This window comes from Callorhinus ursinus, unplaced genomic scaffold, assembly GCF_003265705.2.
Source record: "Callorhinus ursinus isolate GAN/ISIS: 27379988/994484 unplaced genomic scaffold, GSC_fseal_2.0 scaffold5, whole genome shotgun sequence".
NCBI lineage: Eukaryota > Metazoa > Chordata > Mammalia > Carnivora > Otariidae > Callorhinus > Callorhinus ursinus.
Genome location: NW_027397067.1, coordinates 65,783,644 through 65,855,158, shown reverse-complemented (window position 1 = coordinate 65,855,158; position 71,515 = coordinate 65,783,644). Strand labels below are relative to the sequence as shown.

Sequence of the window (71,515 nt, the reverse complement as noted above, 5' to 3'; positions counted from 1 at the left end):
TCTGTTGGGTAAATTCTTAGAAGTGGAATGGCCGGGCCATATATGGTAAGTAGAGACTTAACTTTTTAAGGAAGTGTCAAATGTTCTCAGAGTAGTTGTGTCATTTTGCACCCCCACCAGCAGTGTAGGATAGTTCCAGGCACTCCGTGTCTATGATGAGTCTTTGTGATTACAGCCATACTAGGAGCACTGTGGTACTTCACGGTGATTTTAATTGCCCTTTCCGGAATGACAAATGATATGTTCAGCATCTTTTCATGTGATTATTTGCTTTCTGCATATATCTTGGGTGAAGTATCTGTTCAAATATTTTATCCAGTGTTTAATTGGGCTGTTTTTTTCTTATTGAGTTTTGAGAGTTCTTTACATACTCTGGATCTAAGCCCTTTATCATATCATATATGCACTTTGCATATATTTTCTCCCCGTTTGTGGCTTGTTTTTTAGTTCCCTTAACAATATCTTTCAATGAGTAGATGCTATTAATGTTGATGAAGATCAACCCAACAGTGTTTTCTTTTATGAATTGTGTGTTTGGTGTCATGTCTAAGAAATCTTTACTTAATCCAAGGTCACAAAGATTTCATCCTGTTTTCTTCTTTATATATATTTCAAATACATCTTCAGAGTGAACAGAAAGTTATGTGTGTCCAAGGGATTTTAGGGAGTTGCTTTGCTAAGTCCTTTCTCCTTGCCCCCTTGCGTATCCCACTTCCACCACTGCAGGATGCCTTCTTTTTTGCTGTGATAATCTATAATCTGGAGGGAGAAGAAGCACTTCCACTTTGCCTACTTTGTTAGAGGGTATTTAGTGGACATTTGTTCACTCTCAACATCTGAAAACCTTTTCTGTTTGGGAAAAATCCCAACATATTTAGAAGGTAAGGGGCAGCTCTTCCCTGGCACCCAGTTCTCTAACACCCCCAAACCTAGGCCAATCAAGGAGTGAGCAAGCAAATCAAACCAGTATGGTAACCAAAGACAACTGAAAATACAATTCAAATATTTACTGCAATCTCTCAAAGAACATCAAGTAGAAAGCAATTAATAACCTTGAGCAAATTTCTTCAAATACCCTTTTTCACCTCATGGAGTTAGGTTAGACTAAATTATGCCACAATAACTAAGAACTCCAAAACTCAGGGGCTTAAAACAACTCAGCGGCTTGTGTTGCTCATCTTAGTCTCTAGGGGAACCGGGTTGAGGGAGTAGCCAACATTTCAAAAGTTTTTGGTTGCTGTCCAGGGGGAGGAGAGTTCTAAAGGGTCTCATACCAGCAATTATCATGCTCTAGCCCAGAAATATCACTATAACTTTTACTCCCAGTTCACTATCAGCACTGAGGCTCTATGCAAACGCAAGGGGCCGGGAAGTGCAATAGTACTAAATTAGTTATCTGTAGCTGCAATATCGCTGTGAAAAAGCACCCACCATAACTCTGTGCTATTCAACCATGAGCATTTATTGCTCACACATCTGGGATCAGCCAGACTGTTACTGCAGCATAAAATAGCCCATCCTGACTAGTAGAGTAATTTTGTCCCCATTTTACAAATGAGGAAACAAGGTTTGGCATGCTTATTTACTTGTCTAAGGTCATGTAGCTATTGAGGCAAGAGTCAAATGTTGGGGTGCTTGGCTGGCTCAGTCGGAACAGCATGCAATTCTTGATCTTGGGGTTGCGAGTTTGAGCCTCACATTGGGCATAGAGATTAATAAAAGCAAACAAATAAAAAAAACATAAAATAAACTTAAACAAATGTAGACCTATCTGGCTCCATTATCTCACTCTGCCTTTCCTGCACCAGATTAGTGTGGTTCTGAATTCTTCCAAAAGACCTATCGCCTAGACCAGAAAATAATTTCTTGCTAGTCTGGGTTAAAAAAAAAATCTCTGGGAACTTTTGTAACAAGATTCTGTTTTATCTCCTTGGAAAAAGGGTTTATTTGCACATTAAAAGGGGTGTTGGTAAACAAAGATGTTGAGAGCACTTAAAAAAAATAAAGCACGGAGGTAGTGGGGCTGGGGGAGGGTATATGGTTAGATGGTAGATATGGATAATTTTGCCTATCCAGCACTGTCCCTCCCCCTCCCCCAAAATACGCCGTTACACATTCTGGTAGATGCTTCTAGCCCACCTCTCACTGGTCAAATGATTGGCTCGGGGGCGGGGGCGGGGGAGGCGCTGACTCAGCTGAGCCAATCAGAGCCCTTTTTGGGGATTTTTAAAGTTGAGACCAAGTGCCCCCCAAGTCTCAGTCCGTCTCTGGTAGCAAAGACTGGAAGCTGCCAGAGGCCGTAGCTCCAACTTTGTGGTGTTGGCCAGTCTGAAAGAGGGTAGCTGGAACTCGGAAAAAAAAAAAAAGGAGAGATAGTAAAAGAACATTCTGTTCTGGCAGGATTTATGTCTCTTGTTCTAATTATCCCAGAAGCTTGCCTGGACTCTTGTCCTTCCTATACTCTGGTCATTTGAGCTAAAACGTTGCTTTCTATTTCTAAAATAGGTGTAATTGGAAGAAAAAAGAATCAGGGAAGCCTTCAGGAGGGTGATGCATGAGCTGAGTCTGGAAGGATGAATAGGGGTTACAAGGCAGAGACATTAGGGAGGGAAACAGTATCTGCAGAAAGGGGCATTTGTGAAACAACATGGACCCTTCTAGAAACTAGAAATGTTTAGTGTAATTAAAGCACAGGATGCACAAGGAGATATTACGCATGTAAAGTGTTCACACCTAGAAAACCCTCAATAATAATACTAACAATTATTATTATTATTATGTGGGTGAATGGAGTAAGAGTGAGACACATGTCAAAGTCAGAATATAAAAGACCCAGACTGCCATTCTAAGGCGTTTGCATCTTATTCTAAAAGGTTCTAGGATAACTTGTAGTTTCTAGACACATCCCTCTGACCGTAAAAGAAAGATCACTTTTTTTTTTAAAGATTTTATTTATTTATTTGATAGAGAGAGAGGGAACACAAGCAGGGGGAGGGGAAGAGGGAGAAGCAGGCTCCCTGCCGAGCCACCCAGGTGCCCCTAGGAGAAAGATCACTTTAAAGAGTTTGAGGCTTGAGGCAGAAAGAGGGTGGGAGCTGTTGTTCCACTTAGGACAGAAGTGATGAAAGGTCGACCAAGGCACTCACCATCAAAGGAATCCAAGCAGGCAACAGTTAAGATGACAAGGGTACATTGATATATTGGGTAGGAAAGCTGACATTGCAAAGGAAAGAGTTGTGTTTCATCAGTGAAACAGAAATGTGTGTCATGCTGCTAACTGATGGCAAACCCATGTTTGCAATGATGCAAACCCATCAGGCCATGTTTTCCATTCCCTAGATGACTCAGCTGTTTGGCATGGTGGGGAAGGCGGGGAATAAGGCAAGAGCCATTGCAGGTGAACTATGACACAGCGCCCCTCTCCCCCCTTTTAACGTGACTCAGAAGAGACAAGAAAATCAAAGAGACATGCTCCAAGTTGCTTAAATAAATATTCATGTCTAGGTGTGCTCATAAAACATACATGAAAGCAACCAGGGGCGGTGTTTCCTGTGTAATCAAAAGGATTTGGCAACTACAGCTGGAATGAGACAGTATCAAAGCAGAGGGGGAAATGTGATGTTGCTTTTGACAGGCGGCAAGATCATCCCCACGTACAATGAGAAACTGCTGACATAGACTGTGGTTTCTCAAAGGCTTCCTGCAGGCTGAAGGAAGGAGGAGACCAGAGAGGGAAGCTCCCTCTCCCATGACAGAATGGGCCGTGGCTGCAAGTTTCCGGTCTTTATAGCCCTTCCACGTGGGCAGGAGGGGCGGAGGGTGTGGAGTTCTTGGCCCCCATCATGTTCACAACTGTCTTAAGAAAGAGCCTGTAGCCACCTCTGTCATAGCCACAACTGCATCATATTCCATCTTATGGATGGGGCATAATTTTATCATCCCTCTGTTGTTGGCAGATGGGTTTTAAAAAATTACATGTAAACTTTAGCCATAGACATTAATATCTAAGTGTTTATTGTAGACACGAGTCAAAGGCAGCATGGAAAGTTTCTACTGGGAGCTTAAACCTTTAAATTATGCTCTGCCGGTGGTGGCCTACGTCAAAGGTCTCCCCAGGCAGAGGATCGTGGAGTCAGAGAGTGCTGGGAATATGTCCCACGGGACTGAAGGGGAATGAACATTTGTGGGCTCAGAGGACAAGCTATCAGTCACATGTGACAGGATGCCAGTAAACCGTGAGTAAAATACCTCTAATTGCTGTAAGGGAAGAAGGCAAACTGCAAAGTGTTTATTGTGCATTAAAGGATTCTAGGGCAGTGTGGCCTCCTTCCTCCAGTGCCCAGTCTGGACAGTGTGTGCAAAGAGGTCACAGAGCCCAGTGAGGATGATCAGCAAGAAGTCTGCACCTAACAGACTAGGCTCTTCAGTCTCTTCTGATTTTTTATGTGGCCTTACTTAACAGTAAAAGCCATCTTTCCCAAAGAATTTTTTAAAGATTTTATTTATTTATTTGAGAGAGAGAGAGAGAGAGAGAGAGAGCATGAGTGGGGGTGGGGTGGGCAGAAGGGCCAGAGGGAGAGGGAGAAACAGACTCCCCACCGAACAGGGAGCCTGACTTGGGGCTCCATTCCAGGACCCTGGGATCATGACCTGAGCCAAAGGCAGATGCCCAACCGACTGAGCCACCCAGGTGCCCCTCCTGAGTAATTTTTTAATTTTTATTTTTTAAGATTTTATTTATCTATTTGACAGAGAGAGGTGGGGAAGAGAACAAGCAGGGGGAGTGGCAGAGGGAGAATTAGGCTCCCTGCTGAGCAAGGAGCCCGATGTGGGGCTCAATCCCAGGACCCTGGGATCATGACCTGAGCCGAAGGCAGACGCTTAACGACTGAGCCACCCAGGTGGCCCCCAAGTAATTTTTTAAAAATACTTTTTTAGGGCACCTGAGTGGCTCAGATGGTTAAGTGACTGCCTTTGGCTCAGGTCATGATGCCAGAGTCCCGGGATCAAGTCCCGCATCAGGCTCCCTGCTCCTTGGGAGCCTGCTTCTCCCTCTGCTTCTCTCTCTCTCTGTCTCTCTGTCTCTCATGAATAAATAAATAAAATCTTTAAAAAAAATACTTTTTTTAGAGCAATTTTAAGTTCACAAGAAAATGAAGAGAAAGGTAAACAGATTTTCCCATATACCTCCTGCCCCCACACATGCACATTCTCCCCCATTATCGTCTCCACCAGAGGGACACCTCTGTTACAGCTGATGAATCTACATGGACACAGCATAATTTCCCAGAGTCCACGGTTTATATTATGGTTCTCTCCTGGTGTTGTACATTCTATGGGTTTGGACATTATACTATCACAGAGAGTATTTTCATTGCCCTAAAAATCCTCTGTGCTCCACCTATTCATCCGTCCCTTCTCCCTTTTACCCAAGTATTTTTGTTTTCATTATATTGATGGCTTTGAAAAATACTGCAAGGCAACTTTCTGCATGAGGAAAGGGAAAGATAGGATGAGACATGCACAACAGGATTGCCTCTTTCACCTAGAGACCTTAGAAAAGTGTTGCCCTGCCCATAGGGGCCTAGCCAAAGGCCTCCCTGGGCAGAAGGCTGTGGAGTCAGAGAATGCAGCGACTATTTCCCATAGGACTGAATAATCTGAATTTTGCATAAAATTAAAACCTGTAACTCATGAGTACTGTGAACGCTGAGTCCGAATTTCGCGTCGTCCACCCCATTCTCCCCGTAAGTATGTTGCCTGAGTCCATTGGCTCCAATGCTTACTAGTACTCTAACCTTGGGCATGGTATTTAACTTCTCTGTGCCTTGATTTCTTCATCTGTAAAATCGGGATTATAATAGGAGCAAGCCCATAGAATTGTGAAGAGTTTAGAACAGCACTGGCACACAGAAGTCCTCAGGGAATGCTAGCTGTTATTATTTTTTGTATCTTTCTTTATTAAACCATCCAGAATGCTACAGACAACTTTGCTGATAATTATCCACAGACAAGAAATGGGCAACCACATTATGCTTTTCTCACTGGTAGTATAGCACACAGCAATGCCTTGGAGGGCCCCATGACCGTTACTTAGCACTATGGATGTACAAGAAACAATAATCCGATAAAAACTTGCACACCCAGGAAGTCTCTGGTGCTGTCGTCTTCATCTGTATTCTCAAGGCTTATTCTGCCAAGCATGAAGGGAATTCATCATTTGCATGATGATCCCGTTTATGCCCCCTTAACACACTACAAACACACACACACACATGCACACGCACACTCCTATATATTGTATTATTGCTATTATTTAAGCCCTTCTAAGGAGAGTACCAGTGATGTGCTGATGATAAGTTTAACTTACTCTCTGGACATATAGAAAAAAAGCCCTGGTTTGTAGCATGTAAATACTCCTACAATTCAAGACCAGTTTCAAGCTAGCAATGTGATGTCATTGGAAAGAGGTGAGCAATAGTACACTGTTACATAGTACGTTCCCCATACAGATCCAATGGACACAAGTAATCTCAACAGCAGTGATAATTATAAAACGTGGTACAATAATTAAGAAATGATTTTTTTTCAATCATCAAATGTTTCAGTTCTCTGTTGCTGTGGAACAATTCACCTCAGAATTTATTGCCTTAAAACAAAAATGATTTCCTAAATTCCACAGTTCTGTGAGTTGACCATGCTCAGCTGAACAGTTCTGCTGCTCCACGGGTTCTAGCCATGGTCACTCAGGGCTTCATTCAGCTGAAGCTTACCTGGGACTGAAACATCCAGGATGGCTTCTCATCTACCAGTGCCTCTGCCCACGGGGCCTCTCGTCATCTGGCAGTCTAGCTGGAGTTTCTTTATGTGGCACTGCGTTCTAAGACGGGAATGCTCCAATAGGACAAGCCTGCATGTATACGTGTTTAACAAGCCTCTGCTTGCATCATCATGCCTGCTAATGTTCCATTGGCTAAAGCAAGTCACATGGTCAGGTCTAGACTCAGTGTAGAAGGAGCAACTGGACATCTATAGGCTAAAAACAAAAAACAAAACCCAAAAACCCTTGACCTCAATCTTATACAAAAGTTAACTCAAAATGGATCACATAGGTTGACAAAGGTGTAAAAGAAATTCAGTAGAGGAAAGCATTTTCAACAAATGGTGCTGGAGCAACTGGACATCTATAGGCTAAAACCAAAAACCAAAAACCAAAAACCCTTGACCTAAATCTTATACAAAAGTTAACTCAAAATGGATCAATGTAGAAGGAAACTACACACCTGCATGATCCCAAGAGATGTGTTTTGTTAGAGATTCCTAATGTGATGGTTGACCACAGATGACATCAGGAAATCCCAGAGGCACATTCAGTGGGACTACATATAGGAATAAATCATCCTTTGAAGGGGGTTGAGAGGGTTGTCCTACTGTGTGTGTGTGTGTGTGTGTGTGTGTGTGTGTGTGTGTGTGTATCTTGGGGCAGTAAGGGGAGTTGCAAAAGGAGGAGTGGACAAGCATTGTATGTAACTCAGTGATTCTTAACCAAGAGTGACTGCCCTAGACCCCAGAGGACATTTGGCCATGTCTGCAGACATTTTTGACTGTCATACCAAGAAGGCGGGTGCTACTGTCACATGGTGCCATGGCTGTGGCTAATCATCCTACCATGCACAGGGAAGCCCTGCACCAACAAAGAACTGTTTGACCCAAAGTGTCAACAGTGCTGGGGCTGTGAAACCCTGTGTGTAACCTAACACACGCACAAATTTGTCTGGTTAGTGTGTACTCTCTCTTGCCAACACATTTTTTCCTACTGCCTTTGACAACACATTACAAGATATAAAACACTTTCGGAGCTCTCTAAATGCATGTTCAACCTGCTTGGATTGGCTTCAAACAAACATGACAGATGTAGCTTTTTGGCTCCAGTGCCTTGCCAGTCAAGCATATGCATGTTTGCACATTACATCTGTGGCATCAGCAATAATGTCCTGTGACTAAAGGAGCTTGCACATCCAACTTTCACTGAGACATCTTGAATTATTTTTCCTCCGAGACTTCCGGCTCTCAGGTGCTCTTGATATCTGTCTTTGCTTTCTCCAGGTAAGCTATTCTGTTCCATTCCTCATTGTCCAAAGACTACATTTGCCCTCTCTCTGCAAAGGAGATCCTCATTCGCTAGTTCAATAAATATCAGTGGAACTCCTATGTGGGCAAGGGCTGTTCTGGGCGCAAGAGAATGGCAGTGAACAAGACAAAATTGCCCTTGCCTGGAACTTACATTCTGGTTGGGAAGACAGACAACAACTGAGAAAATAAATAAATTATATCATGTCAGGTAATGAGAAGTGAAGAATTCTTTTAAAGATTTTATTTATTTAATAGAGAGAGAGAGAGCGCGCGCGCGCGAGAGAGAGAAGGGGGGAGGGGCAGAGGGAGAAGCACACTCCCCGCTGAGCAGGGAACCCGACACATCCCAGGCTCCATCTCAGGCTCCATCCCAGGACCCCAGGATCATGCCCTGCACCAAAGGCAGATGCTCAACCGACTGAGCCACCCAGGCGCCCCAAAAGTGAAGACACATTTAAGCAGGGTAAAGGGATGAGCAGGAGGGGCAGGCTGATACCTAGGTGACGGTGTCCAAGGAAGGCACTGCTGGCAGGTATTGTCTGAGCAGGGAACTGGGCGCCGCGCAGGAAGGAAACACAAAGACAGGTTTTCAACAGTGTACTCACTGCGCTGTGTAAGACATTTATATTGGCTTCCCAGGGTTGCTGTAACAAGGTATCGCGAATTGGGTGGCTTAAAATAGGGAAATTTATTCTCTCACAGTTTCAGGGGCTGGAAGTCTGAAAGCCAAGTACTGGCAAGGTTTGTTCCTTCTGGAAGCTCTGAGGGAGAGTCTGGTCCACGCTGCTCTCTGAGCTCCTGGTCCTGGTGGGCAATCCTGGGCTTTTAGATGTGCCACTCCAATCTCTGCCCTTGTCTTCCCATGGCCTTCTCCCCCTCCATTTTCTCTTTGTATATCAAGTCATTGCTAATCCAATGGACTGGCTCACCCTCATCAAGTATGATCTCATTTAAACGTGGTTACGTCTGCAAATACTATTTTCAGATAACATCATATTCACAGGTGCCGGGGTTTAGGATTTTAATATATCTGTTTGGGGAACACATTTCAGTTTCTAACATGATTGTTTGGGGTTATCACAATGACTAAGGGCACAACAGGAATTTAGGAAAGGGGTCAGGGATGCTAGGTAGACATCCTACAATGTATAAAATGGTCCTGCATCCTTTTGAACGTTTCCAACATATTCCTGTAAGTGAAAACCCTGTTTGTAACATATGAACTAGAACCTAATTCTGTTTTACATGGAAACATAAAGAATATTTACAGGGATTTAATATACTCTAAGTTGTCCTGGAATGCAGCTACTGGACTCACTGAGACAAGATTGTACTTTTTCTTTTTTGTTTGGTTTCGTTTTTTTTATTTGAATATATTTGACATATACCATTGTGTAAATTTACGGTGTATATACTCACTGTTTCTAATGTATAGTGTTTATTATTTCCTCTGTCTTACATAAAAATGGCATATTATATAAAAAATATTTGCAGTTTCTGTTTTTTTCACTTACTAAGGTATCCTGGAAATCACTCCATATGTATTCATAGAGATCGTCCTTATTCTTTCAAATTATTCTAACGTGTGAATGTACCATAGTCTGCAACCTATCTCCTATGTATGGGCGCTTAGGTCCTTCCAATATGTTGCAATTACAATAACACAATAAATAACCTTGTATCTGACTTTTGTACAATGTTTTTTTTTTTTTCTGTACTCTTCCACGTTTATATTCAGGGTAAGTTACTAAAATTGCCATTGTTAGGTTAAAGGGTAAATATATATGTTGTTTCTATTCTCGAGGGATTATACTACTTTTTTTGCCAATCTGGTAGGTGAAAAATAACATCTCAGTATGGTTTTAAGTTGCATATTTCTCTTATTATGGGAAAAGTTGAATATCTTTTTTATTTTTTTATTTTTTAAAGATTTTTACTTATTTATTTGAGAGAGAGAGAGAATGAGAGAGAGAGAGCATGAGAGGGGGGCGGGTCAGAGGGAGAAGCAGACTCCCCACTGAGCAGGGAGCCCGACATGGGACTCGATTCCGGCACTTCAGGATCATGACCCAAGCCAAATATCTTTTAAAATGCTTTAGGGTAGGGTGCCTGGGTGGCTCAGATGGTTAAGCATCTGCCTGCGGCTTGGGTCATGATCCCAGGGTCCTGGGATCGAGTCTCGCATCAGGCTCCCTGCTCCTTGGGAGCCTGCTTCTCCCTCTGCCTCTCTCTCTCTCTCTCTCTCTCTCTCTCTCTCTTCTCTCATGAATAAATAAATAAAATCTTTAAAAAAATGAATAAAAAAATAAAATGCTTCAGGGTAATCTATTTTTTGGTGAATTATCTGTGCATTTTGTCCATTTTCCTATTGGGTTTTGGTCTTTTTTCCTCATTTTTAAAAAAGATTTTATTTTTAAGTAATCTCTACACCCAACATGGGGCTCAACCTCAAGACCCCGAGATCAAGTCTCATGCCTTACCAACTGAGCCAGCCAGGCACTCCTCCCTTTATTTTTTTTAACAAGTTCTTCATATATTTAGGGATATTAGTCTTTCAGCTATGATAAATCTTGAAACTATTTTCTCCCACTTTGTCATTTACCTTTTGACGTGGTTACTTTTTTTGTCATGCAAATATATTTTATTTTTACATAGTTCAATCTGTTCAGTCTGTTATTTTATTACATATGAATTTTTATGTCTTTTCTTTATTCAGAAATTTCCCAATAGTTGTCCGCTATTATGTATAATCATGTAACCAATGTCGGGCTCTGGTGGTGTTTGAGTTACAAATACAACACGTGGGTATCTGTCTGCATTTGTAGCTCTTTGCTCACATTACTAAGTCTAACTGCAAGCACCAGACTATTGCATTACCTCTGTTAATGTAGTTGTGCCTGAGCATTTATATATTAAAATGCATATTATAGTATAAATTAATTTCCTTTTTAATTATCATTTATGATAATTAGGCATTACAAGTATTTTATTGGAACTATAATTCATGACCTATGGTTTTCATTTTGGGAGCAAATATTTGTTTTAAAAGAGGGCATTTGGTCTGACAGAGCTGAGAAGCACTCTTCTGGGGGAAGCATGTTACCAGTAAAGCGTCCAGCAAACATGTGTGTGGCCTTGGCTTTTCCAGTGCAGGGAACTCAATCAGGCTGAAACGCTGTGACAAGGGGGAAAGTGGGAGGAATGAGTCACAGAAAAAGCCAGGGTTCCGATCATCTAGGACCTTGAAGGTCATGGTAAGGACTCTTCATCACACTCAGGATAAAATTCAATGGAGCTTTGAGCAAGGGAGTGGCAGGAGCTGATTTAGGCTCCTGTGTGCGAATCCAGAGTGCACATTGGGAGCCGGGAGACCAATCAGGAGTCGACTGAGGAAGCCTAGGCACTAAGTGATAGTAGGTTGAGAGGTAGGGTAGTCCAGTGGAGATGTTGCAAAGTGGTTGGATTCTGGATCTACTTTGAAATTGGAGAGGCTTGGGTTCACTCATGAAGTTTATTCAGTCTTGCATGAAGAGTTATACAACCCAGTTTCCACCTCAAGGAGCTTATCCTCTAGAGGAAGAGACTGCCACCACACACACAAACACACACACACACACACACAGAAGTAATTATTAAACAAGGTGCTGAGGGCAATGATGGTGATATGTGTGGAGTTCTAGGGCTATAGAGGAAGTGGGGAAGCATTAAGCTAGGCAGGGGGATGCTGATGGGAAGTGGAGGGGGGGTCAGGGACAATTTCTAAAATGAATAATTCATCCTTTCAACAAGTATTTCTTGAGCATCTACTATGTACTAGGCACAGTTGTAGGCACTGGGGATAGGGAAGTGAACAAAACAAAGTTCTTATTTATTTATTTCAAAGATTTTATTCATTTATTTGACAGAGAGAGACACAGCGAGAGAGGGAACACAAGCAGGGGGAGCGGGAGAGGGCGAAGCAGGCTTCCTGCTGAGCAGGGAGCCCGATGTGGGGTTCGATCCCAGGACCCTGGGATCATGACCTGAGCCGAAGGCAGACGCTTAACGATTGAGCCACCCAGGAACCCCAAAACAAAGTTCTTATCCTTGTGGAACTCACAGCTCAAAGTCACAAACTGAGAGCTTCTTTTTTGGTGAAAGGAATCAATACTTGTTAGTGCATGTGAAACATAATTCACTGATGTTGTAAAACAATATATAGTCATAAGATTCTGGAAGGCCATTCCCTTGAGGCATCTGAAATGTTTTCAGACAGAAAGAGAAGGGAAGAGGAGGGAGGGCTTTGGCTGGAGTGGGGGGAAGGGCAGGTAGGGCTGGACTGACTTTTCAAAGCAGATCCTGAATCAAAAAAAAATGAAGGCACCTGTCCTTATTTGTAATTCAAAATCAGAAACAACGCACAAAGTTAAACACATAGAAAAGAAAGTTTATTCTAGGTTGTCTCACTGGGAAATTCCAGATAAGTTCACAATCCTCTGCTTTGCTGGTGTGCTAAACCTGTTCATGGTTTACCAGTGGATGGTGACGAGACGTGGTCATCTGCTCTGTGGATGGACTGAGAGTCGGATGCGATCCCTACATGGAAATAGGAACTTGACTGGGTGCTCAGCTCAGCAGGAAGTGCCGGGGACTTGTCCATCCACTCAATGCAGATTGCCCTGAACTGGAATGAGAGTCAAGGGCCTTTAAATGTGAGCAAAGGGCTCTATGCAGAAGGGCTCTAGGTGAGGATGAAACCCCCAGGACACTGGACCAACATATCCCAACAATCCTTAACAGTTGCTAATGACTGGACTCCAATCCAATTTCAGGCGTCGGTGAAAAGCAATGTGTCTATCTATATGAAGTGAGTGGGCAGACCTAGGTTTTGTTGGGCCTGAAGCTTACACAGTTCTGGGGGGGGCGGCGGTAGCTCTTAAAAAAAAAAGATATAAAATTATGACTAGAAAGTTAGGCAAGAGCCTTGGAAGAGCCCGTATAAGTGAAGCCCTCTGTGGCCTAAATTTTATAAGCTTCACAATCAGGTGGTCTCTGGGAGTAACAGTCTTAAAGATGCTCACATCCTGGGCACCTGGGTGGCTCAGATGGTTGGGCATCTACCTTCGGCTCGGGTCATGATCCCGGGGTCCTGGGATCGAGTCCCGCATCGGGCTCCCTCCTCCTTGGGAGCCTGCTTCTCTCTCTGCCTCTCTCTCTCTCTGTCTCTCATGAATAAATAGATGAAATCTTTAAAAAAAAAAAAAGATGCTCACATCCTTTCATCTCAGAATCCCACTCCTGGAAATCTGTTCAATAGAATTATTGAGAGGCAGTGTAGTAGAGTGGTCAAGAGCAGAAAAAGGGGTGCCCAGGGGCGCCTGGGTGGCTCAGTTGGTTGGGCGACTGCCTTCGGCTCAGGTCATGATCCTGGAGTCCCGGGATGGAGTCCCGCATTGGGCTTCCTGCTTGGCAGGGAGTCTGCTTCTCCCTCTGACCCTCTTCCCTCTCGTGCTTTCTCTCTCTCATTCTCTCTCTCTCTCTCTGAAATAAATAAATAAAATCTTAAAAAAAAAAAAAGAAGCGCCTGGCCGACTCAGTTGGTAGAGCATGTGTCTTGATCTCAGGGTTGTAAGTTTGAGCCCCACGTTGGGTGTAGAGATTACTCAAAAATTAAATCTTAAAAAAAAATCAAAATAAAATGCAAGGTCCTTTCAATAGCCTACAGCGTCCTACCTGATTCTAAGTACCTCCCCTTCTCTGCTCTATCTCTCCCTTCTCCCTGACTTTCTCCACTCAGCCACGTTGGTCTTCGTGCTGTGAGGCCTCCATGCCACCCAGGCTCACTTCCCCTCAGGGCCTTTGCCAATCCGGCTACCTGCATGGCTCTTACCCAGGTATCTGCATTTCTTGCTCCTTATCTCCTTGAGATCTTTACTCAAGTATCCCTTGAGATCACAGTGGGGACTTCCCAGACCAACCCGAATCTCCTTTGCTCTATTTTTTTTTTCCTGGTACTTATTAAGAGTTCATCCAGTATAGGGGTGCCTGGGTGGCTCAGTTGGTTAAGCGTCTGCCTTCAGCTCGGGTCATGATCTCAGGGTCCTGGGATCGAGTCCTGCATCGGGCTCCCTGCTCGGCAGGAAGCCTGCTTCTCCCTCTCCCACTCCCCCTGCTTGTGTTCCCTCTCTCGCTGTCTCTCGCTGTCAAATAAATAAATGAAATCTTTAAAAAAAACAAGAGTTCATCCAGTATACATCTTACTTTTACCCTTTTCAATTGTCTTCCTTCCTCCTCTAGAATGTAAGCTCTAAGAGGGCAGAGATAGTCATCAGTTTGGTTCACTGCTGTACCCACAATGCCTGGAAGAGTATCTGGTGATGTGGAAACAGGGTTGGGAGCAAACAGTTAAGAAAGAATTTTTGAGGCACCTTTGGTGCAAAAAGGATGGTTTTATTAAAGCACAGGGAGAGAACCTGTGGGCACAAAACGCTGCACTGGGGTTGCGAGGAGTGACTGATTATACGCTTTCAAGTTGGGAGGGTGTTAGGGATAGCATAAGTTTCTAAGGAATTTGGAAGCAAGGTTTCCAGGACCTGGAGGCGCTAGCTGTTGTTAGGAAAAGTTCATTTACTACTGTCTAGTAAAACCTTAGTCATGAGACCCTTGGGCCATATGCTTGGAGGATGATTGTTTAACATATATCTTTGGGGGTAGAGATAAAGGAAATTCCCAAAGGAATTTTTATATGTTAAAGGAGACTTAAAGGATCCTGGAGGTTGAGCTAATATTAAGCTAAGGCTGCCTTCTGCCCTTAGCAAACTATTAACATCAAGGCAGCTGAGTTCCTAGAGGAAGGTCACTCTGCTCGTATCAAGGACCTGTCAGTGGGCTGTAAATTTTTAGGAAATTTAATTTCTTTCTTTTGCCTTTGTTCTCCACATCACCTGGTACCTAACACACTGCTGTGGCCTGGTGTGTCTCCCCAAATTCTCCCCACAATGTTGAAATCCTAATGCCCAATGTAATGGTATTCAGGATGAGGGGATTTGGGGAGGCTCCACCACAATGAGTGAAGTTAATGCTCTTATAAGAGAGAACTGAAAGCATTCTCTTGTCCTTTCTACCATGTGAGGATATGATGAGAAGTCTGCAAGATGGAAGAGGACCCTCACCAGAACCTGACTATGCTGGCACCTTGATCTTGAACTTCTAGCCTCCAGAACTGTGAGGAATAAATCTCTGTTTGTAAACCACCCAGACTAGAGCACTTTGTTGGATGGCTGAATTAAAGAGTATTACCTCGGGTTCTAGGTAGACCTGGTTTTAAGTCTTTTGTTTGCACTTGCTAGATAGTGGCAAGTTACTTCACTGAGGCTGTTTCTTCAATTATAAATAATAATAAAAGTACCTCAAAGGGTTGAAGTGTTTTTTTTTTAAGATTTTATTTATTTATTTTAGAGAGGGAGCACAAAAGGAGCCGGAGGCGCAGAAGGAGAGAAAGAGAATCTCAAGCCGACTCCATGCTGAGCGCAGAGCCTGACGGCAGGGCTTGATCCCAGGACCCTGAAATCATGACCTGAGCTGAAACCAAGAGTCAGATGCTTAACCAACTGCACCACCCAGGTACCCCAGGTTGAAGTGTTCTTGTGAAGACTTATTAAGACCATATCCATAAAGTGTCAAATTATTAATACTCAATGCATATTATTAGTAAAAAGAAAAAGAAGCTAGTTATTAGTATACAAAAACATACACATGAAGATGTTCAAGCTCTATTTAGTATTGCAAAACAGGCATCAGAAATAGGACAACGGTCAAAGGATTATGCTATACCACGAGTAGAATATTATTTAGTCATTAGAATGATAATTATGAATATGAAAGGAATTATTTTTTCCCAAATACTTCCTGCATAAACTCTGGTGCAGCCAGCCTGGCTTACTTGTCCATAAAACATTGAGTGCCTCCCACGTGCTGGTCCTTTGTGTTAGTTACAAGAGTAAAACTGGTACCTATGAGATGTTTTGGAGTTTACAAAGAGCTTTTACATTTGTCACTGAAGTATATAGCAGAGTGGTTCCAAGATGGACTCAAGTCAGACAGACCTGGATTGGAATCACCACTTACAGTTATGAGACATTGGATGAGTTAGATGATGTCTGTTTCTCAGTTTCTGTAACAATAATAATGATTCTGTACCTACCTGTGGGGGTTAGTGTGCCCATTAAGGAGACAATGCATGGAAACCTCAAGCCTGGAGCTTGGTAAACGGCAGGCTCTCAATTCAAACAGACAAACAACAAACAACTTTGAGGTAGCGGCAGATGATTCTACTATTATTGGAGACTTGCCCATGGTCACACAATCAGTGACGGTCACACAATCAGCAAAGGACAGCAGCAGAACTGGAATCCAGATTCATTCCTTTATGGTATGTAGAAGGCTGACTTTATTTAGTACATAAGCACACACACACACGAGTGCTCACACGCATGCACATCAAGCTAACAATGCGAAATGCTCTACATGGTGTTTAGTAACTGCCTTGTCCCCCAGCCCAGTTGCCAAATCTTTAAAACTTCCTAGACTTATGACTAAAAATAAAGGACTGGTTCTGCCAAGCATGACAGAGATAAATTATTATTCTTGCCATTGCTTCACCTGCAAGATGGGGCTAATGAAATTGCCTACTAGTTAACGTAAGGATTAATTACATCTTTGCAATGTGCTTTGAATTTCTTGAAGATGCCACTTATGTGGTAGGCATCCATTAGGATGGTGTTCTTGAGTGACTGTTGTGACAGAAGATATTTGAGTCATCAGCCGCCTGTCAGCATCACTCAGCAGTGCCAAGCTTCGAAGGTAGGCAATATTGTGCTCTTAATTGTTGGTCTCCTTCCAGTTTTTTTAAAGTCCTTATTTTAGAGAAACAATTGGAAATATACTTTAATACAGCAGGAAAGACATAGTTAAGGTCATCTTTTCTACCTTTCAATCTTTCTAAAGTTTTTGACATTGAACCTGTTCTTTTCTGAACAAGCCTCCTCTCTACATATTTTGAAAATTAATTTAAAAATACATAGTACATATAATTGGGACAAAATTTAAAAGGTATAAAAGAACATGCAATAAAATATCTCCTTCCTACTTCTGTCTCCCAGCCTTTGAGTTTCCCTTCCCAGAGGTAACCGCTCTTCCAAGCAAATACTGTGTGTATATTTGTGTGTGTTTCTGTACAATACAACTGTGTAATGGCATAGCGTGCACATTGTACTATAAAACTCTTGTGTCCTTATTGCTATGTTATTAGAGACCATTCCATTTTGGGGTGTAGGAAGTTATTGTTTTTAAATAAAGTTTGATAGTATTTGACCATATGGATAAACCATAGTTTAATCAGTTTCTTATTGATGGATACTCAGCTATTTCCAATTCTTGCTATTTCAAAAAGTGTGGCAATGATTCTCCTTGTGCACTTAAAAAAAAAAGTTGGGAGTCTATCTAAAGCTTAAATTCCTAGAAATACATTTCAGTATTGCCAAATTGTTTGCCAGAGAGGCTGTACCAATGTATATTTTCATCAATAATTCATGAGAGTGCCTATTTCACCCACACTTCCACAATTTTTCCTAGAACTTAGCCTAATCATTACCTGCGTGTTTTTAAATGACGACTTGTGTTAATGACAGTAACACAGGGATTTCCTTACAAGCTAAGCAATTAAATTCTAGAGCAAGCTGTTTGGGAGCATTGGGGAAGTCCTCTATTTAAGATAGCTAAGAATAAACCACCTTTTTATAGCCCAGAATAGTTTATCACAATATATAGTGATTTGTAGAGAGAAACAAAAATCCTGAATGTCCCTCTAGTCTGATGGCTCTCAAAGAATGGTCTGCAGATAACTTGGATCAGAATCATATGGTGGGAGGGGATAGGGTTTTGAAAATGCAGATTTCTATTTCTAAAAGTGATATGCTTTCATTGTAAAACATTTTGAAAAGAGAAGCACAAAGAGTAATAATGTTGATGATCCTTTAAGGCCTAGACATGAATTTATCTCATTTGAATCTTCACAACAATCCTATGAATGCAGTACTATTATTCTCCCCTCTCCCATTTTACAGATGAAGAAACTGAGGCACAGAGAGATTATAATTTTTACAACATGATATTGCTAGTAAGTGGTATAGCCACAACTTCAACTTTAGTGTTTCTGAAGCCTGAAGTCGAATTCCAGAGCACGCACTCTCTGAATTCTAGAGCACAACCTAGAAATAAATACTGCACATTGGAGTGTGTGTTGTTTTGTTCTTGGTGGATTTCTTTTTTTTTGCATCTGTAATTACGATTTCATCAGAGAAAACTTCTTTAGCTTTCCACCTAAGCTAGATAACCCATTTTCTCTTACTGTACCTTGGATGCAATGGTAGTGGATACAAGAAGATAGGGAGATGCACAGAATGAATCTCAGGCAGTATCTTCAAATATTATGTTGTTTATACAATGCTCTAGCTTTTATTGTATATCAAAATTATCTTATAAGGTTGTACCAATTTATATTCCCACCAGCTTTGTATGATGAGGAGTTTCTTCATATATTCACTATGCTTGATATCCATTAGGTCCCTAAATGTTGTATGTGTTTATCAGACTGTGCAATATTTAGTGACTTTTTATTATGTAAAAACTGTTTTTTGTTAATAAACATCAGGGATGTTGTGCTGAGAAATGTTCTCTAAAGTAATACATTGTTGACACACTTTGTTGTTTGAAATTTTATTGGTGTAGATGGAAAATCCCATGCTCCCCCGATGGATCTGAGCTATATGGGTCATTTTGACACATGATTTTCAATCTAGGTGCAAAGCTCTAGATGAGGAGTTTTCAGACCCAACAGTCCACATTTATCCTAAATTTGAGATTTCAAAAGGAAAGAGGACCCTGGGTCTGTTTCTCAGCTCAAGCCCAGGTTTGATGTTAACACTTTTACACACAGCACTGCTTTGCTTTGAGCCCATCAAAACACTGCTTCATTTAAATTTTACCAAAATTTTACTTCACCCACTCTTTTGATTGATGAAATGGTCCAGGTTCCTTTGGAGTGCAGTGTGCCTTGCTGCAGCAAGTAAATAAAACTAACTCTGGGCTACAGGTGTGTTCCTAGTGGTCTTTATTGGATGGCTTAATAAAAAAAAATTTTTTTTTTAGCGTAATCAAACTTAAACTGCAGGACCCACATCTGAAAATAACAGGAAAAGTTCTATCTCCCTATCTTTTTACAGATTCTTTTAAGAACAAGGTGGATTCTGAGCGCCTGGGTGGCTCAGTTGGTTACGCGACTGCCTTCGGCTCAGGTCATGATCCTCGAGTCCTGGGATCGAGTCCCACATCGGGCTCCCTGCTTAGCGGGGAGTCTGCTTCTCCCTCTGACCCTCACCCCTCTCATTCTCTCTCTCTGTCATTCTCTCTCTCTCAAAAATAAATAAAATTAAAAAAAAATTTAAAAGAACAAGATGGATTCTTATCACTTATAATTTAAATCCTACTTGATAGTTAAGATCATTTGTACTTTAAGTCCCTCCAACATTCCAAGCTGGTTGGAGTGGCTGTTTTCTCGGCGTGGAAAACTCCCCCGTTCTTTGCTGGGGGGGGGGGGCTTCAGCTCAAAGGTCACCTCATCCAAGAAGTTCTCCCTGACCATTCACATCTAAAGTAGCCATCTTTCTCACACTCCCCTGCTCCCACCCCATCACTCTACCGAATCATCCTATTTTATATTCCTTATTTTTTTTCACTCTCTGAAATTATCTCATTCACTTATTTAGCGGTTGTCTAGCCCCATTAGAACGTAAACTCCAGGAGGGAAGGTACCACGACAGCTCTGATAGTCGCAGGATCCCCGGTGCCTAGAACCTTACCACGCACTTAGTAAGTCCTCAACAAACATTTGTCGAACGAGAGAACAAATGAGGAACTACGTACTTTATTTCCCTCCTTCCTTTTTAAACACCGCTCGAGAAAACGCACCTGGATTACAAATCCGGCTTGAACTACGTAGCAGGCGTTCAGCCTCGCCATTGGCTGGAGTATTTGCCGTTGCCCCTGGCAACAACTGTTTCCCACCAGTCGTGTCTTCTCCCGGCCTGGCCCCGCCCCTTACCGCCCCGCCCCCGGACCGCCGAGCTTCGGCCCACTGGCAAAATCTGTGCTTGCCCTTTAAGCGGCGGGACTTCTGGTCAACGTCTTCCGCTGGCCGCCGGAAGGGGAAGTTTCGCCTTCGAACGCTCCCTCGCTCGTCCGAATTCGGTGGCGCCACGTCCGCCCATCTCCGCCTTCTTATCCGTGGCTTGGGCGGCTTCTGCCTCGACACCTTCCACTCGCGGGGCGGGCCGTGTCGTGAGGGGCCAGGGACGGGGAGTCGGGCGGCTGTGCGCATTCTGGCCACTTAAAAGGCGAAGATGTCGGACATCGGGGACTGGTTCAGGAGCATCCCGGCCATCACGCGCTATTGGTTCGCCGCCACTGTCGCGGTGCCCTTGGTCGGCAAACTCGGTCTCATCAGCCCGGCCTACTTCTTTCTCTGGCCCGAAGCCTTCCTCTATCGCTTCCAGGTACTGACGAGGGACGAGGGGAGTGCAGACTGCCGGTCCCAGGAGGCCTGGCGGCGGCGGAGCGTAAACCAGCATGTTGCGGGCGCGCGGTGCCTGGTGGGATTTGTAGTGCGACCGCTTCGGCGGTTTGGGGCGGGTCCTGTGGTCTGGGGGCGGGGTGGAGGCGAAGGGGTCTGGAGCTAGGGCCAGGATGGCTGGAGAAGTGGGTTTGGCCTGGTAGGAAGGGACTGATTTCGCCCTTCTAAGATTATGCTCCCCGCCCTCTGCATTCAGAGAAGGAGGCAGAGGGAAGGTAATTCTGTGATAGTTGTTAATCTTTTGGACGCCCGTGATTAGCAGCTTGGGTCCACCCGGAGCAGGTGCCCTCTGACCTTGCTCTGCCACCCACGTGGGTGCCATGTGGTTGTCAACTTACTCAACATCCCGTTCTTCTTGTGTTAATGGAGTTGTTTTTTTTTCTTTGTGGGCGTGGTTTGAGGTCAGATGCAGAGTTTGTCTGCGTTTCACCCATTCCCGACCTGGTATCTGGTAGTAGTTAAATATATGAAGGACTGAGTAAAGAGTAAATTGGGCCGGAAGTAGAAGGCCTAGTTATTTGTTTAAGCATGAATACTGTCCAGAGTATTTCTGGCAAGAGAGTATTAGTTTCCCAGAGATGATCTTTATTCACTGGATTCTATGATTTAGATTTTTAATCAGTGGCAGGTCAGATACTAAGATCTGACATTAATTTGAGCACATTAGTTGACATGTGGATAACACTGTCTTGTCTTCCCCCTCTTTACTGGCTGTTTCTTAGTCTCTTTTGCTGGTTCCTCATCTTCCTGACCTTTAACTGTGATGTGCCCCAGGGATCAGTTATAGGACCTTTTCTCTATACTCTCCCCAGCTGAAGGTGATCTCATTTAGCTCCATGGCGTTAAATACTTTCTATACGCTGAAGACTCTCACATGCAAATATACATATTTTCAGTCCAGATTTGTCTCCTGATTTCCAGCTGTCTGTTTGGAATTATCACTCGGATGACTAATAGGCATCTCAAATTTAAAATGACCCAAACCGGATACCCTTTTTCCTTTGCCCTAGAAGTATATGGCAATTCCATTATTGGAGGAGCTCAAACTAGTAGTCATAGAATCATCTTCGACTTCTCTTTCTCCCACATCCCACGATTTGCGAGCTAATTGCTCTATTTTAGACATATATCCAGAGTACAGGTCCCTTTTCATTCTCCATTGCAAGCCATTATCATTCCAGCCCAGTTCTTTTCTGTCTTTTCTCTAGACAGCTGGAATGATCGTTTTAAAACAGAAACCAAGTCCATCAGTCCTCTGCCCCGAACCTTCCAATGTCTTCTCAACTCAGATAGGTAAAATCCAAGTCTTTTCGGTGGCCTGCAGGGCCCCCTACTGCTGCTCTGACTTTATCTCCTACCACTTTCCACCTTCCTTGCACATTCGGCTCCACAATGGAATTTTTGTTATTCCTTCAGCAGCCAACTCTCTCCTCAGGTCATTAGCGCATGTTGTTTCTCTGAGGAAGATAACCAGAATTACTTCCTTACCTTCTTCAGGTCTCTTCCCCAGTGCCGCCTTAGTGGTAAGGCTTTGCAGATTGCCCTACATAAAATAGTACTCCTCCTTCACTCCGTCTCCTTTATCCTTAATTTTACTTGCTATGTATCACCTGTTGGCATCTGTTAGTTGGCTTCCCTTCAGAAAATCAGGCTCCATGAGAGCCAGATCCCTGACTTGCTTACTACTGTCTTTGTTACCTAGAATATGCCTGGCACATCGCAGGTGCTTTCATGTTGGTTGAATGCATGGAAATAATTGGCACTTACTAGTGTTGGACACTGGAGTCACAATAGTGAATAGGACAGAAAGTCCCAGCTCCTGTGAAGAAAGGGAGAGAGAGGCGTGTGATAGATAGTGACTTAACATTTGATAGAGTGTTCCAGAAAGGCTTCAGAGAAGATATCTGAACTGAAACCTGAATGTCGAGGAGCCGGCTTTGGGACGATCTGGTGCTGGGGACAACTTTCCAAGAAGAAGAACTAGTTAAGTGGAAGGCTGAGAGGCAGGGCCTAGAAACAGAAGGGAGAGTGGATAGTGTGGTCCAGAAGTCAGTTACAGGGATGAGGATCGGTAGACGACGACAGAAGTAACGAGGGGTGAGTATGGTAACCAGAGATGCAAGGGTAACCTGGGCCTGGATTGTACAGGGCTTCGTGGTTTGAACTTTATCTTGAAGACACCAGGAAGGCTCTGGAGCATTTTGAACAGAGGACTGACAGCATTGCTTTGACCACTCTGTGGGATGGACTTGATACATGCTATGGGGGAGAGGGAGGAGAGGAATCAAGTTAGAAGGCAAGAGAGATGGTGTTTTGGGCCAGGGTGGCCGCAAAGGTAGAAGTGGATGGATTTGGGAATTGAGTGGCCAAGGTTGCTGCTGAATGGATGTGAAGGGGGGGTGGCAGAAGGCAGCAGAAGTCAGAGATGTCACTCTTTGCACAGTGGATGGTGGAGCCCTTTACCAGGATGGGAAATGTTTAGGAAGGCCTAGGGTTGGGGGGGGCAGGGCGTGGATAAAGAGTTCTGTTTTGGCCATGTTAAGTCTAGAGGTGCCTCTTAGGCATCCAAGTGCAGAAGTTAAGTAGGCAGTTGGATGTCAGAATAGGATTTGGGCCCGCAGCCAGAATTACACACTGTTTTCTATTTATTTGCTTTGGTAATTACTTGTGACCTAGTGAATGTTGTGCATTTTGTGCCTGGTGAGTGGCATGCTGGGTAATGCATGCACATGAGGAGCAGTGGTTGTAAATCCTTTTGTGAGAAGGATCAGGTCAAAACTGGCTCTTTGACCCTCCTTGCAACATCTTGCTCACTTGTGTAGTCAGACGAGTAAAATAAGAAAGCCTTTCTAAGAGACTCCAGGTAAATATTGACAGTGGTAACGTGATTATTAGGATCATCGTTCATGTCCCAGCTCCCATGCTTTTCCCGTCTCCCTCACGTTGTTTCGTCCGGGCTTATCCCGAGACCGGGGAGATTGTCCACGTGTGAAAAGGGCAACGTCTGTATCTTCTTTCTGCTCCTCTGGCTCCTACCCATTCTGGACAAATTTAGCTTTCAAGACCCACCTGGAGGAACTCATTTGCAAATGAAGCAGTTGAAGGAAAAACTGTATCTGAGAGGCAGATGTGTGACAAACAGCGTGTGATGTGCTTTCTGCTAGAGGCTCATCTTTTCCTTAGAAGCTGAGTCTTGAACAGCTTAAAAAAAAAATGGGGGATGAGTGATTTAGAATTGTGGATTCACGTTGGAGGCGGTGAGAGTCACTTCTCCTTATCTTTCGGTTTCGTCTGAGTACTTGTTGGTTTGGAACTGCAAAATTTAAAATGTTATTTTCTTAGTTTGGGTAGGAGTGTTAAGACTCACTATGCTGTTGTCCAAAATTCCTAGTCCCTCACATTTCACACTCATCCATCAAGTAGTTCATAATGATGAAATGTCTTCGTGTGGGTCCTTGATCAGTTAGGAGACAGGTGGTAATTTCTTGCAGCCCTGGTGGTTTCTGAGATTATGTCTCCTGGGGCCGCTGGTGTCTTTGGACGGAATAAGCTTGGCCCCTTACATGTGTATTGTACTTCTGTGTTAGCTCATTCAGCTCCCACAGGCATCCCGAGACAAGTATCACTGCAGTGGGTAGACAGCTGCAGATACGGTTTCTACTTCCGTGAGTCAAAGATAGTTCTGAGCTGTCTCGTTCAACTCCTTCGCATAGTATCTACCAAAATACACAGTTCAGTGTTTAGCAAACATTCTCGAGGGTGATTTCTTCCAAGTCAGTTATCTACTTTCCCTTAAAATAGAAAGACCATGGGATTTCAAGTCGTTGAGTCATGGTTCTCCAGGCCTGGCTCAGACCCTTACTAGTTCTCTGCCCAAGTTACTTTTCCTTTCTGAGGCTAAATTTTGTTAGCTAAAAGTGGGGATAGTTTAATACCATATGAACTCTGATCTAACTCCATTGATTATAGGATGCTTCATCAACTAAATACAACTTTTCGGAGGGATGGGAGAGTAGAAATTCCATTAAATGAACATGTTGATTGTAAGCCACCTCCTAGTTTTAGAAACACAAAAACGAGTGTCCTCAAATTGAGGAGGTATGTTCTCTACTTCATGCCGCTGTTATGTAAAATTCATAGAAAAATGAGAAGCGCCCAGTAAATTGTCTGGTAAATAATCTATTCAAAAATAGTGCCCATTTTTATTTACTAGCCAATAATTCCTGCCATCATTGCCTTTTCTCTGTGGGCAGGAAGATTCTAATTTCATTTTGTAACTGAAATTGAAATGTAACTGCTGGATTATTATCCCGTATTTTGCCCCCTTAAAAGCATCCTGACCTTAGGTGAGATGAGATGAACTCTCAATTTCGAAGATTTGTTTTCAGGAATCATGAGATGGCACCAGCCACATCTGTGATTCGGGCCTTGTGCTTATATTTTCCCAGCTTTTGCTTATGTTATCACCTTTAACCCTGATGACAGCAGCCCTAGCAGATTGATTTAAGAGTGTATTGGGGATGGCTGAGTAATGTTCCATTATATATACATACACTGCATCTTCTTTGTCCATGTGTTGATGGGCTTCTGGGCTCTTTGCATAGTTTGGCTATTGTGAACATTGCTGCTGTAAACATTGGGGTGCAGGTACCCCTTCAGTTCACCACATTTGTGTCTTTGGGATAAATACCTTAAGGAGGGCATGAGATGTAATAAGCACTGGGTGTTATATAAGACTGATGAATCACTGACCTCTACCTCTGAAACTAATAATACACTATATGTTAATTAATTGAATTAAATAATAAAGTATTAAAAAAAAGCGTATTGGGGAAGAGAGACCTATTACACACATAACCCAGAAGGGACATGAACTTGGTCTATAGGCTGAGCATAGAAGTAGCCTCAAGGTTTGGATTAGAGCTTTAGAGGCTAGGGTTTTGGTATATACAGCTCTAAAAAGCTTTCCTTAACAGTCCTATGCCCTTCAGATAGCTGTGCTGTGCCCTGTAGATAAGGTTGCCATTAGATCATAGCTTTAACTTTTTATGGAATTATAGCATACAGGCAGTAAAGTGTATGTATTATATATTTATAGGTTGTTGAATTTTTAAAAACTGAGTACCTGTATATGACCAGCACCCAGATCAAGAAGGAGAACGTTACCAATATCCCACAAACCTTCCTACGGCTCCCTTCTGATAACTACACCCTCCAAGGATAACTACTTTCTTGCCTTTTAGTATCATAGATTATTTTTGCCTTTTTTTTTTTTTCTACTTGATGTAAATGAAATCTTACCGTATGTACTCTTATGTGTCTGGTCTCTTTTTTACAGTGTGTATGAGTCACCCGTATTGTTGCACATGGTTATAGATTACCATAGACCACCATCTGTTTACCCATTCTACTGGTAATGGGCCTTTTGGATAGTTTCCAGTTTTGGCCATAATGAATGGTGGTGTGAACATTCCAGTACATGTCTTGGTGAACACAGATAGGCGTTTCTGTTGAGTACATATCTAGGAGTAGAATGAATGGCTGCTGCTGCTGCTTTTTTTTTAATGCAATAATCACTGACATTTACTGAATACTCAAATTGTGTCATGGACTATTCGATTTCCTACCATCTTATCAGGCTTGTTTTGATGATTAGACAACGTATTTTAAAGAGGGAGCAAGGAAGGCACCAAATGGTTACGAACTGAGCCCAGCTCATACAGATAGTAACTGGTGGAATCAGGATTCTGACCCCACTAAGAATTACTCCACGCTATGTGGCCTTCCACAGATTTGAAATACTACTTTGGTAATACACCAACTTGCCATAAATATATCAGTTTATGGACTTTCTGTTCTATTTCAATGATCTCTTTGTCTATGCTTATACTACCTTGTGATCATTTAAAATATCTGATCCTGTTATGCATCTTAATTAAAATTTAAGTAAGCTCCTCTTGACCTCACAATCAAGTCCAAACCCTTTAGCATGTCATATAAGGCCCCCTCCCAGCCGCCTCGTACTCCGGAGCCTCACATGTGGGTACAGATCTCTTTCCCCTATGTTCTAGTTAGAAAAACCTTCTGGTAGATGTCTGACAGGCCAAGCAGTCATTCCATGTAACATCCATGTCTCCGTGCTTTTGTTTGTATGCTTCCTATGCCTCATTTTCTTTACTTGATATGTTGGGCAAGCACCTATGGTTAGAAATGTACATGACGGGAACTCCAGGGATCTTCAGGATCCTTTGTTTAAGGTCCGGGTCAACTGTGGCCACAATATAACACTTGTGCTGAGTTACTCTCTGTACTAAGCAGTCATCTGCATAGGCTCCTTTGTGTGTGTATGGTAATCGTTGTTCAAACCTTGGATCGTTGGCAGTCCTTAGAGCCACGCGATACTTTTACCCCAGTTTCACGGTTATACAAGGGATACACTTGGCATACAGACAGTCCATCATTGCCTGTACCAAGTCAAGTTTGGCTTGAATGGAAAAGTTAAAAGTTGGTATCAACCAGGATGTGGTAAGGTGGGTCCAGCTGTATGGTATATTGGAAGAAGAAGCAGGAAGGATGTTGGGGGACTTCTCTTTCCTTGAGTGAACTGGGATCTTTCTTTTCTTTTTTTTAGGTTTTAATCTATCCTCTTTAAGCCTCTGGTCTTGGAGGGAGACTCAAGCGTTCACTACATGGTCGCATACTTCCTTGCTTTCTTTTGCTTCCCCTTGTTCACGCCCCACTCTTGTTTCTCGAATGGATGGCTTCTAATAGCTCTTTTAAAGTCCGCAATTGAACCTGAGTGCCTTTCATTTGTTTGTCTTGCCTACCTAGGATGTCCAAAAAAAAAAAAGGCCCACACTTAGCTAACATCAGCATTTGGCACATGGGTGCTCCCCCCCTTTCTTGTTTGGTGACCCGTGTAGAGTTTCTTAACTCCAAATCAATCAACTCATACTGTTTCAGGAAAAATCTTTGTTTTTGGTACCTTAAAAACCCCACTTTAGACTCTGGGTAGCATTTGTAATGATTTCAGTAGCAGATTGTTTGGGAGATTTTTTAGTTCAAGGACGGCTGCAGCCCACTCTCAACAGAAGTTTTTGGACTAGTAACTAAAGAGCAATGTCTTCTTCCTTTCTTAAAGCCTTATATGCCAGTGAAGATGTGGGCTTCTTGCTTTGAAGTGAGGAGCTCTGGGCAAATCACCTAAACGGTCATGAGGGCCCAGCTTTCATCATGAAAAAGCTGGGGTGATGATGGGGTGCCGTGGGGTGAAAACGAGCAGCTCCTCTCCTCTCTCCTGCCTACAGGCCTTGTGCTCTTGGTGCTGCACCTGGCTGCCTGTGATGGGATCCGAGAAGGCTTTCCAGGGTTGAAAAATGGGCCTCCACCCTCTCCCAAGCCCTGAAAAGCAAGCCATTTTCTTATCCTAACTATTTACGTATCAGAGGAAAGGAGGGGATTTAGCTAGGCACCTTTAGTGGGGATTTCAGAAGTGTATTACACTGTGTTTTTTGTGTTTTTCTCAAGAGATCAGCTCTCTCCTGGTGTTTTTAAATTATAATTTTAAAGTAATACAAAAATAATATTAAGTCTCTTAGATCAATGAAAGCCAAGTATAACTCAAGGGTAAGCTTAATGAACGGGGAAAAGAAGTAAGATATTTTGACAGACACTGATTTCCAAAGCACAGGTGCACACAATGGCTAAAAATAGTGCCATGTCGTAAGTGTTAGTGAAAGATGTAGTCGGAAAAAACCAGGGTTTCTTTTCTAAAATCAGGCCCTGAGTAACTTACAGGAATATGGAGGTAGCTTAAAATGGGAATTCGTAAAAACCATGTCAGTGTGTGTTTCCTAAAAGATTATAATAATCATACAGCCACACATACTTTTTTTTTTTTTTTAACAAAGGACCTTTTTAATCCACTTTCTTAATTCCTGCCTTTTACAAAATCTGGAAATAAGGAAGGTGGCGTCGGGGGCAGACGTCACTGGGTAGATGAAGACACCAACGCAAAGGTCTAGACTTTTCCAAGGCCCCAGGGCTATGTAAGGGCCAAGGCCAGGGCTTGCTTGCTTCTGGTTTTTGCTCAGTGCTTTTCATAAGCGGGGAGAATCAGGCTTATGCAAGTACAGTAGTACTTAAAATGTTTACTACTTGTAATTATTCCTCATAATAATGATATCGCTTGTGAGAGACATTGTAAAAAAACTAAGGGTTTTGTGTCATAAACTCTGCAGTCAAGCTGTCTGGGATAAAATTCTAGCTCCACCACTTACTAGCTATTATTTAACCTTTTCTCATTCTGTTTCTTCAACTATAAAATCTGTCTCCTGAGTCACTGCATGTGAATGACTATAAGAGCACACCTTTTTTTTTTTTTTTTTTTTAACCACTAATCAAAATAGGGCACGTATTAGTAGATATTCCCCTTTTACGGATGGATGTTGAGGCTCAGGAGTGAGAGGTCGTAAGCCAGGACTTAACAGCCAGGCCTCCTCAATCACTTCCAGTGTTCTTTCTATTAAACTCTACTGTATCTATGATGAGGTTGTGAATGAATCAAAATGAGTTTCAACCTATTTTGTTTTACTGGTTTAATACGGGGTTCTTGGGAAGTCACTCTTGGGTATCCCACAAAGCGCATTTTCTTCCACAGGGAATTGAGCTGTGAGGGTTACATTCCTGCACTTGGAGAATGTAACTGGGCAGCTCGGTGTCTGGCCAGGCGCCACAGCTTATGCCCTCTGTTCCAGCCACACCCAAATTGTCAGCAATACCTGTTTGTTCATTGTGCTCTTGCAGTTCTTTCGGACTTTGTATTTGTTTTTCCGAGACCAAATTTCCCCTCCCTCGGGATCACTCTTTTGCTTCTTTGGATAACCCACTACTTGAGAACTCCTTGATGCAGGGGTCATGTCTTTGATGCTTATGTAGTAAGGCCAAAGCCAGCATCATGCTGGTATTTCCTATGGCCTAGGAAGGTCATCTACTTCAACCACCATTACTTAACATTGTTCTGGGAGTACTAGCCAGTGAGTTAGACAAGAATGGAATAAGATTCAAAATTTTATTCACAGATGGGGTTGTATACTTAGAAAGCCCAAGAGACTCAGTTTTCCAATATTACAAACAATAAGGTAACTCAGCTAATATTACAAACAATAAGGTAATTCAGCTTTGGTGGTTGGGTATATACAAAACTTATAAAAGCAAGGAAAGACTTCTTCCTGGTTGGGAATTGTATCACACTGATATCATAAAGATGCCGGTTCTAGTTCTTTTAGGAAAATAAAATTTCGAGACCAGCCAAGAAGATTAAGACAAATGTGGAAGAAAAATGGGAGAGGGTAATTTAATCATGTAACTTTACCAGATATTGTAACTTACTATAAGACTAGAAATTAAAATAGTTTGATATTGATATAGGAATTCAATTCCAAACAGGATAGCACTTTAATATAATAAGAGACTTTACTACAAAGGGAAATAAATATATGAGGAAAGTAGCTTTTCAAATCAATGGAGAAAGTATGGGTAACTCTGTAAATGGGATTGGGAAAGCGGAGGGACCATCTAGAAAAAGAAGTCAGATCTCCTCCTCACTCCTGAGATGAACGGGGAATGTGTTACAGTGAAACTGTGAACACTTTAATGTTCTTAGAATGGAGAAGTAGCTTGTGAGCAGGGTACATGATGGATAGATTTGCCTCCATTAAAGGAACACTTCTACACGTCAAAATATGGCAAGAATATCATCAAAGCATAGATTTAATGACAGACCAGAAAATATTTGCAACAATGAGAAAGGGGAATTTCCACAATATATAAAGAAATGCAAATCTAGCAGAAAAATGAAGAAAGGAAATGCTAAAGTTTCAAAAACATAATTGGTAAATATAGAATACACTGAATGGTGAGCGCATGGAGGGAAGACAGGCATTAATCTACATTGTAGGAGAAAGTGTAAGTCGGTTAAATATTTTTGTAGGCATTTGGCAGTGTCTACCAAAATTAAATTCAACTGTCTATTAATTTAGCAGTTTAACTCACAGGATTTTATCCTACATGTACGTGTATAAAGAAGATAATCAAGAATAGGCATTGTGGCATTGTAACAGTGTAAATGAATTTTGGACATTCACATAAAAGGAATACTAGAAGGCTAGCAAAAATATTTTGTCAAGGGAGTGAAACAAGGTGTAGAACTGTGCAATGGGAGGTAGGATGAAAAGGGAGGAACGGTAACACATGATATTATTTGTTGAAACAAATACAAGAAACGGATCCTTGTTGCTGAAGGGAATTGGGAAATGGGGGTCAGGAGGGAGACTGTAGACCCTTCTGTAACTTTTTTTTGGGGGGGCGTTAATATTGTGAAGTCATACATCCATATTGCCTAAATAGCACAGGGATTTGAATACAAACATTTCTGTTTTACTTATACTTTTTGAATATGACAGTTTTTGGAAAGGCTTGTCATCCCAGTATATTTTTTCCTACATAGAGATATTACTGTCCTGTTGGAAATTGTCTGAAAATTGTCTGAAATTATAGTTCAGTTTTGACGGGCTTAGCTGTATGCCTTATCCCAGTAAAGACTAACCATGCACTTCTATAGTATTGATTTTTTTCAACTTGGCTAGAAGTATTTATTGCTCATATTATAATATTTTATTCTGTCGATTTGCAAATTGATATGATTGTAGTTGATGAGAGCTCTTCTTCAGTTTTCTTGAATTATATTGGTGGTGTCCCTTTGGTAGCCATCATGACAGAGGAGAATGTTTTGCGAGGATGCATTTTGTTTAGTTAAAAAAAAAAAAATTAACCAGGCTTAGAGAAACTAACCGCTGTGTCTGTTTCAATCTGGACAGATTTGGAGGCCAATCACTGCCACCTTTTATTTCCCTGTGGGTCCAGGAACTGGATTTCTTTATTTGGTCAATTTATATTTCTTGTATCAGTATTCTACACGACTTGAAACAGGTATGTTATCCATAGTTGTTTTAAGATTTGTTTCTGTCTAATTTACCGGTTCGTGTTTACGTATTGGAAGAATTTTGAGGGCAGTTGGCTTAGGAAATGGCATAATGATGGCAAATGCTCAGAAAGTTGGACTGATGCTAGGACTGTCCTAGGTGCTTAGATGACTTGATTTTTAATGCTCACAATATCATGAGGCATAAGTAACAGTGTCACCATTTTTCAGTGAAAAAGTAGAAGCCTGGAGCTTTACACATCTTGTCCACACCTGGTCCCTCGTGGCTGAGCTGTGTGCCTCTCACTTAAGTTTGACATCTCATGTCTGTCATGGGGCGGTCCTTGTCCTTTAATGCACAGTTGGGCTGAAGTGTGTACATCTCCCAGATTGGGGTTGAAAAGGACGCCTTTATACTCTGAAAGCCTTGTTCTCTGTGATCAAATCACTCACTTGTAAAATACATAGCTGGGGTTTAATAATATGGTAGTTTATCAGATATGACTACCCATATGATGTTATGGATAAGCTTTTTTACAAAAATCTTTTCTTAGAAGTTTCTTTGTGAATTGTTACTTATTTCCTTTGTACAATACCTTATATGCTGTTCTGAGTTGCTTATACTGAGCAGCAGTAAAGTGATGCTGCTGTGTCAAAACATGAACATAATTTCTTTAAGCCTAAATGATTTTGAAAAGGTTGGCTGACTCCAGAGACTTTATAAACCCGCTAGCTGTTAGCTCAGGATAGAGAATTCTGAACCACCCTTAAATCTAAGTCAGTTTGAGAATTGTGAATCAATCTCATAACTGCAGGGAAGCAGTTGTCAAACGTGTCAAACGTGATTTTTCCTTAAACTGGCATTTGTACAAGGTGCGTTTAAAAAGGAAAATCATTATATTAATACAAAGTGTCCGGTCATTGACTGTTACCGCTGGAAGGGACCTAGCCCATCCCCTTATTCAGGGAGGTGAAGTGTCTGGGCAGAGCCAAAACTGACAAGGAGGATTCTCACCACCACATCTCGGTTTGGTCCTTAAAGCCCCCAGAATACGTGATTTTTATTCTCCCCTGTCCCAGTTGGGCCTAATAATGATGCTGACTTGCTTCGCATTCTACTCCTCTGATATAATTTCATTGAGGATTAAGCTGTTGGAGTAATTTTGTTTTTACATCAGTAGTAAACTCTAAGTGCGGATGACTCATGACCGGTCTTTAAACATTTGGTTATGGAAAAATTTCAAACATACACAGAAGTGGTGAGAAAGGTGAATGAACCTTTGTTTTCCTTTTCATTGAGATAAAATTCACATAACAAAAAAATGACAGTTTTAACCATTTTAAGGTGTACAGTTCTGTGGTCTTTTTTTTTTTTTTAAGATTTTATTTATTTGAGAGAGAGTGAGCATGAGCAGGGGGAGAGGCAAAGGGAAAGGGAGAAGCAGCTTCCCTGCTGAGCAGGGAGCCCAAAGCGGGGCTTGATCCCAAGACCCTGAGATCATAACCTGAGTCGAAGGCAGACGTTTAACCTCTGAGTCACCCAGGCGCCCCAGTTCCTTGGTCTTTAGTCCATTTGCAGTGTTAGGCAACCACCACTGCTATCTAATTCAAGACGTCTTTATCAACCCCCCAAAACCCAAAGCAGTTCCCCTCCATCCCCCACCCCCCTTTCTCCAAGCTCCTGGCAAGCTCTGAACTGCTTTCTGTGCATATGGATTTGACTATTTGAGACATTTTATGAGTCCTTCTGTGACTGACTACATTCACTTAGTAGAATGTTTTCAAGGTTTTTATCCATGTTGTAGTGTGTGTCTGCATGTCTACATGAACCCCCTTTTAACTATAGCTCACCTTTAAAAAAAAAAAAAAAGGTATTTATTTAAGTAATCTCTGCAGCCAGCATGGGGCTCGAACTCATGACTCGGAGATCAGGAGTCACATGCTCCACCGACTGAACCAGCCAACTGCCCCTACCTCCTCAACTTTAACAGTGATCTCATTGCTGGTCTTATTTGATCTCTATTCATGTCTGTCCCCGTACCCCTGATTATTTGAAGCAAATGCCAGACATGATAGCGTTTTATCAGTAAATATTTTAATATTTACCTCTGAAACCCAAGGACTTAAAAAATAATCGTAAATCTGTTATGAAATGTAAATTACAATAATTTCATGACCACATTTTGTTTGTAAATTGTTTTCTCTTGGTTACTTGACATCCTGGAACCCATTTACCCTTCCCTACTATCTAGTCAGGTAATATAATTTGTAAGACCTGAATAACACTTAAGATCAATCTGCAGGATTATTAGCCCATTGATCTCTTTTGTCTGCTTTAATTCTTATGTTCCCCCCCCTTCCCTACTAGCCAGTCACAGAGCATTTTGAAGTTCTAGAGCCGAGAGGCATTTTTTAAAGTTTTATTGACCTCTAATTCAAATGCTATCCAGTTCCACCCATTTAAAGTGTATAATTGGGTGAGTGTTTTCATAGAATTTTGCAGCCATTACTACAATTAATTTTAGAATATTGTATCACCGCAGAAAGAAACCCTGTACCCATCAACAGCCACTCCCCATCTCTATTGAACCTCATCTTCCCCTTAAGCTTTTATGCAAACACTAATTTACTCTTGACTTTTTAGATTTGCCTCTTCTGGACAAGTTTTTTTTTTATTTATTCATTTGAGACACAGAGATACAGAGAGAGCATGAGCGGGGGGAGAGGCAGAGGGAGAGGGAGAAGCAGACTCCCCGCTGAGCCAGGAGCCCGATGTGGGGCTCGATCCCAGGACCCTGGGATCACGACCTGAGCCGAAGGCAGACGCTTAACCATCTGAGCCACCCAGGCGCCCCTGGACAGTTCTTAGCAGAAGGAATCATGCAATATGTGACTGGCTTCTTTCACTTAGCATAGTGTTTTCAAGGTTCTTCCGTGTAGCACGTATCAGCACGTCATTCCTTTTTATTGTGAAATAAGACCCCATTGTACAGAATTATTATCGCGTTTTGTTTTTCCATCCATCAGTTGATGGACGTTTGACTTGTTTTCATTTTTCACTGTTACGAATAAGGCTGCTATGAACATTCCTGTTGAGAGGAACTTTTGAGGCCTGTCCTTGTAAAATAAGATTTCACAGACAAAAAAACAATGGTCTGGAGAGGTGGTGACCTGCCCCGAAGGTCATAAACCTGTTTGAGATGACACAGCTAGGACTGGAGCCCAGGTTCACTGATCCCCAGTCTTCTCTGCCCCATACAGCCTCATGTTAACATCCTGACAAAATGCTTGCCACCTGCGCATTTTCCTACCTGACTCAATTAAGTATACAGCAGTGTTGGCTTATTTATAAGGCTTCTGCTTTGAACTGGAAGACTGCAGTTTGAGACCAGTTAATTTGTAAATTTCCAGTTGCAAACTTGTCAAATAATACAGTACTGTAGTTTATGTGATTATAATAGTTAAAGTATTCAATCCAAAGAATCCTTAGAAATCATAAAGCCAGTGGGGTGCCTGGCTGGTTTAGTAGGTAGAGCATGCGACTCTTGATCTCAGGGTCGTGAGTTTAAGTCCCACCTTGGTCGTTTATTTTTTAAAAAAAACAAACAAATCACAAAGCCGGAACCAAATCAAAAGAAGCACAACTGTTACTAAAATTCAGAAGTGTTATTAGAATTTTACCTCTGATTCATCCATAGGGATCCCCTACGATTAAGCATACTTAACACTGGGGCTAAAGTGTGCCTTTGAGATACCAGGGGAGAAATTGGGGAAAGAAGGAGAGACTTCTGCTAGACACTTGTTTTATTATTTTTATTTTTTATTCTTTCAAGATTTAAGAAATTTTTTATTTATTAGAGAGAGCTAGTGTGACCTTACGGTCGTTTGTTTCTTATCTCTGCCTCTTTTCTAGTCTTCCAGCTGAAGGCACGCGGAATCACCCTGAGAAGGGAGAGCCAGACCAGTGTTGATTATTCTGTCCAGAACTGAGACAGAGTCTGGTATATGGTGTAGTAACGAAGGCACTAGACTAGTAATTAGAGTTCACCCTGCTTCTAACAAGCAGTGTGACTCTGGTCATGTAGCTTTTGTCCTCATCTGTAGAAAGGGGGTCTTTCCTTTCTACCTCCCTGAAGGTGAAGAGTCAGAGCCTATGGGAAGGTTTGGCTGTGCTCCCATTCCTCCTCTCTTTCAGCATCGTTTTCCCTTGCTAGAATGTAAGCTGGAAGGAGATCGGATCTTCTCGGAAAGCCCAGTGTCAGACCCAGTGGTAGTGTGTGTATCTAACGACAACAGTAAGAACCTCCCAGCAGAGTCATGCTGGAGGAATCACGATGGTAGGCAAGGCAGATGGGCTCCTCCGGGGGCATCAGAGCTTATGGTCTAGTGGAGGGGGAAAGGATTACCCTTTACAGATGTGTCGTCAGGTCATGAGGAGAGCCAGGAAGGAGAGGCCGACTGGTGGGAGGTCTTCAGGGGTTGGGATCGCAGATGCCCGTGGAACTGACTCTCCTCCCCGTGGGTCTCTTAGCCTGCGGTGGTTGGGGAGCATGTTCCTTACTGGAATTCAGTTAGGAGAACACAGATTAGCCTTGCTCAGTGGACTCTAGTTCAAGGCTTTGTTGAGGACATGGTTTTATATATTTTTTAATTTATTTTTAAAGAGTGTATTTTTAAGTAATCTCTGCACCCAGCGTGTGGCTTGAACCCACAACCCCGAGGTCAGGAGTCGCACACTCTACCGCTCTACCGGCTGAGCCAGCCAGGTGGCCCCGGGCATGGTTTTAGATGTTTTAAAAAATTTTCTTTGCTTGAGAGGAGAAATTTAAAAATATTCTCATGTTGGCTTTCTCTGTAACTTTTTGAAGTATTTCTCTACATAGGAATCACTTTGTTCTGAAATTCTGAACCATGACATTTGGCTTATTTTTGTTTCTAGGAGCTTTTGATGGGAGGCCGGCAGACTATTTATTCATGCTCCTCTTTAACTGGATTTGCATCGTGGTATCCTTTAGTCTGTTGTTTGGGGCCAGAAATAAACCATTATTTGCAGGTTTGGGGAAGTAGACAGTATTCTGTACAACAGTTCAAATTATAGTATTTGCGTCTTTGTTTGCTACAGTTAATCATTACGAATAATTCAAGTTTGTTTTTAAAGCTGTAGTAAATCACAGAGCCCTTGAGTGATGGCGTTCTCTTGCCATTGTGGGGTTTTCCACATTTGGTTGAATTTTACTGCTGTCCCTCTTCTTGTCCCCAGTTCTGTGCTCTCATGTGTGACAGCTTGTTGACTGCAGCACAAAGAGATTTCGTGCCATGAGACAGCTTTTGGAATCTGTGCTCCTTCTCAGAAAATTAATTTACGAGCAGCATCCCTTTCTGACTTCGCTGCCGTCCTTGTCTTTGGGGTGTACACAGTAGCTCGGTCCCTGTGTAAGGCCCTGGCTCTGGGAAGGGGCGGCCTGCTCGGCTCTCTTCCAGCTGCGGACCTGTGCATAACCAACTGAGCCACCCAGGCGCCCCTGCGAACCTGTGCAGATGGTGAGGGCAGCAGAGCGGGCACGATGGCTCAGTCTGTGCCCAGTTGGTGAGTTTAACATTGCTCTGGGGCTTAGCTGCCATTGAAGCTTGGCCAGGAGCCAGGACATGAGGCACTTTGGATGCCCTCCCCCTCCTTTAAGGGAAGGCAAAAAAAAAAAAAAAAAAAAATTGTTCTGGACCTCAACTATGCTGTGGAGCCCTGGGTGTGAGTAGAATCCTTAATTTGTTTCCGGGCACAGGTGTCTCCGTCTTCCAGTTGAAGATGAGATGCTAAGATGCAGGGCAAGGCAAAGAGGACGCAAGGGGGCCGACTGAGGCACATGCCGGAGGAGTTCACGTCTCGCATCTCCCGGTCATCATATGGTATAACGGAATATTCATAGTGGAGATTATTAGATATCTTGGTGTTCTGGGATATTTTAAACAACCTGAACTCGAGAATAAGGGTTTTCTTTCAGAACACAGGAATGAAATGAGCTGATGTGAGGTGCACAATGCTTTGTTTGTTTCTGATCTTTAACTTTATAAACCAAGATTACTGGCTTAGCGATGGATATGCAGGTGAGTGTCCCTTGAAACTATTTGCCCTTTTATGTGTTTCAGATTTACAATTAGTGGCCTTTGAGAGAAGAAGCTTAGATTGCATTGACCCTGTGGTTAATTATGTGGCATTTTGAAACTATAGAATTACAACAACTTTTGTTTTGAACATCTTATATGAATTATCTAAACCGTTACTTTCCTTGCTCATTTCAGGCTTTTTTGTTATGTTTGTGCATCGAGAGTGATGGTTCTCTAGTATTTTCTATGCATTATGTGGATGTGTATTTTTTTTTAATTGAGAATATATAGTAAGTAAAGTTTTACTGCCTTCTTTTTTTTCGAATAACCAAGCTTGACCCTGATATTTCTGAATACACCTGAAATAATTGTATTTTATTCCAGGATTTTGTAGCATGCATTGTATAATTGATTAACTGAAAGGATCAGTTGGTAATTCTGATCATTGAATTTCTTTTTTGGTTTTTGAATAGCCATATGAGAATTTGTTTGTAGGGGAGAGGTTAAAAAAAAAAAGGATTCCCGCTGAGCCTGTTTGAAGTGCCTGTGGAGCCTTGTTTTTACATGTTGACTTCTTTTGCAGTTGCTGATGATTCCTCTGATCATGTCAGTACTTTATGTCTGGGCCCAGCTGAACAGAGACATGATTGTGTCATTTTGGTTTGGAACACGATTTAAGGTACTTTCGCGTAATTGGAAAAATTTCCTTTTCATTTGTCTCGGCAAAATCCTTCTTCAGCTCAGAGATGCGCTTTCTGACTCGTCCAGAAGAGGTCACTGCAGAGCAGTGTACCATAGGCAGGCCCCTCTCCCCGGCTCAGTCCCCTGCCTGTCTTTAGCCAACCTGGAATCCTTTGCTGACTGTTCTCACTCCCTCTGTGCTTCAGGCCCCTCAGGCATGTGACCCTGAGCGATCTCATGTCTGTGTGTGTGATAGAGAGGGGGAAGGAAAGATACTAATGGGGAGCAGTCTCTTAAAATCTGTTCTTATCATTCCCTGTAACGTATTTTACGCTTTATCTACAACAGTTTTTGTCCCCAAACACTTCCCTTAGTGCCTTTGCTCACAGTTTTCCACCAGGAACATCTTTTTTATTTTCTTCCTCTTGTAAATCCTACCTGTTCTTCGTTTGAGTTGGGACTGAACATACTTCCCGGTCTCCTGCCTGGAATTAGTCTTGCCTTTGGGCTCTGCAATATGTTATGTTTCTCTTATAGTACTTACTGCATTCTGCCTTCCAAGTTCTTTATATACAACCCTTTCTTTACTCGTTCATGAAGTTCCTTGCAGCTTCCTTACCTCTTGGTATGATGCGTTGAATCTGGTCTGGTCAGAGGCTCAAATGTTGAATTCAGCTGGAGAGCTTTCTCACTGGGGAGAGTATTAGTTCAGGGCATCAGTGTGTAATGAGATAAAAATTCAGAGTAATTTTGTGAAATACGCAAAAGAGGAACCTAAAAGGATGGGGTATTTTTAGTTCGTAGGTAGCAGTTTCCTAGTTGGAGTCTTAATGTGGTTCTCTTATGGGTCATGTTTTCATCAGCGTCCATAGGACACCCATTTCCTTTGTGAAACTCTGTTAATATTCACTCAGAGGGGCATGTATTGTATCTGACCCTGGGCAAAGTACTTTGTCTCTCCAGTGACTAATATATGAATGAGTATAATTTTATTTTTTTAAAGATTTATTTATTTATTTTAGATAGAGCATGAGCATACAAGTTGGGGGCAGAGGGAGAGGGAGAATCTCAAGCAGACTCCCCACTGAGCACACGGAGCTCAATCCCATGACCCTGAGGTCATGACCTGAGCCAGAACCAAAGAGTCGGACACTTAACTGCATCACCCAGGCGCCCCTCATTAAGTATAATTTTAGATAGGAAGTTTTAAGTACAATAATGCTAGATTGGTTTGAGAAATTTTTGCAGTGACTTTCCAAAGGATTTATATAAAGCTCTTATCAGTATATCTTTACCCATTCCAGCCCCCTAGCAGCTGTATCCTTTTTAGGTGTGGTTATTCATGTTTGTGTGTATTTTTTTCCTAGGCCTGTTATTTACCTTGGGTTATCCTTGGATTCAACTATATCATCGGAGGCTCGTAAGTGATAGTAGATTTACTTAATTGGAAACAAATTCTTAGAAGACTTCCATTATTCTTTATCTTCCTTCTCTAATCTTTATAAACTTTAAAGAAGTTCAGCATTGATGTATTGGGACCTTATACTTAGGAAATACAGTTGACCCTTGAATAGTGGGGGCTTGGGGTATCAAGCTCCTGCATAGTTGGGAATTAGTGTATATTCTTTAACTCTCCCCAAACTTAACTGCTAATAGTCTCCTGCTGACCAAAGCTTTACTGATACCATAAACAGTCAATTAACGCATTTGCTAAGTTATAATGTATTATTGCATGTATTATATACTGCATTTTTAGAATAAGGTAAGTTAGAGAAAAGAAAATATTATTAAAATCTTAAGAAGAGAAAAATACACTTACAGAACTGTACTATACTAATGAAAAAACTCCACGTATAAGTGGGCCCACACAGTTCAGCTCTGTGTTCAAGGATCAACTGTAATTTCATTTTGATGTAACTGATTAAATTGCAGGGCTTTAAGCACATTTAGCATTGAATGATTATTTTGTTAGCTCATCATTAGGTACCGTGTACTTCCATTTATGTGTTTTTGAATAAATATTTCTGGATTCATTGTCCAGATTGAGCAAACAAGGAACTAATTTAATTTGTGTCCACGCTTGACTCCTCTAAGAACTCTGTGTAAAATTACTATGTTTTTTTACCCTTGAGGCATTTCCAGGATGCCTTGAAGACGGCTCGCCAGTCATCGAAATGCAAATTCTCAGATGGGAAGTAGTTTTGTAAGTGGTTTGATAGTACAGAAGTTTTAGCCAGATAGGCTCAGATTTCTAGACTGGAATTGGAGCTGAGAGGAAAACCTTCAGTGCATCCAGTCAGAATTTTAAAAGGAAGATATCAAGATGCAACTGTTCTGTGAACTCCCACTTCCTATGCTACAAAATACTTTAAATGTTTTAACAGATTTTAATAGTATCAGTTCTTAATATGTCTGACATAGCAACTCTGTGTGGTCCTAACGTCTGCCGTGTAGTGATAGAAATGAGGGAATTGAGCAGACAGACTCTGTTTTGAGCGTAGCAAGTTCTGAGCGTGGTACAGCCGCCCCTCCGCCCAGAAGGGCAGAGTCTGGGAGTAGCTGCAAATGTTGATTTGTCGCTGACGGGACGCCTGTGGCAGGAGAAGACACAGAAGGATACGTGATAGTAGGAGTGGATCTATAAAACCTTGAAGTGGCCTCTATGTAAGCGCTGGGAAAACCAAAGGTCAATGTTTATTTTAGGATTACAAGGCAAAGGTCAACTGTACAAAGTGATCTCTGTGATGTCTTACACTCAAGGATGCAGGAGGCAAGGGAGAAGTGTGTGGCTCCAGGAATGGGGAAACGCGCGTTCCCTGCCCCCCTCCCCCCCGATTCCCATGCTTCTCTCTTGCCACCCTTCTGATTTGCCCAGGGTTTGCAAACACGGTATTTATGACTGAAGCGGTCAGAAGCTTGCCTTGTAACTTTCCTACTCTAGAGGCAGGAAGTAGCAAAAACAATATTTGGAGGATGAGCTGGGGCTTGAAAGAGCTGTCAGAGGGCATCTGGTCTCGCAGAGCACAGACCCCCGCAGGACCGATTTCCCCTCCCCTCGGAATACCTTTGCTGCGCAGACTACAAAAGGGCTCATTGTGGGCCTGTCACAGGCTCCCGGGGACCAGAAACAGGCTGCCAGGAGGGCTCTCTTCCCTGGCCTACTGGGTACTACTGGCTACATCTCACTTGACTGCTTGAAGGGCTTCAAACTAATTTGGCTCTTTGTTTGCAGGGTAATCAATGAGCTAATTGGAAATCTTGTTGGACATCTTTATTTCTTCCTGATGTTCAGATACCCGATGGACTTGGGAGGAAGAAATTTTCTTTCCACGCCTCAGTTTTTGTAAGTGTTTTTTTGTTTTTGTTTTGTTTTCTCATTGAACAGCCGTATTACTGCCCGTGTCTTAGGCATCCTCCTCAGAACTCCACGAGGGGTAGCATTTATGTCTTTGGCAGATGGAGAGATGTGAGCCGACAGACTGGCCCTGGTCACACAGTCCCAGGAAGCCAGGGATCAAAGCCACAGCTCGGTCGTCCCTGTGGAGCCCTTTCAGCTGGGGGCTGCTGCTGACCCACGGCAGGCGACACTGGGCACAGAGTAGCTCGGATGGGCGGGCGGGGCACTGTGCGAGGCTCTGGTGTGGGCCGCTGTGCGCCAGCATCAGTTTTACACAAGGTTTGGCCAGAGAAGAGGCAAAGGGGTTCTGTTCACCCATTGGTTAGCAATTCCAGAGCTTTTTCTGTGAGCTATTATAGAACAGAAAATTTGGGGGACTTTTCAGAGTGAAAGTGAGAAACTTGAGGTTCGTACAGTCCAAGCACCCGGGGAGTGTGTGCTGGTTCTTTGCCTGCTTTTAGGGTTCACTCGAGTGAGGAGGCTGGGGGCACTGCTTTGGTTCTGAGACAGACTTGGGTTGGAATCCCCTTTCCCTCCTCTGCCAGTTTTGATCATCGGGGTGGGGTGGGGGGGAGTGACTTGATAAAACCTCCGAGCTTCACCTTGCAAATCTGTGAGTTGAGGGGCCACCCTGTCTCCCACCACTGCAGGTGGTACGGTCCGCTGTTGGCCGCGGGGTGGTGGGTGTCCGATAGATATGAGCTCTTAGCTTTGCTCCTAACGTTGGGGCTGGGGTGGGGCGTTACGAGCCAGAGGAGGGGCTGACACACTGAAGCATGAAAGTAGCTGGCCATTCTGTCAGGGAAGCAAAAGGCAGCTGAAGAAGGGACCAGTGAAATTGCCATCCGGGTGTCCCAGCCTGCCCGGCGACCGTGCCTGATCCCCAGTCGGGGACATGCAGTCCTGGCTTGCATTGAAAAGCTTCAAGAAAACAACCCTTCCACACATCTTGCTCATTTTTAATGTTTTGTGGTTCGTCATTCTTCCGAGGGGTCAATGAGAGCAGTAAAACTTGAGGAGGCCCCTTCTCCCCCCACCGCCTTTGTCAGTCAGGGGTAGGTTTTTGAAAGCCTTCTTCTGTGAAATATAACATACAAACAGAGAAGTACACTGTTATTTTATTTATTTATTTATTTATTTTTAAGTGCGTAGAAAGAAACTTGTTTGTCTTCTGAGCCTTGAGTTGCCTTCAGGCTAAAAAAACAAATGACCAATCTGCTTTCTAATTATCAAAGGACACGATAACAGCAGGTTTGGATTTTTGATCTAGGTTTATCAAGTCAGATGGCAGATGCATCAGTTAAAAAAAAAAAAAACAACTTGGTCCTTTGGTGGGTAGCCAACAGTTCTTTTACTTTAAATGGCCATATTTCTGACTTACCGGCTTGGAGATATTTCTCATTTGCAGGCAACAAAGTATATGAGATTCTAGCGGCAAAATCCAGGGCACACTGGAGCCTGCCTTCCATTTGAGTGTTCTCTGTTGGTGGAAAAGCCCTTCTGTTGAATTTTGCATAAAGATCAGATGACAAAATGTAGCTCTTTGCAAAAGCAGTAGCTGCTTTGAAATTACCATAAATTTTTGTTGATTATGTGTAATTGGGTGTCTTTTTGTACTAATTACTTGCATTTAATTTCACTATCCGTTTAAGCAGTGGAGATGGCTTCCATATTGTCTTATAGTACGAAGCAAAGCAAGACAGCCCTTTTTTAAGTGTTCTATTTTATTATACACTTTGGAGGAATATTATTGTCCCGGAACATCAGGGATATTGAGAAATCAGGAGTTGGAGATACATTTTGATTTAAAGACAAAGCTGTGTTTGTTTAAAAGAGAAGATGGGAGTTCTAGAATTCTAAGATCGCTGTTCTGCGTTCCAGTTAGAAAAGTAGATCCTCTTCTGCACGCAGTTATTTTTCTGTTTGAAAGGGGTTCATTGTCTGGTTTCGGCGGGAACAACACGAAGGCGTCAGGGATGATGTAAACAAATGAGGACTCCTGTCACGAACTGCTGTCGCCTGAATGGTGCCCCATGTGTCCCCTCAGCTGCAGTTCGAGGCCCGTAGTGCAGGGAGTGGTGCAGGTACCAGCTCTGGAGCCAGGCTGCCTGGGTTTGAATCCTGACCGTCAGTCTTGCCTTGGTTTTCTCATTTCTAAAATGGGATACTAATAATAGTGCCTGCCCCATAGGGTTGTGGTAAGTGGAGGTGAATTTGTGCCCAGGCAGCACCCGCCATACGAGGTGGTCGCGCTCGGCCGGCTCTTTGCCACGGGCAAGTCACCGCTCACAGGTTGCTCTTGGTGCCGTAGGGGGTTTGAGCAGGGGTATTGGGTGGTGGTCTCTGCCTTCAAGCACACATTAAGTAAACACTTCAAGTAAACATTAGGATCTAAGTGGAATAGGTTTTTTTTTTTTTTTTTTTAAGATTTTATTTATTAGAGAGAGAGTGCTTGTGCACCAGCAGGGGGAGGGGCAGAGGGAGAAGCAGGCTCCCTACTGAGCAGGGAGCCTGATGCGGGACTCGATCCCAGGACCCTGGGATCATGACCTGAGCCGAAGGCAGACGCTTAACGACTGAGCCACTAAGTGGAATAAGTTTAAACACATTCTCAGTTTACTAAGAGTCAAGGGAGGGCAAAACGCTAGAGAGCACAGACCTGGGTGTAAGTTTTCTTAGCTGTTCTGTGATTCTTGGCTTATTAATCTGTCAGGTGGGAAATGGGGTGTGCCCGTTGGGGGCTTCAGCTCTCACACCATCTTGGAGATGGAAAGAATGCTGTCGGAGGGGAGATAAGGAATTCACATGAGAAACCCAGCCCAGACTCCCAAGACACAGAGTGGGCATCTCCGGTCCCCCTCGGGGACACGGCTGGGAGATGTCTTGTGGGCCTCGACACTCAGGCTGTGGCTTTGTCTTTTGCACGTGCATTTGTTTTGTATGCTTTGATCCAGTTTGATCCGTATTTAGATACGTCAAAATGCTATATATAGGTGGCTCTTTCTGGTTGTTGGGCTTGTGGGAGTAATATTTTTGTTTCCATACTGTTCTGCATGAATTACTTTTGTAATCAGAAAACAAATTTTTTTAGAGTGTGAATTCGGCTGGAAATGGAGTAAATTTAAGGAACCCGAAAAGTGAGTACCGCCTGCGGCCAGGGCATTGAGCAAAGTGCTGTGAAAAGGCAGAGTTAAGTAAGCCCTTGTCCCTGGCCTTCCATTGGCCGGACTGACGTAATAGAGTGAGACAGATGGCATGGGGACAGCAAGAAAGGAAGAGGCACTGAGTGGTCAGATCACTTCATGGAAGTGATGGTGTTGTTTCTCTCCCTTTGTTCCTCCCCCGCCCACGACTCCAGGTACCGCTGGCTGCCCAGCAGGAGAGGAGGGGTGTCAGGATTCGGTGTGCCCCCTGCTAGCATGAGGCGAGCTGCGGACCAGAACGGCGGAGGCGGGAGACATAACTGGGGACAGGGCTTTCGGCTTGGGGACCAGTGAAGGAGCGGCCTCGGGCCGGCCCACCAGCCACTCCGCTCAGATGAAGTTTCTTCCCAGTGCTGGGTGTGCTTAACAACTGAGTTCTAGCGAACGCTGTCGGACCCGACCCACACTGAATGTAGTCTTTCAGTACAAGACACAGTTTTTTAAATCCTGAAGAAAAATATAAGTGTTCCTCAAGTTTCGTGATTCTCATTCAAGTCCTTACTGCTAGGAAGAACAAATATCAACCGTGCAAATTTCAGAACTGACTATATTTTTTTGGTGTCTTCTCTTCCTTTTCTGTCTGAATATTGGGTTTTGACAGGTCCCGGTCTGCTGGCGCCAAGCAGGGCATGTGGGGTTGGGTCACCAAACCCTTGACAAAGGGACTCTTACCTCTTTCTCGCACACACGCCTCCCCCCTTCTTTTCCCAACCCCCGCATTTGCAGCTAGAGGAGGTTGCCCATAAAATGGTTCTGCCTGTGACAAGCTCTCTTATTTATTGACTTCTGCCAAGGCTTGGTCACAAAGAACTTGTCCACCATGTTCCCCCCTTTGGTGGCAGAACTATAACAATTAGGGGAGAAGACCGGACCAGCGGATGGAGAGCTTCGTCAGCTTTTGGAATTGCTGTGACCTGATGTCAGGTGCAACCATTTGCCACCTCTACAGATGTTTCTTATAACAAAAAAAGCACCACTGTGTCAGCCAGGGCCACAGATTGGTGTCAATGAGGCATGAGGGTGGTTGCTAGGCAGTTTTTTTTTTCCTTAAGTGATTAAGTGATGAAAATTATAGTGGAGCTGCAGGGGGGCTAGGTGTGAACTGTGGTGGGCATAATCCCTTTGCATCTTGTGTAGGGCATACTGGTTTTGTGTGGACCCAGAGTAGTTTGGATTGTGTTGTGCTAAAAGTTCCAAATCGCATTTGCCACAGGGAGTCGCTGTCTTTGAGAGACACCTGGGCATTGATCACATTTCATTCTCCTTCTAGATACATGTTCATTGAATAGTGTGGAGAGGAGAACCTTATACCCTATTTAAATTGTCTGTTTCCCCCCCCACCCCGCTCCCCTTTTAGTGGCCACGTGCTTCATTTAATCATGAGGAAGGTGAGCTCCTCTGTACAGAGATCATATCTTAAGAGCTAATACAAGCGCAATCTAGCTGAATCCCCTAACTTTGGGTTGTGATGGCTTTAAGAATCATTTTGTGCGTGAGGGTCTTTTTTTTGAGCCGTGAATGTACAAGTCACGAATGTACGTCAGACCAGCGTAAATACCCACAACTTCTTTTTCATAGGTGGGCTTTTCCCATCAGAGCTAGGCTTATTTATCCCCCAATAAAGTTTTTTGAAGGCTTTGGTGTTTCACAGTTTCTTATTTTATGTTTTTAGTCCGAAAGCAGCCTGCCAGGAGCAGTGTTGAGTGGTGGCCACCATACTTGGAGTCCGCTAGAAAGGCTTTGAACATTTTGATTGGTTTCTTCTCAGGAAACTTTGTGCTCTAACAGTATGACTCTACTTTGCCCCACCCTTAAGCGGTAGCGATGTGTGTTCTCCCAGGAAGTGGGGATTTGAAAACAGCTCGTTTTTAATAAAAGTGTGTGGGTACCTCTCCATATTTAATTTATATGATAAAATGGGAGGCGGAGAGAATCTGAACCTTAACTGTCGTATGTTTTTGCTGTTGACCTGTGGCCACAATAAAATTTACTTATAAACTTTTAGAAGCCATTATTCCTGTGGTGTCGCATGCGCACTCACCATACAGGGGCGGAAACTGTGTGTGTGAGAAGGTTCTCACGGTAAGTGAGCTCGACACTCTTGTATGCCCTCTTAACACTTCACCTGCCTGCTGGAGGTAGCTTTGGTAAGGGTTACAAGTATTCTTCAGAATACCTGTGTTCAAGGCAAAACATTCACTAAATTCTTCTCGAACACATTTAGGGAGCTGATAATTTTGTCTGGATGACCTGTCTTTTGGGGATAATTTCAGCTAAGCAAGCTATTTGAGGTTTGACTTGGTGAGGCAAGACGTGCCAGTGGATTCTCTTAATGAGTGAAATAAAAATCCCTATTTTGTATAAAGAGCTTCCCCTTTTGTAACCAAGCCTTTTTATCGGTAAAACTTGTAAATTAAAATGTACAACTTGACGGTTGCCTGCCTTACGTTTCCATGTACCTACTCAGCTGCCTCTTTTAGATACGACGTAATTTTTGGAACCCGTCCCCTCTCGGGCATTTAGGAGTGTCCAGGATTTGTTGCTCTTCCAGTGACACAGCCTGTTTTAGTACCTACTTCTGTTCACATCTCGGGGAATATCCGTAGGATTCATTCCTGGAAGCAGAATCTCTGGGATTTGATTTTAACAGCCATCGAGTTAGGAGTCCTATCCAGTTGTAGTGTGCTTTATGGCATTTCTGTAGCCCATGGGTCCGACTCCTGGAACCCTACAGAAGGAGTTTAATCCCCTTACCACAGAAGAACCTAGAGACTAGAAGACAGGTGCCATGACCTTAGTGAGCTTTCTCTTTCTTGAGCATGAACCATCCACATTTGTATGCCAGGCCTTGGGCCCTCTTCATTCATCACAAGGGATGACGAGCAGGAGCAGTGCTGCACCCCTCTCCTGGTATTGGAGAAACTCCAGAAAGAAAGGAATGATCCTGCTTATTTCAGGGGACAGCATATCGCCAGTATCACTGTGTTCTAAGCTGCCTTTGAGTAAGACTGACCGAGTAGGCGATGCCGGTTGCCAGCGCGTTCATTCATGGCGACTCTGTTCCTGAGGTCCCTTCCCCTTTAAAATTCTCAGCATTAACTTAATAGCAAAGCTTCACCTTGGGAAAAATCTAATCCTCTCTGTTTGGACTTTACACTCTTAGGATCTTGGAAGGCGGGGTGGAGAAAACGTGCTTCCTGCCGGTTGACTTGTTTGCTCTCCAGAGTGTCCCTGGGGTTAGGGGAAAGGATCATGTCATGTAGTTCCTTACACGTATGGAGAAAGACCAGAATGGTTTTCCACACATAAGGGTAAGGTCCCCTTACCCTCCCAACTCCGGTAGGGGAGAATCCTGTTTTCAGTGGCACACCTGGGTCCCAAATGTGCCAGGTACTCTCTGCCTCATGCAACGTAAGCCTCCAATCTATGCTTCCCAGTCTGCCTGTCCCGGAAAGTCACTTGGGATTTTTTTTAAGGGCGCACGTTTCTTGCATCGCTCTCATGCTGCGTGTTTTTAAAGTTTCTGCTATTCAGCTGGGTTTGGGAACCCGCTTGTGACATAGGGAGTATTATCCCCATTTCTTAGGTCAGGAAACCTCCGACTCAGAGTGGTTAAGGCACCTAAGGTCGAGCAGCTACACGGTGCCAAAGACTAGATCTGAACCCAGCTCTGAGTTAAGATCTCTCCGACTTCCCTGCCATTATGGAAACCAAAGTCCAGCATCTGGCATGAAGTGACAACAGAAGATTCTTTTCTTGCCAGGCCAAAGGCAGGGCAGAACGTTCGGAAACTTGAGTTGGAGGTATAAATTAGCTTTCTCTCATCCCTAGGGGGAATTGCCTTGTGATTTGCAAAGGGAAAAAATTTATTTTTTAAATATATAAATTACAAATATAAAATATATTTTTATGCAAATATATTTATATAAATTATATCTATGATAAAAACTCGGTGTCTCTTGAGTAGTGCTTGGGCAAATGCAATTAGGACCAGCTCCCTGTCTTCAGGGTGTGTTCTTTCTACTGGACGGGTTGATAGGTTGAGTAGGAATTTGACCTGTTCAGTGAAGGGAGACAGCTAAAGGTCCGGTCTCCCAGGAGTCTTAGAGGACTTCTTGTTAATACAGGGGAATCCTAGTTCCCTGAAAGAGGATTTAGAGGAGGTTGGAGATCCTGGGAAAACTGGATTCAAAGTTAAGATACTTTTAAAAAGCAGCCGAGCAGCTTCTGTCTACAATGGGTAGTTATCAGCTAAGGGGTGTGATACTTGTGTTTGGGGCGAAAGGAGACTCCGTATGGACTGAAGGCAGGTGAGAACACCGGAAGACTAATGGAAGGTATAAATTTAGCTTTGTCTCCCCTGAGGAATTCCCCTGTGGCCTGTACAAATGCATACGCGCTTAGAAAGGAGAGACCCCCTACCGTGTCACCAGGGCCAGAAAGACCCCCAGGGAGTGTGGGATTAAATTCAGGTGCAAGGTGTAAGGATCACCTGGGAAATGTTTATTAAGCTCAAGTTGTCACTGGAAGCTTTCATCTGACCTAGATGAATTTGATCCCTCTCTCTTCTCTCTCACCCTGTTGGCCTTTTTCTGAGGCCTGGCACTGGTACAGCGCGTGTCCTTGTTAATTAAGGGCAATCACGGTTAGCTGAAGGGAGACTTTAGATTTTGATCAAAACTGTCGTGATGCAGAAGTCGCAAACCCGGCTCTGAGGATGTCAGATGCATCTGTCACCACAGCATGCCTTCAACACCCGTGGGTGCCCAGACCTCTCACTGGGTAGGAGGGATTAGCACTGCCACCATTTAGGGTTCTTTGGTGACAGGTACCCCAAAACGACTCCGGTTAGCTTCAGCGAAAGAAAATTTATTGGATATATAGTACCTCACAGATCCCAAGGGGCTGCTGAGCCACCTGGCATGGAAGGGGTACTAGGGATTCAGGGATTCTAGAAACGAATCTGAACCACATCTGCTGGGCCAAATCAGCTCCATTTTTTATTCTACGCTTGCGTTCCTCCCTTAGGGTTCCATTCCCAAGTCTTACTGGCCTACCTTTGACCTTGTGACTCCCGTGACTAGGAACTGAAGGGAAGACATCTGACTGGCAGTCCCATTAAGACTCTCTGCAACGGGGGAGTAGTCATGTTCAAAGGCAAATCAAAGCGCTCCTGCTTCATCAGAAGGGGAGGCAGATGCTGGACGCCTGAAAAGCCCTGGTTGGCCCCTAGCGCCTGTAAACCACATGTGGCCTTCTGGAAGAGTCTCTGGCTTTGCCTCATTCCAACCCAGGAACAAGCCTCTATTTCCCCCCATCTCCTCCCTCAAGTTCGTCTCCAGAGCATGAGCAAGCAGTGTGGATTTTGCTGAAAATTTGGGGGGAAGAAGGTGAAGAGGGTTGGCGTTGAACATCAGAGGGATCAGTAAGTCCGGACACTTCTTGAGAGGAGAGACCGAGTCTGTGTGTGTTCACTCTCACGTCCCCAGTACCTGGCGCAAAGGTTGGCATGCGCAGCCTTCTTGGGATAAATGATTTGTTGAAGGAATGGACCCATTTCATAACCTAAATTCTCTTGAGCTGTCACCTGGCTTCCTGCCTTCTCTCCATCCTTTCCCCATGGGGGTCTTCCAGCCCCCTCTGTCTTGGTCACTTTAGCTCTGGCTCCAAAACTCTGTATTCAGCAAAATAAAAGCTTTGCAGTTAATCAGACCTACCCATCTTGGAAAGGCTTATTAAAGCTATTCACCAGATACAGAGCAAGACTCTGGGTCAGGGAAGCAGGGGAATTCTGTGGCTAAAAAATTAAGACAATATTGGGCACCTGGCTGGCTCAGTCGGAACAGTATGTTCATCCTGATCTCAGGGTTGTGAGTTTGAGGGTGTAGAGATTACTTAAATGAAGAAATAAACTTTAAACAATTAAGGTGATTTCATTATGTTTATTATTTCAAATTATTTCAAACATTATTTCAAATGTTTGATTATTACATAGTCCTCAAAATTCAGCTATGCCCCCTGCAGAGGGTTGCATGGTGGCCCCCAAAGGTCCGTCCATGTACGAGTTCCCAGAACCTATGAATATGACCTCGTCTGGAGAAAGGAGCTTGGCAGATGTAATTAAGGATCTTGAGATGAGGAGATCATCCTGGGTTATTCTGGTGGGCTCTGAATCCAATGACAAGTGTCTTTTAAGAGGCACACAGGGGAGGGATGCCTGGGTGGCTCAGTCAGTTAAGCGTCTGACTTTTGATTTCAGCTCAAGTCATGATCTCAGGGTCAAGAGTTCAGGCCCCATCTGGGGCTCTGTGCTGGGCATGGAGCCTGCTTGAGATTCTCTCTCTCCCTCTCTCTGCCCCTCCCCTCCTCTTAAAAAAAAAAAAAAAGAGGCACACAGGGGATATTTGACAGAAGAGGGCAAGACACGGACACAGAGGAGGTGACGTGAAGACAGAGGAAGAGATTGAAGCAAGGAGGCCACAGAACCCCCGATGTCACCAGCAGCTGGGAGAGGCAAGGAGTAAATCTCCCAGAGAGCCTTCGGAGGAAGTGTGGTCCGGCTGACACCTTGGTGTCGGACTTCTGGCCTCCGCAACTGTGAGAAAATAAAAGTCTATTGTCGCATGCCATCAAGTTTGTGGTGATTTGTTACAGCAGCCCTAGGAAACTAATTTCCCCCCTAAAGTGCCGTGATGACTTCCCAACGACCTCCTCTCAGTTCCTTAAATGCAGTGTGCCCTTTCCGCCTCTTGCGGCTGGAACACTCTTCAACTCTCTCTCTGGTCTAGCTGGGGTTTTGGTGGTAGTCTTTCCTCCCTTCGGGCGAGACAGTCAAGCTCTGCCCAAGACAGAGAGAAAGGTTGAGCACCACTATCCTTGAGATCACCTGGATGCATCCCTTCTTTGCTTCCAAAAGGCCTTTAATCTAGAAGCCAACCATCAGACGTCTCTTCGCATTCCAGCCAGTCTCTGTCCGCATCTGCCAGAGACCACCATCACTGGCAAACGGTACAGAAATGGAACTTTGGAATCCTTATGTAAGCTCAGCAGGCTACAGGGTACCTCCGAGATTGTCTAGATCAGATTTTCAAATGATCTTTGGGCATGGAACTCTTTGCTCTAATGAAATCTCAGATCCTAAATATAAAAGACAGAAGTGAGGCTGATTTAAATTTGTTTAGCAAGAGGGGGGTCCCAGCTAGTGTTGTCGCAACTTGCCCCTCGTTTCAGGCCCTTTTTGCCCCCCCCTTTTTTTGCAAATCCTTTGAAATGTCCCCGACTCCTGTTGTTCAAAATGATTTTTCGAAGTTGGTCTCGTTTTTTTGAGCCATTGCTACAGAGAACAGCTACTTTCCTAATCTTTGTTGGATTTTAGAGGACCAATAAATCACTCTCCCCTTTTCCTCCTCAGTTTGGAGCCAAGTGAAAGATACAGTTGTTAGATAGAGATAAAAATGTTAGCTTCATTCTTGAGAAAAGATGGATTGGAAGATATGTTATAGGAGTGTAGTCACGTAGATGTCCTAAAACAGAACCGCAGAATTTGAAAGACTGACCTCCCCTAGTCATTGATACAGCGAAGCAAGGACAGGAGTGTCTACTCCTCTAAGCTTACCATGGGGAAGAGCCCAGAAGGTGGCTCTCCAGAGACCTAATGGGCTTCACAAGGGCTAAGCTCAGTTCCTTCCTTGACTCACCAATCATGAGTCTTCCCTTTGGGAGAAAAATCAGAGTTTCTGGTTTACTTTTCCTTCCTGGGAAATTTCCTCTCTGTGGCAATGCAAGGAATGAGAAACCAGTATTTCTCCCTAAGAATGTTCGCTTCCACTCCCATTTGCAAGGCAGAGAAGGTTCCACTTGGAGACCCAGGACCCAAAGGGCTTCTTTTGAAAGGCGTATTGTGTGTGAGTCAGTCCGGTTAGACCTATCGCTGTAACAAGCAATCACCAATTCCCACACTGCACATCACAACAGAGATTTCTTTATTTCTTTTTCAGATTTTATTTATTAGAAGGAGAGTGCACAAGCAGGGGGAGTGGGAGGGGGAGAGGCGGGTTCCCCGCTGAGCAGGGAGCCCGACGCGGGGCTCAATCGCAGCACCCCAGGACCATGATCTGAGCCAAAGGCAGATGCTTCAGTGACTGAGCCACCCAGGTGCCCCCAGAGATCTATTTCTTGTGCAAATCGCAGCCCAGTGTGGGTAGGCACGTGGGATGGCGGGGCCACGGAAGGGGAGTGGAGAAGGGGGAGGGAGTTTTGCTCCATGCAGTTATTCAGGGACTCAGTGTCCTTTCAGTTAGTACAAGGATTTTAAACTTTTTTTGTCTGTCATGGTACGAACTGTCGGCAGCTCCACCATCTCCCCGGACCTCAGAGTACGCTGAATCCTTGGTAGATGGTGAACACCTCGAGGAAGAGACAGCGAGTGGGGGATCATGCGGGAGATTTTAGGGGCCAGGTGGAAAGTGGCACACATCGTTTCTGCCCACATGCTGTTGGCTAGCACTCAGCCACGTGGTCCCAAGTACCCGCCAGGGAAGCTCAGAAACCTAAGTCTTCCTGACGGCCTATGTGGAACAGCAAATGAAGCTGAAAGAACGCAAAGCATTTTCGCAGCACAGGATCACATTCCCATAAACACAGCCCAGCCAACCGATGCAATTCTGTGGTCGTTCGAATCTTTACTAAGAGGTCCAACGAACAGATCTGCTACAATGCTGCTATTTTTGTTTTGTTTTTTTTCTAAATAAATATCGTTGGGACACCTGGGTGGCTCAGTCGGTTAAGCATCCGACTCTTGATCTCAGCTCAGGTCTTGATCTCAGTGTCGTGAGTTCAAGACCTGCGTTGACCTCCGCACTGGGCGTGGAGCCTACTAAATAAATAAATAGGTAAATAAACAAGTAATAGTGAATATAATTCTATACCGTACATTTAGAAAAGTTCACACATCCTAAGTGTACAGCTTGATGAGTTTTTACAAACCGAACACACCCGTGTCACTAGCGCCCGGGTCAGAATACGACCTCTCAAGCCCCTGGAAGCCTTCTTGACCCCCTGCCAGTCACCAAGCCCCCGAGGTGAGCCACCGTCCTGCCTCGTCACCACATAAGTTAGTTTTTGCCTGGTTTAGAATATTCTGTAAATGGAACCATACCCTACCTCTTCTCTTGTGTCTGGCTGCTTTTACTTAATGTGATGCTTGTGAGAGTCGTTCATGGTGTGTATAGTTGTATTGCTTTCATTCTGGTTGCTGTAGAGCATTCCACAGTATGAATGCACCATGATTTACTCCTCGGTGCTTTGCTGATGGGCAGCGGGCTAGTTTCAGGCTAGAAGGAGCAGTGCTGCTGGGAACATTCCCCGGGCACATCTTCTGGGGGGACATACGGACACATCTGTCTGTTGGGTAAGGTACCTCTTCGACCTAATTCTTAGTGAGAATTGCCACATCTCAGAGTACGTGCACATCCAGCAGTAGTACAAACTAGCGGTTTTCCAAAGTGATCGTCCCGTGCTACACTCCGCCGTGGCATGGTGTGTGAGGACGCCAGCCTTCCATTTTCTGCCTTACCCCAGCACTTCTTAAAATCCTCATTCTGCTTTGCTCTATTTTGTCCCTCACACCTGAGGGTGTGCACGAGCCCCCGGCGCCTCATCTCCATGAAAAGTCCCCAAAGGGAAATTTTTGAATCTCCACTTTTCCCCTTTGCTCTCTTTCTCTTTCCTCGCCTCCAGTGTGGTCGCTCTGAGCCCCTTTTCCGGATTCTGCATCCCTCAAATGTGGGCGCAAGCCCAGCGGGAAGCGAACCTGTGGAGAGGAGTGGGGGCGACGGTTGGAGGGGCCGGGGGCGGAGCTGAAGACGCGGAGATAAAATTTCCTGTTAGGGGTTGGGGCTGGGACCGCTCACTCATTAATGATGTCTGTATCTGTCACACAGAGAAAGGGAATTAAAGACAACCCTTAACATCATTAAGATGAAATACCTGGCAGCGCCTGGGGTCTGATTAATATTCACAACCACATGGCGTGTGATCGGAGGGGTTAGCCGGGCACTGAAGAGGGGAAGTGACTTCCCAACACCCCCCCCCCCCCCGCCAGCCCCTTAGGGAAGGGAGGGCAGCAGGGTGAGGCCGGGCACAGAGCAGCAGGGCCTGCTGCAAAGGCACCCGGACACTAAGAGTCACCCCTGTGCTGGGGCCTTGGAGCGCTCTTGCCCAAAGGTCACCGGTCACAGCTCTAGGTCCCCTGGTGGTCGCCCTGATTAATGCTCGCCCCGGGCGGGCCCTAGGGCAGGAGACAGAGTCCAACGTTCCCCACTCTCTTGAGAAATGCATAATCATTAATCAACATTACTGGGCCCCACTCAGACTAAGTGGCCTCTTGTGATTAGGAATGGGCCCTTGAAAAATAAAAACGCAGTCTTTTAGCATTTTGAGTGTGTGCATTTGACAATGGCTTTCTTGATAGCAGTGGGGGGTTGGGAGGGGAGCTTGCTGTGCAGGGCCTGTGGGGTGTGTGTGTGTGTGTGTGTGTGTGTGTGTGTGTGTGTTGGGGGGTGCGGGCCTGGCTTCAGGTTCTGAGGAACAAAGGCAATTGGAGGAGTTATGGGTTTCGCCTTAGTGGCAGGAGATTGTCCGCTTTGCGGGGTTAATTCCGGCGGGACACCTTTCCCTGGGCAGGAACTGGAATCTCCAGGAGTGCTGAGGGCAGTGGGGGCTGGCTTGCCGCTGGGACTTCCAGGTCACAACTCATGACACACCCGAATGCCCTAGCTAGAACGAAAGGATCGGCTCCTGTGTTGGAAGGCTGTTGTGAAAATTAACTCGGGTAGTATGTGTAAATCATTTGGCTCTCCTCAGAAACATTCATTTCCCTTTCCTACCCAACCATGAACTGATTTCATCCTCACAATTGCCCTCCGATGGTTTTACTGTCCCCATGCTGCAAATGAGTCCCCCCGGGGCGCCGAGGAAGCAGATGCGTCCCCTTCCCGGGGAGAGGCATCGACGCCTTCTGTGTATATTCAGCACGGAATTGGGGGGGGGGGTCTGGCAGCCGTGGGCAAAGCTGACGCTGCCCTCTACCAGCCTGGTGACCTGGAGCCACGTTTAGGACCTCCCAGAAACCTCTGAGCTCTACTTTCTTCAACTGTGTAAAGAGAAGAGGGAGACTCACTCCCTACGGTTATGGTGACACCTCAGGGAGCTAATGTTTGGGAAGCATCTGGTACAAAGACTGTCCACAGCGATATTCGTTCGCCTCCCTTCTTCCCCTTTCCTCCAGATGAGTCTTCAGTTTGACCCGCACAACCGGCTGATGGGGTTGGTGCTATGGTTGCAGATAAAGAAACTCAGGCCCAGAGGTGGTGACCCTCTCTGTCTGCCATGTCACACTTCAGCGAAGCAGTGGTAGTGTCCCTTAGCACCAGCCGTTGGGGGGAAATATATATTTTTTTTAATCACTTTTTTAACCCCTTACCAAATCTGAGCCGGCCTCAGTTCTGCTCCCCTCATGTGACTGCCCAGCACGACAATGTACAGGAGCGCCACGTGTGAGGATGCTGACTGCAGCATCATTGATCATAAGCCTAACCTAGAAGCACCCCAGTGTCCATCAGCAACAGAATGGGCGAATTGTGGCTTGCTCCTCGGGCGGAATACTAGACAGCTAGGAACACAAGCAGAGCCCTGCCATAGAAAGCAACATCAGGGAATCTCAGAAACGATGTTGCACAAAAGAAGCCAGATGCAAAATAATATCTGCTTTGTGCTCCCATTTATATACAATTCAAGAAGAGGCACCGCGGAGCTCTGCTCTTAGAAGTCAGGGTGGCGATTACATTTAGAGAGGGGGCAGTTTTTGGGAGGGCCCCTGGGGGTGCACTGGGGGTACTGGTAATATCCTATTTATTGATATGGAGGATGGTTCCCTTTATAAAAAATTCGTAGCCACATATTTAACATTTGCATACTTTTTTAAACTTTTTTTTTTAAGATTTTATTTATTTATTTCAGAGAGAGAGGGGGGAGAGAGAGCATGCAAGCACGAGCAGGGGGAGTGGGAGAGGGAGAGGCAGGCTTCTCGCGGATCAGGGAGGCTGATGCAGGATTCGATCCCAGGACCCTGGGATCATGACCTGAGCCAAAGGCAGATGCTCAACCAACTGAGCCACCCAGGTGCCCCATTTGTATACTTTTTATAAGGACATTACACTTTAATTTTCATGTTTGTGTCAAAAGATTGTTGGATAAATCAGAGAATCTTGGGAAGGCTGGGGACTCCTGCTCAAGGCTGACCCCCTGGCACTGACATGCATGACTAGATCTGGTGAGGAAGTGCCCCCACCGAGCAGTAGAGGGAACAGTCCCACCACCGTGGCCCCGGCTGCGCCAGGAATTGGGTCTGCCTGCGGCGGGAATGCTGCTCCGACGTGAGCACCCGTTCTCCGACCGACCGACCGACCGACCGAGCGGGCCTCACATGGATGCTGCAAGGGCCTTCTTCCCTCACATCACTCGCTTCTGTTCCAGTAGCTCCTGCTGTTAAATTTGTGGAGCCCAAGCCCCACTCCCAGCTGCAAGGGAGCCTGGCTGGGTGAGAGCTTAGCTTCTATTTTGAGGTCGGGGGCAGGAACTCCTCACACGCGAGGAGACTGCCAACAGGTGCAGGTCAGAAAGCACAGCCACTGTTCCCTGTGCTCGGGGCCCTCACAAGGGCCTTTCGGAGACATTGCCTTGTTCTAGTGGCCCTAATGGTGTACAGATGCTGTCTGCCGGTGCTCAGCGGGATACCTGCCCTTTTATCTTTTTTCTGCCCTGCCAACACAGAGAAACTACGTTGTCCAGACTCTCTTGGGTCCCGGTTAGTTTTTGCAAACGAAAGGCACCTGTGTGTGACTGGGAGGCGGGAAGAAGGGTCAGGGATGTCTGGGCTCATGGACTCTGGGTGATACCACTCTCTTCCCTTTGTGCCTTCAACCCTCCCACCACGGGTCATGAATTTTCTGTGGTCACCCACCCCCGTTTTCCTGAGGGACATGGACCTAAAGGTCATGGGCTGGGGTTCAGACACCTGGGTGTGTGAGGGCTGGCTGGGGGGAGACTCGAGCCTCAAGTACCCCACTAAGGAGGAGGATTAGGCAATACTTACCGTGTCGCAGGAAGGGCCCAAGCAGCGACTCCTCACCGGGAACTCAGGCTGGAGGCTCCCCTGGGCCACGCCAGAGGCCCAGTGTGTGTGATGGAAACCAGCATTGCTGGTGAATCAGCGTCAGACGGACCCAGGGCGGCCCGCTCTCTGCCACCTCGCAGTGGCAGGCAACCCACCTTCTCTGGGCCTCTGGAAGTGAGAGATTAATACCTACCCCGGAGGGTTAGGGTTAGGGTTAGGGTTAGGGTTAGGGTTGGGTTAGGGTTGGTGCAGGGGAAACCCTTTGCAAATAGAAGGGAGTGGTTTTTCGTGCAGAGGGAGCACTGTCCACACTCCCCCCCTGCCCCAACCAAAGGGCCCCTTCACCTGAGGAGTGACCTTGGCTTTCTCATCCTGCTGGCTGGAATCTATCCCGCAGTGGCTCCCACAAGAGAAGAGACACTCATGTGTTCACTTGGCCTGGGTCAGTCACAGGCCTGGTGCTGTGCTGGGTGCTGGGGTTACAGGGATGAAAAGAACTTGGTTTCTGCCCTGAAGGAGCCCTAGTGGGAGACACGGGCACGCAGTCTGTCGATTAAAGCTCCCCAGGACCTGGGGGTGGGATCGTGGGAAACTTCTAGAAGCAGGGATTTCCAAGTTGTGACCTGACCGAGGATCAGGATCCTCCTTAACTAGATCAAGGAGCGGGGCTAGGGTCAGAGTGTCAGGTGGAGGGACAGTGTTTGCTCAGGTCTGGATGCAAGAGGAATGGGGAGCTGGAGGTGAGTGTAGGCAAAGGGAGGGAGTGGGGAGCAAAGGGCTGGAGGGTGAGGGAGGCCAATCATGTCTTGCCAAGGGGATTGGACTCACTGGGCACACTGTCTGCCCCAGGAGACACACAGCTGACCCTGGGCCCAGCTGCAGGCTGATTTACAAGCTCCCAGCACCAGGAGTGACTGTGTCACCTGTTCTGAAATCCGAGGCACGTCAGGCTCTGGGGTGAATGCTCTCTGTGCCTTTGTCCCGTGTTAACCTGAGCTGAGAGGAGAAGCTGCCCCTGGCGACCCTGGGGACTCTGGCCCTGACCCTCTGCCCCCCCAGCGAGCAGGACAGGTCAGGACTGGAAGCCGTCGCCTCCTGCTAGGACCTTCTCCACCCTCTCCCGCCTTTCGCCCTGCTCCTGGTCAGATGCTGATGCCCTCTCTCTTCATACTTGTCAGGCCCGGTGAGAGCAACTGCTGTGATTTTCCACCTGCCTTCCAGACAGGTGACTTTCGTAAGGAGACCAGAACAGGCTCATGGGATGTTTCTGTGGGACAACTGAAGGTTGTTCTCTCATCTGAGAGTAAAAACCGGTCAGCTCTGCAAGGAGAGGCAGATTAGCAATTAAGTAGAATTGAAAACGAGGAGAGAGAAAAATCTAAGCCTGTATCAGATTGATTCTGCTAAACCCCGCCTCCTACCGTCTCCTGTTTGTGGGTTACCCTTATGTGTCTCGGATCTCAGTTCAGGTGGCACCTGTTCTAGGAAGCCAACCATGCCCCTGGTTTGAATTGACGCCTCTTGCTCTGTTTTTTCCAATTCTCTCTGTATATGTTATTGACTTGTTTGTCTCCTGCATCAGACCGAGCTCATTTCGTTTAACAAGAGTGAATCAGACACCTCCTATGTGCCGGACTATATAATTAGGTCCTGGGTGGTCAAGGATGAACTGGTCAAGGTCCTGGAGGGACCTATGATCAAACTGAGGCACAGACCGTGGGGCCCATTTGGGGCAGGGCCAGCATGTATCAGTTTTGTCTTCCTAGCCATTAAAGGACTCGACACAAAGTAAGCATTCCAAAAGTGAATATTGTATGAGTGGTGTTGGCACTGCGGATGTATTTTTTGAATTTGGAGGAAGATTTGTCCTTCATTATTCCTTGAGCTCTGAGGACTGCGCGTACTTCCTGCTTGCTTGAGCCCATCAAAGATGAGATGACTGTGGTTTCTCATAACTTCTGTTGGGCACAGTATACCAGGGATAATTAACCTTTTATGGCTCAGCGACGTTAGGAATAAGTGCATTGATGGTTCTACCAAAGACAACTTTGATGCGTGGCTGCAGTAATCATGTGTATAGTTTAAAAAAAAAAAAAAGCTGGTTCTGGAGTCATAATATTTCAGTTTTGGTCCTGGATGTGTAACTAGCTAGAAGATGATCTTAGGCAAATTACTCACGTAAAACAAGAGTTGGGGGTGCTGGGTTAGATGAATTCCAACACCTTGCATTTGGGTGTCTCTGAATCAATGGCTTGTTTACCTGGATTCCTGGCCAGAATCCACTTGAGTCCATTTGAACTTTTGCCTTCCTCAGGCTGTACCTCCTCAGGTGACCTGGCTATACCACGCCCTTGCAGGACTACTGCTTTCTGCTGGGCATGCTGCTGAACGCAGTCAGCATCCTAGAATGCCATGACATTTGAAACAGAAATGTACACCTGAGCGGGTCTGCATCCTCCAGGGTCCCTCGCCACTGCCTTCTGCTTGGGCTTGGCCCCGGTAGACAATGGCAGGAGACTGGAGGGCCGGAGGAGAGGGGATGCCGCCTTTCTTCTTCATTTTCTCTTTCTTTGGTCATGTCACCAGCCACAGCTACATCTGTGACTCCAGCCACGGTGCTAGCAATCCCTGGGTTCTGGTACAACTCTTCCTTCTGCTGTTCCTTCCGCCCCAGAGGGGGTAATGGCTTCCCGCTCTTGCTAGGCTCTGGGTGCCTTGCTTGTCCCCTGAACCCTGCCCACACCTATGTGAGAGGTCCCTGCAATGAAGTCTCTTCCATCGAACCACCTGTGGGTCCCTCTTGGGCTTCGGACCACCCAGCGCTATACCAGCCCCAAAACTCCATTATGCAGGCTTTATCTTCCTGTTTTACACCCAAGGGAACCAAGGCTCGGAGAGGTGGTGACTTGCCCCAAACTACAAGATTTGAATCACCTGGCTTCAAAGTCTGGGTCCTTCCTCCCCTGTTGTGCTCAGCACGTGAAGTTTCCATCTCCTTTCCTGTCTCTAGGCAGAGTGGCTTCTAAACCCTTTTGTTCTTCCTCTTTTTCCTTTCTGGCATCTTGGTATAGGATACGAGTCTATCTAGGTCCTAACTTTTATGTCTAGAAAATGTCAGTGTGCCTGCATGGACTCTTAAATCATCCATGTTGGCAATAATTGGTGTGAGTCGTTAGTTTAAACCGACTCTCATGATCGGCCCGCAGTCAGCTCACACAGGCAGGGAAACAGGCTTCTAAGGAGCTTTGTTCCGGCTGTAGGGATAAGGCAGGGATGAAAAAAAGACAGCTGACAGCCTAATGCCCCTCTCTCTGACTCAGGGAGAATCCTGAGTCCTTGAGATTTGGCCTTGACCTTGGCAGCCAAAAGCCTCTCCCCTCATTTATCCCAAGGAGATAGTCAGAGAAATGGGAGAAGAATGAATAAAGATTGAAGTGGCAAAACAACTGGAAACAACCTGTGTGTCCATCGGCAAGAGATTGGTTAAATAAATCATAGTCTGATATTGGAAATGGCTCCTTTAAAAATCCACTAAAACTAAGCTGCGTTTGTTGATGTGGAAAAAATGTCCAGAGCAAGTTGTGAAATGAGAGGAGCAGATTATAAAACGGTGTACATGGGCGGGGGGGGATGCCGTTTTTATAGAAAATAATCTTTATTGTTTTGCTCTCTATCTCTATAGCCAATCTGGCCATCCTATGGTCTCTAAACTTTAGGCCCAATGACTCCGGGGACTGCTTCCAAACACATCTGGCAGGGCCCATTTCCCCAGTCCTATGGGGGAACTCCTAGCCAGCCCTCAAGGCCCATCCAAAATGCAACTCCTCCTCCCTTCTTCCCACGCTCTGCCCGGGAGTGCTTTGCTCACCACTGTGGCAGCTCCCACTGGGTTGGGATGAAGTTACTTCCTGTCTTCCTCAGGAGTGAGGCCATGGTTGGATTCAGTTTGGGGGCTCCAGAGCTCAGCCCCTAGTACATGCTCTGTACATGGTTGTTGAATCAATGGCTGACATCTGGTACCTCCCGATGTGTCACACGTGGAGACCACAACATCTTAGGTCTCATTCCTGCCAGAATCCTGGAGGATTCGAGAATCAAGTCATGGACACACTTGCGCAAATGCAACAAAACCACGCATCAATGTGAAAGACAAAGGCCGAGAAACTGTTTCAGATCGAAAGAGAGCAAAGAAGCATGACACGTAACTGCAAAATGTGATTCAGGATTGGATTCTGGAAACAAAAAATTGGTATAAAGGGCAATATTAGCCAATTGGCAGAGTATGAGTTGTAGATAAGAAAGTAGTATTTTAGCAAGGATAATTTCCTGAATTTGATAACCTGCTCTGTGGTTATATGGGAAAACTCTTCTATTGGAATTCTGTATCATAAAATTTCAAAGGTACAGAAAAATGGAGAAAATGGTATAATAAGCATCTGTATACTCATTACCTAGAGTTAACAATTGTTGATTTGCCATTCTTTGTTTTCTGAAGGATTTTAGATATTTACAAGTGAAGTATATATAACTCATGCCATTTCACCTCTTCCTTATGCATCTTTAAACAATAAGGACGTTTTCTTATGTGACTGCAACACCTCTAGCATACCTAACAATGAACAATAATTTCCTAGGGGCGCCTGGGTGGCTCAGTCGTTAGGCGTCTGCCTTCGGCTCAGGTCATGATCCCAGGATCCTGGGATCGAGCCCCGCATCGGGCTCCCTGCTCCGCGGGAAGCCTGCTTCTCCCTCTCCCACTCCCCCTGCTTGTGTTCCTGCTCTCGCTGTGTCTCTCTGTCAAATAAATAAATAAAATCTTTACAAACAAACAAACAAACAACAACAATAATTTCCTAGTATCATCTAATACCATCCATATTCACATTTCCCCATGTGCCTCTAAATACCTCTTAGAGTTTGTTCAAACCAGGATCCAATCAAGACCATGTATCTGTCATAACCGGTTGTTATAGAAGAAAAGCCTTAAATGTATGCCCTAGATCCTTATTTTCTTTATCTTATTCAATTCAATTCCTTCCTTCCCTCCCTCCCTCTCTCCCTTCCTTCCCTCCCACAATATTGATCAAGAGCCTTATGATGTGTTAGGCATTGGGGATGTAAAGATGAATAAGGTAAGATCCTTGCCTTGGGGATCTCCCAGCCTAATGAAGGAGGAAGAGTCACACAGACGGATAAGTATAAAACAGTGTGTGAGAGCCCCACTGGAGATAGATCCTGGGTGTTCCACAGTTCTTTGCAACTTCTATCAAATGATGAGAAGGAAAAGGAAGAAAAACTGGTTTAGGAGGTAGCTGGAATAAGTAATTAAATAGAGCTGTTTTATAGGTCATGATGAAGATTTCAAATTCCCTTAGTCCCTTAGTCTTCTTACGAGTAAACAGGGTTTGATCGTTAACAGCATTCGATACCCAGTTGTTTCAAGTCTGTTTTCATTTCTCTTCACAGCTCCTTGAAAGGCTCTCCTCAACCCCTGCCTTCATTCCCAATCAACCTGCCATGACCACAAACACGAACGCCAGACTGCTCAGAAGGCGTACTGTCCACTCCCCCGGTCTGGGAGCCAGTGGAAGAATCCTCAGGGTCTATAATTCTTGAGGCATAGTCCCCACCTCTCAGCCCATGTGCTCTTTCCACAGCTGGAATGGGTCGTGAGCCAAGACAACCAGTTGAAGAGGCGCTAAAGCATTGTTTTTAAAAGCATGGGCTTTGGCCTCAGAGAACCCTGGGTTCAAATCCTGGCTCTGGCACTTGTTAGTTTCTGTGGCCTTGGCCACATTCCTCAATCCAATCTTGAAGCAGTCTTTCTGGAGTCTAAACTTTACTCCTCTGGGTGGGGAAAATGACGCAATTTTCATGTGCCCTGGAAGTCCTTCTTTCCTGGGGTCCTAGCCATTCTTACACAATATGCTCATGACCTGCCACACAAAGGAGTCAGAAACACCACGGAAAAAACTTCTGGAACACACAGGAATTTAACAATCCCTTAAAGAGGCATTCATCCTGCTAAGGTCAACTCAGTCCTCACCCTCCCTGGGTGGCTGGTGCCTGAGATTTATTCACCTCTGCGGGGCAGACGGTGCTTAGGGGACTGCATCCAGGTGCCCCGGCGTAGATGAGGGCGGTTGCCTTCCCAGAGCAGCCGGTTGGATGACCCCAAACAAAGGCTCCCTGTTTCTCTAACAAAGCCATTGTGAATGTTGCTTGGCTGGCAGAGAGATGCAGAGTGATGGGTTCTGGATTTGGAGAAATATTCCTGCATAGACTGCTTTTCAGTTTTCACTGAACAGCAAATGGCAGCTTTTTTTTTTTTTTTTAAGATTTATTTATTTATTTGACAGAGAGAGAGAGAGAGAGACAGCGAGAGAGGGAACACAAGCAGGGGAGTGGGAGAGGGAGAGGGAGAAGCAGGCTTCCCGCGGAGCAGGGAGCCCGACGCGGGGCTCGATCCCAGGATTCCGGGATCCTGACCTGAGCCGAAGGCAGATGCTTAACGATGAGCCCCCCAGGTGCCCCCATTTGCTGCTTTTTAATGAAACACTGTTTATGGGCACATATGCTTCTTCAAAGTTCTTCTGGGGGAGCGTGCTGACGATCTCTGCTCCAAAGCTGTCGAGCTCTTGTCCTCAAGTTTCTTGAGTTTCCTGCCATCCTGAAAAATCTCCCCAGAGCGTTCAGCTGAAGCTAAGGGTTTGGGAGCTGGAATCTGGAGACTTTTAAGAGGAGTATCGGCCCAGGCTCCTATCATCATGGAATCTGAGAATTGGAATGAACAGTTGGGTGATGGTCATCTGGTCTAACCCCCCTCATTTTTCAAATAAGGAAACTGATGCTTAAAGAGAGACAGTGACCTTCTCGGGGTCAGACCTCCATTTGTGGTAAAGCAGGGGCCAGGATTCAGGGCTCCTGAATGCTGGGGTGGCCTTGCCATGAACAGTCATGTGACTGGGGTGGATGGGTCACTGGAGAGGTATTTGGGGGAGAGAAGTGAGAGAACGTGGTGTTTGGTTAACACTCAAGGAGGAATGACAGGTGAAAATTGTCCCCCCAGATTTCTGACTCGGGCAATTGGATGCTGCTGCTGCCATTCACCAAGACAGAAAACATAGGGGCAGGTTATGTGGCAAAACACATGTGTGTGTTCCTTAAATTCCTGTAAACTTATAGTTTAACTTTATCTGTTTGGTTTCTGGTTTCTTTTTTCTCTCTTTTTTTAAGATTTTAAAAATAGATTTATTTATTTTGAGAGAGAGAGAGAGAGTGGGGGGGAGGGGCAGAGAGGGAGGGAAAGAGAGAGAGAATCTCAAGCAGACTCCCTGCTGAGTGTGGAGCCTGACTCAGGGCTCCATCTCGGGACCCTGAGATCATGACCTGAGCCCAAACCAAGAGTCCAACGCTCAACCGACTGAGCCACCCAGCTGGTTTCTGGTTTCTATGATCATACTAAGGATATAGATAGATAGATAGATAGATAGATAGATAGATAGATAATTATTTATTTTTATTTTTTACACTTATTTACTCGAAAGAGGCTTTTTAAAAATTTTAATTTCAGTATAGTTAACATACAGTGTTATATTAGTTTCAAGTGTACAAGATAGTGATCCATCACTTCCGTACAACACCTGCTGCTCATCATGACAAGTGCCCTCCTTAATCCCCATCACCTGTTTCACCCATCCCCCCTCTGGTGACCATCATTTTGTTCTCTAGAGTTAAGAGTCTGTTTCTTGGATTCTCTCTCTCTGTTTTTTCCTTTGCTCATATGTTTTGTTCCTTAAATTCCACATAAGAATGAAATCATATAGTATCCATCTTTCTCTGACTTATTTCACTTAGCATGCTACTCTCTAGCTTCATTCCCAATCCTTTGTTTACATTCCTACTCCCACCACTTTGTCTCTATAGATTTGCCTATTTGGGAGATTTCACAAAAATGGAACCATAGCCAATACATTTTAAAATACAATCTAACCTGCCCCTGCATTTCCAGTTACCGCTTGTGCAGACATACGCTGGGCAGTGGGGTAAGAGTATCTGTTTTAGTCAAAACTCATTTCCGAATGACGGTAACACAACTCCAACTAACTTAAGCAAAAGGGGGATTTATTGGCTCACGTAACTGGGAAAGATGGGTGAATCTACATTTAGAATTAGCTGGATCTGAAAACCCAAAGGATCTCAGATTTCTTTCTTCCCACTGCCCCCTCCCCCCACCCTTGAATTTTTATAAACCTCAAGAAAGATGTTGATTGGTCCGGCCTGAGTCATGTGCGTACCCCTTGGACCACTCACTGAGGTCAGAGATGAGTGCCATGATTGGCTGGGCTTGAGTCACATGACTCCCATGGCCAGAGGGTCCTGCCGTCGCCTGGTGCCACACCTACAGCCTGCAGTTGGCCCAGGGGGAGAGCAGGTGCATAGCAGCCCTCCTCAGTGGGAAGGGATGTGAGTGTTGTGGAAAGGGGTGGGCAAGGGATGCCGGGAGGCACAAACCACCGATGCGCAGCACACTTCCTGACTAGAGGAGCGGCACACAAAGAGGAGGTTGAACAGCAAACCCGTGCGTGGTCAGAACGAGACAGAGCCTGTTGAAGTGAGTGCTGCAGGAGTTCAAAACAGCAGGGCTCCCTGAGGGCCAGCGAGAGGTGTCTTCCTTAAACCCAGCTTCCTGTCACCCAAGATTTACCGTTATTCGGTCTGCTGGGACTTCAGCGAGGCCTGGAAGAAGAGGGGGTTAGGTAAGAAATGGGGTGGGGGGTTCTAAGAGGGGAAACTGCACGCACACAGAGTGTTCAGCGCTCAGCAGGCGGACCCGTGTGGTCACAGAAGGAGCTTGTGGAAGGAATTAGCGGGTAAGTTTGGAAGTACGGACCTGCTCCCGAGTCTTGTGACCCCAATTCGGCTATGGGAAGCAAGTCTGAGGTAAAAGGCTTCGAACATATTTTGTTTCACTTTACATCTGTTTTATATAATATTTTATTTGTTTTGGGAAATCCCAGACCACTTTTTGATTTCCCATCATACAAGCAAATAACATAATCTTTGGCTGTTTTTCAGGTTCTTTCCAAGTAGATAGTTGCTTCTGTTTTTTCACGACGGCGTTTGAGTTAAATTGGTTGTTCAACACTGATGGTTTCTTCTTTTGTTACACATCGCAGACGGCTAGCTGGATTCCTAGTACTTAACACGCTGCCGTTGTCTACACTCCTTCATTTCTGCTGCTTGTGTCTTCCTCTCATTTATCTGTCTGGCAAACTCCTCCTGATCCTTCAAAATACAGATCAAGTTTCCTTGAAGGGGAAACAGACTATGCCTACTTTTTCTCTCACCTGGCAGTTAGCACAGGGATAAATAAATACATGTGTGAGTGAAGGGGTTCACATCTACCTAGCATAAGTATGGCACAGACATTTCGTGTCAGTTGTGAGTGTATTTGCTTGCAAGTATCAGACAAATCCAATGAGTGGTGGGTTAAACAAATAGAGATTTACTTTTCTCACATATCAAGATGTTTGGAAAGGGAACCTTCGTCCACTGTTGGTGGGAATGTAAATTGGTACGGCTACTATAGAAAACAGTACGGAGTTTTATAAAAAAAATTAAAAATAGAACTACTCTACGATCCAGCAATTCCACTTTTGGGTATTTATCCAGAGAAAATAAAAACACTAATTTGAAAAGATATTTGTACTCCTGTGTTCATTGTAGCATTATTTATGATAGCCAAGATATGGAAGCAGCCCAAGTGTCCATGGATAGATGAATTGGTAAAGATACGGTGTATATATAATGGAATATTACTGAGCCATAAGAAAGAATGAAATCTTGCCGTTTGTGAAAACATGGATGGAGCTAGAGAGTATTGTGCTAAGTGAAATAAGTCAGACAGAGAAAGACAAATACTATATGATTTCACTTATATGTGGAATCTAAAAAACAAAACAAATAAAGCAAAATAGAAACAGACTCACTGATACAGAGAACTGGTGATTGCCAGAGGGGAGGAGGTGGGGAGACAGGTGAAATAGGTAAAGGGGACTAAAGAAGTATAAACGTACAGTTATAAAATACATGAGTCAAGGGGATGTATTGTACAGCATAGAGAATATAATCAATAACATTGTAATAACTTTGTATGGTGACGGATGCAACCACACCTGGCATGGGGATCATTTTGTAACATAAAAAAATATCAAATCATCATCTTGTACACCCGAAACTGATAGGCTATTGTACGTCGATTACAATCCAATTAAAAAAATAAGTTTGGAAACTTTCATCTGTGGCATTGGTTCGGGGGCTCAGTGAAGCTTTCAGAAACTTAGTCTCAAGATCACCAAGGCTGGGGCCCCTGGGTGGCTCAGATGGTTAAGCGTCTGCCTTTGGCTCGGGTCATGATCCCAGGGTCCTGGGATCGAGCCCCACATCGAGCCCCACATCGAGCCCCACATCGGGCTCCTGGCTCAGCGGGGAGCCTGCTTCTCCCTCTCCCTCTGCCTCTCTCCCTGCTCATGCTCTCTCTCCCCCTCTCTGTATCTCTGTGTCTCAAGTGAATAAATAAAATCTTAAAAAAAAAAAAAAATCACCAAGGCATACAATGTCCGAAGGGAGAAAGGAGAGTGGCACCAGCCATGCAGTTGCCTTCTGTGTATGTCTCATCAGCCATTCCTAGCTGCAAGGGAAACTGAGTTTCTCACCTAGGGTTGGGGTATGTTAGTGCCTGGGCAATATCTTGGTTCTGTTAGCAAGGAAGAATGAGGGGCTGGATATTAGCTAGGCAACCAATGGCACCCACTACATATTTCATCTCCTGTTTCTTTTTTTATTTTATTTAATTTTATTTATTTATTTGACAGAGAGAGACACAGCGAGAGAGGGAACACAAGCAGGGGGAGTGGGAGAGGGAGAAGCAGGCTTCCCGTGGAGCAGGGAGCCCGATGCGCGGCTTGATCCCGGGGCCCTGGGATCATGACCTGAGCCGAAGGCAGACGCTTAACGATTGAGCCACCCAGGCACCCCTCATCTCCTGTTTCAAGGTTAACAGATTCGAGGTGGGGTTCCGGGTTAAATTTTGTGCAAGTTCATCCGAGCCCAGCAGGCAAAGGCACTTTGATTATTAATGTCTGTCATAGGTGTGGAATGGGGCGTATGATGCGCTTGGTGTGTATTTGCCATCTTTGGTCCAGCCAATACATTGATCTGTGTGTGGGACCATCTGTTTCCTCCCTCCACCCTTACCCTGCCTGCTCTGTGTGCTGGGAGCCAGACTCCAATGGGCTGGACCAACAGGTCCCCTTGCTTTCAGACGTTCTGAATGGGTTTGGGCATGGAAAGGCAGTGGCAGTAGGGCAGAGGATGGGAGGAGAATGATGTCCGGGTGTTTATTTCCCCGACTCCACCCCTGCTGGGTCACCATGGTTATTGAAGGCCACATCTCCTTTCAGGTAGCCTCCTCTGTGCATCTGTCCTCTATGGGTTCCTGTAACTGCCCTATTCCTTACCCCTGCAGGCCAGGCTCCCTACGTCTTCCCTTGTTGGTTTCCCCAAACCCACACCTTTGTAAACAATAAACTTTTAACATTTATTTATTTATTTTTTACAATTATTTATTTAGAGAGACGGGGCGGAGGCAGAGGGAGAGAGAGAATCTCAAGCAGGCTCCGTGCCCAGGGTGGAGCCTGTCGAGGTGCTCGATCCGTGACCCTGAGATTATGACCCCAGCTGAAATCAAGAGTTAGACGTTCAACCGACTGAGCTGCCCAGGCGTCCCCCCAAAATTTTATTTATTTATTTATTTTTTAAGTAATCTCTACCCCCAACGTGGGGTTCGAACTCAAAACCCTGAGATCAAGAGTCGCACGCTCTACCGACCGAGCCGCCCAGGCACCCCTGAACAATAAACTTTTAATAAACTCTTCCTAAATCACTCAGTTTCAGTGTTCCGTCTCTTTCCTGCAAGGATCTGGACCAAGGAATTCTGTAATGCTTTGGGAGCTTGTTCTGGGTGGAAGTGTTTTAAGAGTTTACTGATGGACATCTTTGAATCCCCCTTCCTCAAAGTCAAGGTCAGTGTGCCTCCTACACTCCACAGGACACCTGACTTGACACACGCTCTGGGATGCACAAAAGTCTTTTTTTTTATTTTTTATTGATTTGTATTGATCAACCCCTCAGGGACAATGATGGTGTCTCTGTTGTGGTTTATAAGTACATCCAGCTGTGAGGCGCTCCAGCCAGGAGCTTTCAGGAATCAGTAGGAGGGAGCTGACAGGCTAGTTCTCTCCAGACTGTATTGGGGCAGGCCAGGGAGAGCTGTCATTTCCGAGAGCTGTTGGTTGGAAGTGGCTGGGCGCCAGGCGGCCTAGAAGGACAAGGGTGCCCACACTTGGTGGACCACGCGCCCTCCATCTTGTTCCTGCCTCTGCCACCCAGCTCCCCAAGGCCTTGGAGTCTACATTCAGAGAACAGGCTCTGTGGGTGCTGGAGGATTAGGGTTCTCCCCCGCCCGGCCCCCCCCCCCACCCCCCCCCCCCCCCCCCGGGCAGTGTGCCGCAGGAGGTCGGGGAGGAGCCTGTCAATGCCTTCAGAACAGGGTCGTGAATCACCTGATGATCAGTGTCAAATTGCCAGGTTCTGATTGAGCAGGTCTGGGTGGGAGCCAGAGATTCTGTATTTCTAACCAGCCCCACCACCGGGGCTGGGGCTGGGGCTGCGGATCTAGGGAACACACTTAAGTAGCAAGGACTGAGATCTGAGCCGTCCGTTCCAGGAGCCGCCAGCCAACAGGTGGCTGTGTCCATTTAGTGTCTTTCCTTTGACTTTTATCTCATAATCTCATCAACCCATCAGAACCGAGTTTCTAGTAACAGGTTTTGGCTTAAATCAAAAAGAGAAGTACGTTAGTGTTTATGAAACTGGAAAGAGAGGATGCTGGCATGGGGAATGGCAGGGTCCGGGACTCAGATGATGTTGCCACTGTCATTGTCACCACCAACCACCTCTTTCACTCATCGCTCCTCTGCTCCTTTATTTTTTTGGCCTCTTCCTCTGGACCTACTGGCTTCCTGTCTCAGGCAGGGGCTTTGGCTGCCGGTGGCAACAGGCTAATCCCACACTGCCATCGAAAAGGGAAAAGCGAGCTCTCTCCCCCAGCCTG

General features: G+C 44.8%; 1 protein-coding gene and 1 pseudogene across 4 annotated transcripts; one reads left to right on the top strand and one right to left on the bottom strand.

Annotated features, from left to right (window-relative positions):
• The first annotated feature begins 20,299 nt into the window (after positions 1-20,299).
• Positions 20,300-68,041, top strand: DERL1 (derlin 1). Of its 4 annotated transcripts, none has more exons than XM_025871060.2 (8): positions 20,300-20,723; positions 31,678-31,789; positions 36,721-36,785; positions 37,857-37,883; positions 38,467-38,562; positions 39,932-39,984; positions 41,797-41,907; positions 63,805-68,041. In XM_025871060.2, the coding sequence occupies exons 1-8, from the start codon at positions 20,571-20,573 to the stop codon at positions 63,857-63,859; spliced, it is 672 nt and encodes a 223-aa protein (XP_025726845.1). In that variant the 5' UTR covers positions 20,300-20,570; the 3' UTR covers positions 63,860-68,041. The 4 variants fall into 4 exon arrangements, with proteins under 4 accessions (XP_025726845.1, XP_025726846.1, XP_073749278.1 ...); XM_025871061.2 differs by lacking the exon at positions 63,805-68,041 and adding an exon at positions 50,193-51,811; XM_073893177.1 differs by lacking the exon at positions 63,805-68,041 and adding an exon at positions 45,320-47,171 and having other exon boundaries at positions 41,857-41,907.
• On the bottom strand, positions 26,925-29,592 carry LOC112823532 (rRNA-processing protein FCF1 homolog pseudogene; annotated as a pseudogene).
• Positions 68,042-71,515: the final 3,474 nt, after the last annotated feature.

Bases quoted from the DNA above. Each gene is read 5' to 3' on its own strand.
- DERL1 (XM_025871059.2), top strand. From the start codon at position 20,571: ATGTCGGACATCGGGGACTGGTTCAGGAGCATCCCGGCCATCACGCGC. The intron at 20,724-31,677 runs GTACTGACGAGG...CAATCTGGACAG, and splicing joins CCTTCCTCTATCGCTTCCAG to ATTTGGAGGCCAATCACTGC. The intron at 41,908-45,319 runs GTAAGTGTTTTT...CCACGACTCCAG, and splicing joins CTTTCCACGCCTCAGTTTTT to GTACCGCTGGCTGCCCAGCA.